The sequence below is a fragment of the Gossypium arboreum genome, chromosome 4, assembly GCF_025698485.1.
Source record: "Gossypium arboreum isolate Shixiya-1 chromosome 4, ASM2569848v2, whole genome shotgun sequence".
Classification (NCBI taxonomy): domain Eukaryota; kingdom Viridiplantae; phylum Streptophyta; class Magnoliopsida; order Malvales; family Malvaceae; genus Gossypium; species Gossypium arboreum.
In genome coordinates this window covers 58,400,473-58,472,561 of record NC_069073.1, presented here as the reverse complement: position 1 = coordinate 58,472,561, position 72,089 = coordinate 58,400,473, and positions in this window count along the sequence as shown.

The window sequence follows — 72,089 nt, the reverse complement described above, 5'->3', positions numbered from 1 at the left end:
CTCAGATATATTTTACTATGATTTATTTATTATATCATATTTATTACAATTGGAGACTAATCATGAAAACATGAATAGATAGATTTTCATTTGAAATCTACACGTATTTTGTGATGGTGATTATAAAATAAAGATTCAATGGAGGCATTTAAAAGCTTGTCCTACCAGATTTGTTATATTTCCCAAAGTGAATGCAAACACGAAGGAAATAAAAGATATAATCATGGACATCAATGTGATATGAAAGATTGGCCACATATGTAGCATATGCCCAAATATTTTGTTTCTATTAATATTCTTTGAGGAAGGATATGAGAATGTAGTAATGAATTCTATCATTACAAATAGAAAATAGTTGTCATATTTGGTACTAAAACAAATAAATATTATTCCAATATTTGATAGTACGAAATTAGTTGAAAGCTCTACAAGAGCTAATATATCAATATCTAAAAAGCACAAAATTTGTGATGGTTAATGCATTAGTTTTAAAATATATTCATTATAATGGATATCATATTGGGATTGTGAATAAAGAAAAGATTATATTTCATATGAATCCAAAGAGGATTGGGTTATTGATTTATATTTATTACTCTTGCTATAAATTGAATTGACAGTGACTATCTTTGTGATCTTATTTTGTCATCATCCTCGTTAAGAGGTTGAAAGCAAAATACTTGACTGTGAAAGATCTACTTATGAGTAATAGAATATAGTAAATCTATCTAAAGCTTATGGTTGGATGCACCTGAAGTTGCAAGTATTTTTTTTTTAAACAGTGAGTAAAACTGTGAGTATAACCCTACAGTATTCATAATAAGTTCTCAATTAAAATTACATGGAAAAATATTACTGATGAAAACATTACAAGAGAGAACTTATTCAACTTTTCATGATTCAAATGTGCTCTTACAGTAGGAATATCATGAAAAAAATTACTTATAAAGGTTTTAACCACAAAACCTAATCATTCCCTGAAGAGAATGTAATAATATCTAATAAATTCAAAAGATATATTCTTTGACGTAGATGTAGTAAATTGGACTATAATAATAGTCAATAGGATTGGTCGTAATAAATTTTCTCACCACCAGAAGTGGAAAAATGAAGAAAGCAAGAAAAGAACAAGAATTTCCAAGAACTTTTTAAGAAGAGAGACAATTTATTTATAAAGAGTCATTGGTTATGTACCTATTGTACACATGGAAAATAAGCTCCACTCTCAAAGTTTGCTATTAATAGATATTGATTAGATTCAAAGTCTACTACTGAAGTTTAATTTGCTTACTTCTTATCGTCAAGACTCAACGTAGAACGAAAAAAAGGTATGTCTTTAAATATTAAATCAACTTGATATATGATTTAAATATTTTGAGATGGTCTTCTTTTTTAAGTTTTGATTACATGTATTACATATTGTTTTAAGCATCGCATTTGTTCATATAAATGAATATTAACAAATTTATTTATGTCACTATAGTAGGTTTTACAATTAAATAATAGATTTTATTAAATCATATTAGTATGCAAATTTATGTTAACAAACCAATGAATTTTATTGTTATTCATATTTGATTTAATTTAAAGAATTGTTAAAGGTAGTAGTTCATACATTTTATATTATTTCATTTGTTAATTATTTAGAGAAATAACATGAGCAATTGAAAATGAAAAGTTCTATGAGCTTGAATGGTTGGATTTTAAATTAAATTTCATGCATGTTTATGATGATGGTTATGAAAAAAATTGCTTGTTTTTCATTATGTCATATTTTTCATGTTTGAGATGTGAGGATTATTGATATGTTTAGTATAGGCTTGTTTCTATACATGTAACACCTCTCACCCGTATTCATTGTCAAAATAGGGTTACGGATCATTATCAAACTTACAACACAATCAAACATACATTTTGCATACAATTTTTCCATTTCAAACATAAAAAAAATCACCATCATTCATATCGTCCCTAATACGAGCCTACAAAGCCCTAACATCACTTGGGGTGATTCGGGACTAAATCGATAACTCAGAAAAATTTTACAAAACTTAGAAATTTTTTACAAAATACAGGGGGCAGACGACCGTGTGGCCTGGCCGTGTGTCTCACATGGCCAAAGACACGCCCGTGTCACAGGCCGTGTAGACATTCGAAATGGGATCACATGGTCATGTCCCAGCCCGTGTCTGACCCCGTGTAACTCTCTGACTTGGGTCACACGGCCAACCACACGCCTGTGTGTCTAGCACATGTACCCTTTAAAATGGCCACACACGCCCATGTGCCAGGCTGTGTGCTAGGATGTGCCAAACCTATAGGGTATGCTGACTTAGGCCACACGGCCAAGTCACATGCCCGTGTGCTAAACCGTGTGGAGCATACTGACTTGATTTCTAATTCAACACCAGGGGACACACGGTCGTGCAACTTGACCGTGTGTCACACACAGCTGAGACACACGCTCGTGTCTCTGCCCGTGTAGACAAAAATAGGCTATTTACCAAGGCATTTTTCCACCCAAATTTGCACACATCTAATGTAACACCCCTAACCCGTATCCGTCGTCCGAGCAGGGTTTTGGAGTATTACTAGAACATTCAGAACATTTTTCAATTAATTTACATAAATTACTATTCATTTATCAAGATCATACATATCATCCCTTATATGGACCCTCGAGGCCCAAAACGAGTGTTGGCATCAAATCGGGACTAAATCAGGAACTCAGGGAATTTTTCATGAAATTCCAAAACTTTTCCTAGGTCTAGAGCTCACACGCCCATATGGCCTAGGGACACGCCAGTGTAGTCAAAGCCGTGTACTATGCACGCCCGTGTCCCTAACCTATGTAACTCTCTAACTTTTAAAGCATGAAGAAATTGAAGTCACATGGCCAAGTCACACGCCCGTGTGCTAGGCCGTGTGGCGAATTTTTATTTTCGAAATTTAGGTGCAGTTTTCACACGACCGTGTAGCACGCTTGTGTCCAAGGCCTTGTGAACCACACGGCTAAGACACACGCCCGTGTCTCTGCCCGTGTGCTCAATTCTGAGCATTCTATTTTTCAAAATTAAGGTGCAGAGGACTCACGACCTAACCACATGCCCATGTTTTCAGGCTGTGTGTTATACACGGTCTAAACACACGCCTGTGTGTCTACCTATATGGACAAAATGAAGCCATTCCTAGCTTCATTTCTCACCCAAAATTTCACCCATGGCCTGCACTTGAAACACACAACCAATACCAGCCATTCTAAGCATTCAAATTAAACCAAATTTTTCATTCAACAAGGCATACCATTGCATGCATAGGTGGTTATAAACTTACCTTGGATTAACTTAGGCAATAACAACCTTTGATAGTATATACTTAACACATGCGTATATATATATATATATATATATCAAAATAACCTACTTAATCATACCAAAATAAGCCATTACTAGCCATTCCAATGGCTAGGTTACAAAACATCATTATGAAGCTACCAATGGTCAAGTTGTCCTATACATGCCATTATACCAAAATGATTTTACTAAGTATACCCAAAATGACTAGTTGATAGTGTGACGATGCTCCAATGATCTTCTAACCTTCACGAGCTTCTGAGCACTATAAAACAGGGAAAATAAAATGGAGTAAGCATAACATGCTTAGTAAGTTTGAATAACGAAAACTAAACTTACCAATCCTGTTATTTAAATCTAAGCATACAAAATCATGTTTTCCATCCATTAGCAATATTTCCTAAACACATGCATCCAATCAAACATGTTAGTAACCAAAAATCCTCATAACAATCAAGTAAACATAGATGAGCCCATCATGCAATATTGTTTTCAAGTCATTATCATTTCATCTCATAATTCTCATGCCATGTCAAGAGTTTTATGTCCGTTGAATCATTGAAATTCCAATGTATACTCAAGTAGTACATTCGGGGTGTAAGATTCAAAAATCTGTCAATTTTTATTCGAGGGTACCCATTAGGGAACTTAATCAAGGAACACACTCTCGAGCAACATATCATATAATAGGATTACCAGTCCAGGTTAAATCCTTTATATATCGTAAGCTTAAAAGAGATCAATAAGGATTACCAGTCCAGGCTAAACCCTAACCATAACATATACTCGAGGGGTATTATAACAAGATTACTCGTTCAGGCTAAATCCTTTCTTTAACAAGGTCATTGGGATTACTTATCCAATCTAAATCTCATCCACAACAAATGTAAGACCTCATTCGTTTTAGGAAAGCGCATATATTCATCAGAATTCAATATTCAATCGGGACTTAACCCTTTTTCAACATTTCAAGCATGTATTCAATTTTTATTTATAGAAATCAAATAATTCACATCAAATGATAATAACATTTAATACAATCACAACATTCAATTAAACATATTTACATGCCTGATTAAGTTACATGAACTTACCCCGACACTTGTTCGCGTTAGAAATCTACTAATCCGAAACCTTTTCTTTTCCTCGATCTAACCTCAAATTAGTGTTGTCTGAATCTATATAAATGAGTTTAACCATCAATTTCACACATTTCATATTTAAATGGACTTAATCTACATCCTAGTCAAAATTACCATTTTGCCCCTAACTTTTCAATAAATTCTAATTTCGTCCCTAGGCTCGGAAAATGAAACTTTTCCAATTTACTCCCTATTCCAAGCCTATCCAAAATCCCATTACAAATTTTCCAGCACATGTATTCATAAAATTTCAGAATTTTTCTTCAATTTCACAAGTTTATATTATAGTCCCTAAATCATGTTTCCATCAAAAATCACTTTGTAAAAGTTGTTTATCTATCAACAACCTTTCATTTTCTACCATAAATTTCTAATTTTTAGTGATATACATTCTTGACCCATTTTCCAAACTTTGATAACTCTTCAAATTAATTCCTAAAATAGAGAGATTAAGTTATCTCGGTTTCAAAAATATCAAAATTACTAAAAACGGGACAAGAAAACTTACCCAATTAAGCCTTGAAAGTTTCCCCTCTCTCTCCTAGGGTTTCCATAGAATTTTAGGTTGAAAATGACAAAAATAAGATGATATTTTCTTTTCATCTTTTAATTAATTAAGTATTTAGCAATTTCCAATTTAGTCATTGTCCTTTTTCTATATTTCCATGGATGAGTCATCAAAGAAAATCTACATACTTCTTTAATGGTCTAATTACCATATAAGGACCTCTAAATTTGAATTCCATAGCTATTTAATCCTTATAGCTACTAGAATTCAACTTTAACATTTTATGCCATTTAGTCCTTCTCGTAACTAAACACTTAATCAATAAAATTTTCGTATCAACATCTTCACACTACATGCCTATTATAATACAGGCCATATAATGAAATAAAAATAAACCTTATTTTCGGATCGAATTTGTGGTCCTGAAACCACTGTTCTGATTTCACTAAAAAATGGGTTGTTACATCTATACCTACTCAATTGGCACAAAAACATGGCATATATAAACATTCAAATCAATCTCAACCAAGCTTAATTCATGCCAATTCTATTCCATCATCCACAAGTCACACAAGTATTATTATTTTTCATTCAATTTCATATCAAGTGCATATTCACAAAACATCCAAATGGTCACTTTTAAACATATATTACTTGACTATTATCATAAACATGCCATATCTCACAATTCAACCTTTCACCACAAGCATTTATATAGCAAATACAAATCACATAACCAAGGCCATTAGCACACACACATGCACACACACACACACACACACACACACATACATCTCCAAACATGACAAAATAAGCCAAATCACATGGCTATAGAAAAAACCAAACATAACATTTACAAGCCAATTCAAATGGCTAAAATTCATTACCAAAAAATATACCAAAATGACCAAGCTCCTATACATTCCATATATCCCTAAAACATGGATTCAAAAATACCAAAGTAGATGCTTGATAGTGTGATACGATCTCTGACGACTCCTAATCTGAGTTAGCTTCAATATTCACTATAAAACACAGGAAAATAAACAGAGTAAGCTAAATCTTTGTAAGCTAAGTAAGTAAAACTTACCAACCAACAATTTAATAACATAAATATCATATAATGCAATTCAAATTTGAATTATAACTTAACACATGAATTCAATCCAAAGATTAACACAATTTCCATCAACTTCTTGGATTCGATGATTGTATAGTTCACGTACGTACCTGTACAAGCTCGTATCAATCTTATACTCATCCATATCTTACGTATACCTATTGAACCATTCGGAATACTATCAGATACCCGAGAAACTCGCACCCTAAGTGCCACATATATAGCCGAAGCTATCTCAATCTCATATCACATATGATGCTCACTCTCGAGATATCAACAGGTCTGCTCACACAAGCCGACGGTCATGACGAAGCTACACGATGTTGCTCACACAAGTTGACAAGTATCCGCAACACTTGTCGGATAACTCAATCACCGGTAGGACGTACGGACCAGCACCTAATCTATTCCTAATGACATGTCATTTTGCATCCTAATCTATTCCTAAGGTTCAACCGAGATTTTATATTTGCTGAATCATCGTTGAATATGTCTGCAGGGTCATATTCACAATTTATGCAATATTAAAGCATTTAAAACACAAATATAACAATGTTTATTACATACGAACTTACCTCGAATACAAAAACGATGAAATGACTCGATTAGTCCAAAACCTTGTTCTTTCCCCGATCTAAATCTATATTTCACTTTTCTTGATCTAAATATAATCAAAATTAACTTATTTTAATATCACTCTATTCAATTTAGTCCAAAATACACATTAAGGCAACTTTACACTTTTTCCCCTAATATTTCAACATTTTTACAATTTAGTCCTTATCTCATAAAAATACAAATTCATGCAATTCAACCTAAACCCATGCTAGCCGAATTTCAATTAGGTCCCTATCAGCCCACATTTTTCATTTATTTCACAAATTAACCATGAATTTTACACATTTCATAATTTAATCCCTATTTAGACATTTTACTAAAAAATACTTAACAAATGTTATTTATCTATCAACAAGCATGCATTTTCTAATTTCAAACATCAAAATACACCAACATTCATCAATAGAAAAACTCTAAACCTTTAAAAGTTTTTCAAAATAGTCCCTGGGCTATCTAGACTAAGCTACAACGATCTTAAAAACATAGAAATCATAAAAAAAGGGGACAAAAATCACTCACCAATTAAGCAATGCAATGAATGAACCCTAGAAAACTCCCATGGCTTTTTAAAATTTGAAATTTTGGTGGAATAATTGTAGAAGAAAGATGATAGCTTTCTTTACTTTCATTAATTTTAACTTACTTTAACAATTACTTATTTACCATTTACTTAAACATTAAAACATATAATAATAATGTCCATAAATGTCCACTTAAAAACCAATGGTCTAATTACTACTTAAGGACCTATAATTTATTATTTCATAGCTATTTAACACTTTTAGCTAATAGAACACAAGTTTTACACTTTACGCTATTTAGTCCTTTTTATCACATTAACCATTCAAACGATAAAATTTCTTAACGAAATTTTCACACAATCATAATATCATGCTGTAAAAATTAAAATAATAATAAAATAATTACTTCGACTTTGGACTTGTGATCCTGAAACCACTATTCCGATTTGACTAAAAATGGGTTGTTACAACTCTCCCCCCTTAGGATTTGTCGTCCCCAAAAATCTTACTAGAAAAGAGGTTAGGGTATTGTTTTCTCATAACTTCCTCGAGTTCTCACGTAGCTTCTTCGGCCCCGTGACATTGCCACAACACTTTCACCAAAGCTATGCTCTTATTTCTCAATTCTTTAACCTCTCGAGCTAAAATTTGGATCAGTTACTTGTTATATGTCGTATCAGGTTGAATTTCTATCTCTGTCGGAGAAATGACATATGATGGATCTGATTGATACTATTGTACCATCGACACATGAAATACGTTGTGGATCTTTTCTAATTTTGACAGTAAAGCTAGCCGATATGCCACTAGCCGTATTGTTCGATAATCTCATATGGCCCGATAAATCACTGACTCAATTTTCCTTTGTGACCATATCGAAGGATTTTCTTCCATGAAGATACTTTCAAAAATACTTAGTCGCCAATCTGAAATTCAATGTCTTTACGTTTCAAATCCGCGTACATTTTCTGTAAATCTAAAACTGCTTTCAAATTGTCGCAAATTATTTTCACTTTATCTTCAGTCTCTCTAATCAAATCAACCCCGTGAATCTTTTTCTCACTAAACTCAGTCCAATATAATGGAGTTCGACATTTGTGACCATACAATGCTTCATACAGTGGCACTTTATGTTCGATTGAAAACTATTGTTTATATGCAAATTCAACCAATGGCAAATATTTCTCCCAATTGCCTTCAAACTCCAAAACACAGCAACGAAGCATATCTTTGAGAATCTGAATTACTCTCTCAGACTAACCGTCTATTTGGGGATGAAATGCAGTACTAAAGTGCAACCGCGTACCTAAAGCTTCTGGAAATTTCTTCCAAAATCGCGATGTAAACCTTGGATCTCTATCCGAAATAATAGAAACTTGCAGCCCGTGCAATCTAACAATCTCACAGATGTACAAATCAGCTAATCTATCAAGCAAAAAGTCTGTATGTACCAGAATAAAATGTGCAGACTTCATCAGGCGATCAACGACAACCCAAACAACATCTTTCTTTTTCAGAGACAAGGGAAATCCCAATACGAAATCCATCATAACTCTATCCTATTTCCACTCTGGTATCATCACAGGCTGTAGTAGTCCCGAAGGCACTTGATGTTTGACTTTAACTTGTTGACAAACCAAATATTTCGACAAAAACTCTAAAATGTCTCGTTTCATTCCCGAACACCAATACAATTGTTTCAAATCATTATACATTTTTGTACTCCCCAAATGTACAGATAAACAACCACTAAGTGCTTCATGTAAAATTTTCTGAATGAGCTCAGAATTCTTTAGTACACAAATTTTACCTCAAAACATTAAACAATCGCCGAATCTAATTTGATAGTCTGAATCAGTAGTCGATTCACATTGCACTTTTTTTAGATTATAAGTCATTATCACACTTTTGAGCTTCACAAATTTGTTGAAGAAATATCAGTTTAGCTTTTAATTCAACCAAATTGAACCATCAACAGACATGGTTAACTATTGTTTATCACTTGCAAAGCAAATAATGATTTTCTACTCATAGCATCCGCGACTACATTTGCTTTCCCCGGATGGTAATCAATTACTAAGTCATAATCTTTTAACAACTCGAGCCATCTTCATTATAGCAAATTCAAATCTTTTTAAGCCACTAAATACTTCAAACTCTTATGATCGGTAAAGATGCGACACTTCTCACCATATAAATGATGTCACCAAATCTTCAACGCAAAAATAATAGTGGCCAACTCTAAATCATGCGTCGAATAATTCTTTTCATGCAGTTTCAACTGTCTAGAAGGTTATGCTATCACTTGTACATCTTATATCAAAACACAACCCAAACCATTCAATGATGCATCGCTAAAAATCACAAAATTTTTACCCAACTCAGGTTGAACCAAAACTGGTGCCTCAGTTAACAATGCTTTCAGCTGTTCAAAACTCTGCTGACATTTCTTTAACCACGCGAATTTCACATCTTTTTGTAGCAATCTAGTCATCGGTGTAGTAATCATCGAGAATCCTTCTACAAAACACTGATAATAGCCAGCTAATCTCAGAAAGCTTCTGACTTTAAACACATTTCTTGGTGGTTTCCAGTCAACAACGACAGAAATCTTGCTCGGATCGACTCGTATGCCTTCCATCAAAACAATATGTCCCAGAAATCTAATCTTTCAAAGCCAAAACTCACATTTTCTGAATTTAGCGAATAGTTGCTTATCTCTTAAGGTTTGTAGCACAATTCTCAAATATTCAACATGCTTAAACTCATCTTGTGAATAGATCAGAATGTTGTCAATGAATACAACAACAAATTTTTTTAAATATAGTCTAAAGATTCAATTCATCAAATCCATAAAAACTGCAAGAGCATTAGTTAATCTGAAAGGCATAACAAGAAATTCATAATTCCCATATCTTGTTCTGAACACAATTTTTGGCACATCCGAATCTTTAACTCGCAACTGATAATAGCTAGATATTAAATCAATCTTCGAAAAAACTGTTGCTCTTTTCAACTGATCGAACAAATCATCAGTTCTCGGTAAAGAATTCTTGTTCTTTATCATAACCTTGTTAAGTTGACGATAATCAATACAATCATAACCAAATTGAATAAGCTGCAAAATTTGTGTTTTAGAAGCAATTTCTATGGAATTGCTTTGGATTATTAGTTATGGGTCTTAAAGAGAAATTTTTCGAATTTCTAAGTTTTTGGACAAAAATGGGCTTGTATGAAAAAATTTGAAGGAAAGGCATTAGGGGAATTTTGGTCATTTGGTATATTAATGAAATAAAAAGGGAAAATAAGCCAAAAATCAGCTCATTATCTCCATGTTGCTGCCAAAATTTTAGGGTTTTCCATAGCTAAGGTTTTCAAGCTTTCCAAGCTCTATAGTAAGTATTCCCAAGCCCCGTTTTAATGTTCTTCGTATTTTTAAAATCCCGGTAACTTGCTCTCTCTATTTCTACCCATATTTCATGCTAGGGTTGATGTTTAGAAATTTACCCATGCATGATAAGCTTATGTTTTGATGATTTATGGAAGGATATAAGAGTTTAAAGGATGGTAAACAACTTTTACTAAGTAGATTTTAATGAAAAGGGCTTTAAGGACTATTTTGTAAAAGTTGTAGAAAACGGTAGAAAATGTGAAATGAAGGAAAATGTGGGCTGTTGTGAACATGAAAAATGTTCGACTAGGCTTGGGTAACTAAGAAATCCCATACATTGTATTATCCGAGCCTAGAGACTAAATTGCAAATATATGAAAGTAGAGGGGTAAAATAGTAATTTTACCCAAGTATGAATTTTGGGTCATTTTGAGTAATGTATGTATTAAACGAGCTAAATTTGGTATTATAGATCAAGAGAATCAAGATATGGGCCTTGATCGGGGAAAGAACAAGGTTTACGAGGTTTAGGCTCAATTTCTAATATTTTGTACGAGGTAAGTACATATGCAAATAAATACATTAATTATTGTTATTAAATGATTTATTGATATTTGTATGCTTAATATGCTTATTTGGCTATGTTGATAATATAACATGTTTTGATGCTTTGCTATATGATTATGAGACGTTGGCCATGTGAAAGAAACCAATTATGCGAGTACGTTCGGTAAAGGTCTGGAAGTCTAAAATCCTGTTGGAACCTTAGGAATAGTTGAAGATAAAGTGACATGTCATTAGGATAGTTATGTGTGTTATGAGCTCATTTAATATGTAATACATGCTAGGGTCCGGGTGCTGGGTATCCTGTATTGTGTTCGGATACTCTTTTAGCTTTTTTAGTAGCCCCGTTGAGAGCGGCATGTGATTCTGTGATATGAGGCACTTCGGTGCACATTCTGTCAGGTAGCCAATGTAACACCCCTCACCCGTATCTGACGCAGGACAGGGTTCGAGGTGCTACTGGACTTAACTCAAGCATACACATATAAAACCGGGCCATAAAATTTCTTTTAACTTAAAACTTCTCGTTGCCGATGCCATGTCCCAGACATGGTCTTACACAGGTTATCATCATCGAGGCCGATGCTATGTCCCAGACATGGTCTTATACTAGCTCTTGTATATACGTGTTGATGCATGTCCCGGACATGTCTTACACTAGCGAGACTCTTAGCCGATGCATGTCCTAGACACTTCTTACACTGGCTATCATCATCAAGGCCGATGCATGTCCCAGACATGTCTTACACTGGCTCTCATATCTACGTCGATGTCATGTCCCAGGCATGGTCTTACATTGGCACTTATAATGTGGCCGATGCATGTCCCAGACATGTCTTACACTGGCACACAAGAAATCCGAATGTTATGGCATGAATATCTAGTTTGTTTCCTAGGGTCCCAACTAGATCTTTCTACTATCTCAATCATTAATATGCATTCTCAGTTCCCAATCTAGCAATTCATACTATATCAATTCAAAGACAATTCGAATACATACATTAACAATGTAGTTGTATTATTTACATACAGATTACCTCAGGTTACAAAATGTATTCGACTGGTTGGTTTAGTCGATTTGCTTGGCTTTCCCCCGGTCTAGGTTCAGATGTGGCAATTCTTGATCTATGATAAAAAAATGCACTAATTTAGTCACTAAACACAATTAGACAATCTAAAATTCACATCTTAAGTAAAATGACTATTTTACCTCTAGACCTTGGCAAAATGACCATTTTGCCCCTATGCTCGAAATTTAATTTTTATTGAATTTCTTTGTATCTTAAGCCTAGGTGACCTCTTTTTACTCTTATAGCATCACCAAATTCTCACTATTTCACACCCTTATCACCTAATCTCACATACTTTGCGAAATGGTCCTATAAGGGTTTTCATGAGAAGTTCTTTCACAAAAGTTGTCTATTACACAACTAAGACTCTTTTTTTTTTTCCATAAAAACTTAGCAAACATCACAAATATTTTAATGGTAAAACCCTAAACTTTCAACCATTTTACAAAATAGACCTCTCATTAGAAAGCCTGTGCTTCAAGGGGTCCAAAAATGTAAAAATCATTAAGAGAAACTTTCAAAATCACTTACTTGAGAGGCTTAATGTTGCTGAAATTTTTGAAGCTTTCAAAACCCCATTCTTTGTTGAAAATTTCGGTGGAGGAAGAAGATGAAAAGGGATGATATCATCCTCCTTTCATCTATCTCTATCTTAGTCAAAATAAGTCACCTAACCCACCTAATTTTAAAATTTTTGTCTCCTCTTGACCTTTGATCCTTTAAAAAGGGTCTAATTGCTCTTTAAAAGCCCCAAATTTTAGTTCTCTAGCTAATTGACACATTTGGGTACTAAAATGCAACTTTTGCCTTTTATACGATTTAGTCCTTTCTCGCAATTGGGCTAAAAAACATTAAAATTAGCTCCCCATATTTCTAATGCACTACTGTAATCATACTATAACCTCATAATAATAATAAAAATAATTTTCCCAACTTTGGATTTATGGTCTCAAGACCACTGTTCTGACTAGGCCTTAAATCGAGCTGTTACATTTCTCCCCGCTTAGGTATTTTCATCCCCGAAAATCTTACCGGAGAATAGATTCGGGTACTGGTCTCGCAGAGACTCCTCGAGTTCCCATGTGGGTTCATCGACCCCATGTCTATGCCATAAAACCTTCACAAGTGGTATATTCTTATTTCTTAACTGTTTGACCTCACGAGCTAGAATTTTGATCGGCTCATTACTATAAGTCATATCCGGAAGAATCTCAATTTCAGTTGGCGTAATTACATACGAAGGGTCTGATTTGTACTGGCGTAACATGGAAACATGAAACACATCGTGAATCTTTTCTAATTCTGGCGGCAAATCTAAACAGTAGGCAACAAGCCCTACTCTCTCGATAACCTCATAAGGTCCTATGAAACGAGGACTCAACTTGCCCCTTTTTCCAAACCTGAGGACTTTCCTCCACGGAGAAACTTTTAAAAATACTTTATCACTGACTTCAAACTTAATTTCCTTTCGTCTCAAATTTGCATGGGATTTTTGTCTATCTGATGCGGCTTTCAGACAATCACGAATCACTTTAACTTTCTCCTCAGCCTCTTTGACTAAATCAACCCTATGAATTTGATTCTCTTTCAATTCAGTCCAGTATATGTGTGTTCGGCACTTTCGCTCATACAAGGCCTTATAAGGTGCCATTTTCAGACTCGACTGATAGCTATTGTTGTAGGAAAATTCAACCAATGGCAAGTAGTTTTCCCAGCTACCTTGAAACTTGAGAACACAACATCTCAACATGTCTTCTAAGATTTGTATTATTCTTTCCGACTGTCCGTCAATTTCTGGATGAAAAGCTGTGCTGAAATTGAACTTGGTTCCTAAAGCCTCTTGCAACTTCTTCCAAAACCTCAAGGTGAAACCCGGGTCTTGATGGCACATCATGAAGCCTCACAATCTCAAAAACATACAAGTCGGCCAATTTTTCAAGGGAGTAGTCGGTACGCACTGGTATGAAGTGTGCTGACTTAGTTAGTCTATCAACAATAACCCATATTGCTTCTTTCTTTGTCGGGGTTAGTGGCAAACTGGTCATGAAGTCTATAGTGATACGATCCCATTTCCACTCGGGAATCATAATAGGCTGAAGTAAACCTGAAGGTACTTGATGTTCAGCCTTTACTTGTTGACATAGTAGACACTTGGAAACAAACTCTAAGATGTCTTTTTTCATACTCGACCATCAATACATTTTCTTAAGGTCGTTGTACATTTTTACACTACTCGGGTGGATGGACAAATCACCACCATGAGCCTCTCTCAGAATCTTCTAAATTAGCTCATCGTTCTTAGGTACACAAATTCTATCTTTGAACATTCTAAAACCATCGGTACTAATACGAAAATCTGATTCAATCTCTAACTCACACTGAGTTCTCTTGGCTTGCAATTTCTAGTCACCTTTCTGAGCTTCACGGATTTCATGAAGAAAAGTCAGTCTGGCCCTCAACTCTACTAGGATCGAACCATCATTAGATATAGTCAACTGAGTGTTCAAGGCTCTCAAGGCAAACAACAACTTCCTGCTCAAGGTATCGACGACTACATTCGCCTTTCCCGGATGGTAGTCAATAATCAATTCATAATCGTTTAACAGCTCTAACAATCAGTATTGCCTCAAATTCAACTCCTTCTGAGTCATCAAGTACTTTAAGCTCTTATGGTCGTTGAATACTAATCGCGTGATTTCGTGATAGGTTTTAAATATTTATAATTAATCATTCTTGAAACTAACTATTATTGCGATGTAGGCAAGTGTACCTATCAAACAGTAGTATAGTTTTAGCAAGACCCGATTGTCAAACCCAAAGGAACTAAAAGTACTAGTAATGACTATCTTTTTATTATCTAGCCTAAGAATAAAGAGGTTTTTTTTTTAACTAACTAATTATCTAAACTAAGAATTCACAGAGAATAAATTGGGGAATTGCATTTGGGAAAATCGATTCAATTGAGACAATACCTAAGGAAAAATCCACCTAGACTGTACTTGTTATTCTAGCTCCGAATCAGACGATTTATTCATTTAACTTGTTCCGTAGAGATCCATAAGTTATGTTATTATCCCTATTCAAGACTAATAACATCTAATCCCTAGATTGAATAATTGATACCTTTCTCTAATTAACACCCTATGGTTGCATTAGCTCCATCTATGGATCCCCTTATTAGGTTTCACCCTAATCCGGCAAAATCTTGTCACCCTATGTCTAGGCACGCAAACAACTCCGCTTAATTATGACAAATGTACTCTTAGACAGGGTCTATTCTTCCTCTGAATAAGATCTTATCTTGAATCAGTATCTTGGGATATCAAAACAAGAATTAAGAACACATAATTAAGAACAAGTTAAATATTTATCATACAATTCAGAAAATAATAACAAGATTCGTCTTAGGTTTCATTCCCCTTAGGTATTTAGGGGTTTTAGTTCATAACTAAATAAGAAAACATCTCAGAATAATAAAGAATACAAAACATAAAGAAAACCCAAAACTCCTAAAGGGGAAATTGAGGAGAGATCTTCAGTTTTGATGGTGAATCCAGCTTCTGAGATGGATCAATCGGCTTCCTTGGAGTAATTCCTTACTCCCTATTCTCTGTCTCCTTTCTTCCTCCTCTAAGGTGTATTTATAGGCTCTGGAATGGCTAAGAGCCTTCAAAATTAGCATTTTTCGAATTGGACTCAACTTGGGCTCGGCAGGGACATGCTCGTGTGACACTCCCGTGTGCAATTACATCAGGCCGTGTTCAAGCCTGCCAAATTGACACGACCGTGTGGTATGCCCATGTAAGGAGGTCTAGGCCGTGTTGATTTTGTACTTTGGCTCATTTTCTCTGTTTTTGGCCTGTTTCTCGTTTCTTTCACTCTCATATGCTCTCCTAAGTATAAAACATGAAATTAAAGCATTAGGAGCATCGAATTCACCATTTCTAATGGGAAATCATCCATAAAAGGCGTTAAACATGGAGTAAAAATATGTATAAATTATGGTTTATCAAATACCCCCACACTTAAGCATTTGCTTGTCCTTAAGAAAAATTCTCAACTCATAATCAATATAAATTCTTCTCAACTTATAATTTCTATCGATAATATCTCAAAATAATCCATAGATAATCATACATTGAGAATTCAACTAAAAGAACATAAAAGTTTCAAACATTCCAAGTTGAGTATTTAATCATGCAAACATAGGTGTCTCCCCTCATCTTAAGTAATTACCTTTGGTTTAGAATATCACAGAGTTTCACATCCTCACTAAAGATTTACTCAAATCACTTGAGGTGTTTAAGGACAATAAATGAAGCACTCAATAGTCAATAATGAAAAGTCATTACCATAGGCTTGCATGAAAATCAAATTTCAACCACTATAATTTAAGATGATACATCAATCAAAAGGTCTTTAGAGGGCTGTAATGAAGCTTGGTTAGGGGGTGTGGTCACAAGATGAAAGAAAGGGTTTGAATCGAGATTGAGTTGAAAAATTACTTAACTAGAAAAATATTTAATCATCATTTATGTACAACATAACTCTTTCTTTGACTATGGAATTTAAATACTGAAGCTTACAACAAAAGATCACTACTAATATGTATACATTTTTTTTAAGAACAAGTTAAATATCATAGTCTAACTATTAAGAACAAGACATAGCTAAGCAATTTATTCAACTCAAATCTCGACAAAAATAGGGATTAATTTAGGGGATTTCAACAATAATAGGTTAAGGGTTAATATTAAGGGTAATACAAGAAGTGGCTTGTTAGGGTCGATGGGGTTTACTAGGGGTTAATCGCGGAGGTAGGCTTTTCATGGCATGAGTGGGTTAACACTAAGTGTCTTAATCATTTTGACATATCAAATCAAATGGTGTGGTCTTGACATGCATAATCAAGCAAGTTCTAGAATAAAAATTCAATACTGATGCACTCAAAGCAATAATAAAAGTGAGCATGAAAGAATTAATAGATGCTCAAAAGGCTCAAAAATCTCACAAAAATTATGGCTTTTTGATGTTTAAAACTTTTGAATTCCAACTCAAAGTAATACCTCAACTTTGGGGAAACAACCTAAGATTTTAAATTCTTAAAAATCAACTTATCATGCTTGATTCTCTAATGTCTTGAGGTTTAAACAATCAATGCATAAATTCCTATGTTTTAATTCAAGATATATCAATCAACGTCATAAATCAATCAAATTTATCCTAAATACAATATGAGAACTTTTCAAGAGAACAAGGCAGTCAATTAGGGATTTTTCTGATAATGAAATAAATACCCCTCCACACTTAAGATGTACATTGCCCTCAATGAACAAAGATAGATATTAGAATATAAAAATAAGATAGGGAGAGAGGTGAAACTTCCTGTAGGATGAATTCCTCGAACTGGAGTTTTGGAGAGTAATCGGTGCGAGAGTGGAGGAGGATACTCCGGCGGTGGTAGAGGTTCATTAGTCCATAAGTCCTGCGCCAAAAGAATATTATATCTAGTGGTAGCTGTGGTCGTGGACGATCAGGACATGGCAGTCGTAGAGAACCTTTCCCGGTGGAGTTTTTAGTTCCTATGTGATGATGAGCTTAAGGGCTCTATATAACTGTGATAAAATCAGGAATTTTTTAGGGGATTTTAGGAAGAATAATTACTCATAAAGAAATAAATGAAATTGATAGTTAAAAAAAAATTCTAAAATCTAATAAAAAATAAAAAGTATTTTTAATAAAAATTAAAAACATAAAATAATAAATAAATGTTTTTAAACATCTTGATCGCTGGATGGTTCGCAAGGTGGGACTGGCGATGAGATGTGGAGGTGCTAACAAATCTACCGTAGAGTAGCATTAATATTGTAAAATCGTTGAAAACATTGCTGCTCAAATCGAGTGAGGCACTCAGAGATGTTCGCATATAAAGCCGCCGCATGAACTGGACGAGAGGGTGGTGGTGGCTGAGTCGGTGGGTCCTCGTGCTATGGAGGGACATCATCAGGAATGTCCTCGTAGACCTCCTCCTCAGTAGATTCGGTGAGACGATATTGAGAAGGGTAGGTTCCTCGGCGCTTTCCGATCATCCTCATGCTAAGCATGCTCGAGATGCCTTGTGGAGACATCTGGGCAATGAGGGTTAAGGATGATTCTTCGGCTGCGATGTTGAGGAGCCCAAAGTGTCGAGCCAACCGAGTAACATAGAAGCCAATGGAGATGACCCCCTTCCTATGCCGCTCCGTCTGGTGCTGAATCGCGAGGGCAATGAAATAGGCAAGGTTAATGACGTGCCCGTGTGACATACACCATAAAAAGTAGACGTCGTGGGTATTTACAATGCTAGTGCTCTCTCACCTCCCCGTCATCCTGTGAGCCAAAATGGCGTGTAAGTACCTCAGGGATGGTGGGAGAACTGATGCCTTGGAGCGGCTAGGATTGTAGGAAGCAGCGCAAGGGGCCAAAGTGTGCCAGCACTTCGAGGGAGGAAGTGTATGTGGCGAGCGAGAGCATGTAGTTCATTCTCCTCCTTAAACTCCTCCGTATATAAGCCCAGTGCAGCACCAAACTCTGGGTCACTTAGCTGGCAGATTAATCTGCCTAGGCGAAATTGGACCGTGCCAATATCATCGTAGTTCATCATTACGGTCTGAAGATGGAACGTTGAGCATAGTTTCATAGTGAGCTCGAGGTATGTTGGCTCAATATCCCAAAGAACATCTCCCAAGGGTCGGTGGTTAGGAGGGCCCGAATCGCTTTAGCCAACTGAACTTGTTCTACGGTAGCCCAGTAGATGCAGTGGCCTGCAATTAAAGGTCGAGCTCAAAGTATTTGGAAAGTTCTTCTTGGGGCCCTCGGGGGAACTGCAGGAGAGGGTGACGAATTTTTATTGTTGGACTCGCGGAAGATGACGCTCTCTTCCTCTTCTTCGAAGCAGGTACGATGGTATTCTTTCCTCATGAAGATGACATGGTACCTGCAATCAAAACCATTAATTCATCTTGAGGAATGATCAAAGTAAAATGAAGACAAATTTCATATGAAAATCAGAATTTCAGCCACAACCACTAATATTAACCAAACATAACCAACATAATTATTTTGATAGCATAATTTCGTGGCATTATCATTGTAATGGCATGAGAATGGGCATAGTAATGGTATGTGTATGACAAAAGAGTGAGGCTTTCCTAACAATTCGATTTAACATGAAATGTATGAAAAATAATCTAATAATGCAGAAATAATGAACAAAATGGAAATAGTAAGAGAAAAATAAAGATTATTTTAAAAATAAACATTAGAAGTAAGTAGAATAGAGGTGAAAAGAGTAAACAAACGCTAAGGGAGAGAAATCAGGCATAAAAAATAGAGTTAGAGGCGGGGCACGGGCGTGGCAGGGAGGCCGTGTGGAATTGCAGCTGCTAGGGTTAGGGTTCTTGAGAGGGGAAGACAATGAATAGTGTAAGGTATTTATAGATTTTGGGGCACATGGCCAGGTAACATGCCCGTGTTCCCCAATTTTAGCCCGTGTGATTGGCGAATTTTAAATTTGGGCGCGTCTGACAATTAGTACACGCCCGTGTTCCTTGGGCGTGTGGGTGCACACAACCGTGTCGCACAGCCGTGTCTGGCGTTGTTCGCTTCTCCCATGCCCGTGTATGAAGACCCACGCCCGTGTCAATCTAACAGGTTAGACCGCGGGTGTTAGACACGAGCATGTCGAACACCCGTACTGTTTTAACAAGTTTGCCCACGGTTCTTCCACACTGGCGTGTCGCATGCCCGTGTTGTTTTGGAAGGCCCGACCACGGCCATGTCGCACGGTCGTGGCGTTTTATCATAGCCCGTATTTGGGGAAATCTTTGCCCTGTTTTCACACGGCCCTAAGTACCCCCTTGTGCTTGGCCGTGTCTTTGTGGAAAACCTGTATTCAAGAGCTCCGTTAGTGAGTTAGGTGTTGAAGACTAAATTTTAAAGAAGTTAATACAGTTAGTGCTCGGGTTGCCTCTCGAGAAGCGCTTATTTATAGTCTATGCTTGACTTACCTCTCCGTTGAATGATCATGGTGGTTTGAGGAGTTTATTCTCCTCAATCCTGCTATCAATCTCATCAAAATAAGGTTTTAAACGAGAGTTGTTTACCTTAAAAGTGCCAAACTTGGGATGATTCACCTTGACCGTACCGAATGGGAAAATGCTGAGTACCGTAAGAGGGATTTCTTCATTCAGTGTGGCAGTGACAATGTGAGGATCTGCAGCATCGAATAAGACTTTATCTCCAACAATAAGTTGATGTGGGAAAGTGTTGAGCTTGCTCTGGCGAAGTTCTGGTTTATTATACGTTCTTGGTTTATGCATCCGCCATTTATCTAGCTCCCTGATTTGTAGTCTTCATTCTTCATGAATAGGTCCTCTACCATTGCTTGAGAATGTCTCATGTACTTCCTTCAGACTCATTTCCTGCAAAGTAGGTGGCACCATATTGTCAATTTTAGTAGAATGGGTTAAATGATCACCTTCAATTTTTGATGTGTCGCCAGAATTTCGAGCTTGAAGTGTGATTGTTTCGTCTCCCACACAGAGTGTGAGTTCACCTGTACCAACATCAATGGTAGTTTTGGCAGTTGTTAAAAAAGGGCCTTCCTAGAATTAAAGGAGTGTTGCTATCTTCCTCTATGTCTAGAATAATGAAGTCAACGGGAAATATAAATTTATCGATTTTAACTAGCACATCTTTAATAATACCCCTAGGGAATCTTATAATTTATCTGCTAATTGAATGCTCATCCTAGTTTGTTTGGGTTTCTCGAGACCTAGTTGTTTAAACATTTTGTAAGGCATGACATTGATACTAGCCCCTAAATCAGCTAATGCATTATTAACATCTAAACTACCAATTATGTAAGGAATCATAAAACTCCCTGGATCTTTTAATTGGTTCAGTAGCTTATTTTGCAGAATAGCTGAGCACACTACGTTTAGCTCCACATGCGACGCCTCGTCCAACTTCCGCTTATTTGCTAAAAGCTCCTTTAAAAATTTCATTGCGTTTGGCATCTGCAATAGAGCTTCAATAAACGGTAGGTTAATATGTATTTTTTTAAGAGTTTAAGGAATTTACCAAATTGTTCATCTGAGCAGTCTTTCCTTTTCATGTTGAGGTATGGCAAACGAGGTTTATATTCGACATTCATTGATTTGTTTTTATTATGACCTACCTCCCCTTGACCTTTGCTTACCACAGTTTCTTGCCTCGGTTCTAGTTCAGACTCAATGACTCCTTCGTCATCTTAAATATTAATTCCGTTGAGCTGTTCCCTTGGGTTGGGTTCAGTATTACCTAGCAAGCTACTTTGTGGTCGTCCAAAGATTAGTTTGGAAAGCTGGCCTATCTGAGTTTCGAGCCCTTGGATCGATGCTTGTTGATTTTTAAGTGCTATCTCGGTGTTCTGGAAACAAGTTTCTAACACCAATATAAACTTTGAGAGCATCTCTTCAAGGTTTGGCTTCTTTTCCTGTTGGTAGGTGGTTGTTGAAAACCCAGAGGATATTGTGGTCTTTGATTTCATTGACCGCCTCACGAGATATTGGGTTGGTTCCTCCAACCTACATTGTAAGTGTTACTATATGGGTTATTTTGGGATCGAGAGTTATTGTTACCCATATATTGGACTTGTTCCTCCTCAATTCTAGGGTTGAAGGGTTGATACTCTGTACATGCTCCTCCTCCATTCGTCTCGCACCTCATTACTGGATGTACCTGAGTAGAACTAAGTAAACCATCAACCTTTTTAGTTAGGAGTTCTACCTGATTTGACAGCATAGTAACCGAATCGACGTTATAAACGCCTGTTATTTTAGTTGGCTTAGTCATCATGACTTGCCACTGATAGTTATTCAGTGACATATCCTCTATAAACTCATAGGCATCTTCAGGTGTTTTATTATTGATGGTTCTGCTAGCAGCTGCGTCAACCATTTGTCGAGTCGAAAGATTCAGGCCATTATGGAACGTTTGAACCTGTTGCCAAAGCGGCACTACAGCAAAAATGGTTTTTAGCGGCGTTTGAATGAAAAACGCCACTAAAGAATGAGCATTAGCGGCGCTTCCCAAAAACGCCGCTAAAGATTGAGTTTTAGCGGCGCTTTTTCAAAAACGCCGCTATATGTACACCTTTAGTGGCGCTTTTTAGAAAGCGCCGCAAAAAAATTAACACAACGTCGCCGTTTTGTGTTGAGCCTTTGGTGGCTTTAGCGGCGCTTTCTAAAAACGCAGCTAAAGATCAAGCATTAGCGGCGTTTTTACCTTTAGCTGCGCTTTTTAGAAAATGCCGCTAAAGATCAAGCATTAGCGGCGTTTTCTAAAAAGCGCCGCTAAAGAATTTTGTAATTTAGTGGCTTTAGCGGCGCTTTTTTAAGAAACGCCGCTATAAGTATACCTTTAGCGGCGCTTTTTAAAAAACGCCGCTAGTGCTCGATCTTTAGCGGCGTTTTTTGAAAAATGCCACAAAATAGAAAAAATTAAAATAATATTTTTAATATAATTTTAAAGAGCTTTTTTAATTTATATGTTAATTATTTTCTTATATAATTGTAAATGAGATAGTATTAATTTTAAAATATTGAATTAATTATCATTATATTTTAGGGTTTACGGTATATGGTTAAGGGTTTAATGTTTATGAGATACTATTGTAAGGTTTATGTATCATGGGTTTAGGGATTATGGTTTATGGTTTATGGGTTAAAGGTTAGGGTTTAAGTTTTAGGGTATTGGGGTTTAAGGTTTAGGGGTTAAGGGTTAAGGGTTAGGGGATTATGTTTTATTGTAAGGTTTAGGGGTTAGGAGCTAGGAATTTAGGGTTTAGATTAATTAGTATTTTTAATTTATATATTAAATAATTTCTTATATAATTGTAAAAGATAATATTAATTTTAATATATTAAAATTATGATTATAGTTTAAATTATTTAAGAGATAATAGATAAACTTTATATATATTAAATGGTTTAGGATTTAAAGTTTACTTAAGATTTGTTAAATGATGAAATTTTTACAATCAATTAATACTTTTATATTTAAAAATATTTAATCTAAACCATTTGATATATTTAAATATTAGATTTAAAAAACATTGATAAATAAATAAAAAAGTAATGAGATCATTGATATGGATAGGTATGGATAGGACCAGATTATAACAAATAAAAATGAAATACAAAACTAAAATCATTCCACATCGAATCCTAACAAAATAGTTATATTTTAGTTAGGAAGAAATATCCTAATGAAATGGAGATTAGATCGAAAGAATAATATAAAATCATGATTAATGTCTCAATCTTTAATAGAAATTTGATATGTGAGAAATTGATTTCTTACATTGGATAATTTTAACTTAATAATTAATGACACCATTTATTATTTATTTTCTTATTAAAATACACGATATTTATTTTCGAGTACTTAATTTTTATTTATAAAACTAATTTATAAAAATAGTAATAAAAATATTTTATAAAATTATTTAACTAATATTTTTAACATATAAAATAAAAACTTTTTTTGAAGTAAAATGAAATTAAAAAAAATTTAATGAGCAAAATGTAATAATTTTTCTTGGCGTTTTATAAAAAGCATACAAATAAATCTCAAAGCAGCGCGGTTTTATTCCTAAATTTTCACCCTCTGAAACCCCTAATTTTTCCCCTAAAATTATATTCTCAAAACACCCCATCTCACCCTCCGTTGCTGTTTTCAATCAAGAAACTCTCCAGCAGCAGTCTTGATTTGGTTCTCCGTTGTGTCTATTGGCATTTCATGGAAGGATTAGTAGCCTTCAGCCACACTTCCAACACTTGCCCACCTTGCCTTTGCGATTGCTCTTCTCAGCCTCTTCTCACAATCCCTGAAGGTATTCCCAGATCTGGCTTGATCTCTTCTCCTCCTTTCTTGTTTCTGTTAATTGATTCTTTTTGGTGTTAAAAGTTAAGTCAAACATAAACAATATTCAAAAATAGGACCCATAAACTGCTTTTGGGACTTTGGTCGGTCGAATGGGATAACCACATCGAACAAACACTGTTGAATTTTTTGTTCTCAATACCTTTTGTTTTATTTACTCTTATAACAAATTTCAAAGCACAAATAATGATCCAAACTTGTCAAATATGATGATCCCACTAATTATTTTAAGATTATTGCTTTTTCGGATACAAACCAAATTTATATATTTTTTAATATCAAACCCAGCTTTCCTCAGGTTATTTTTTAGTAGCCTATAAAGTTTGGTAGCTTTCATTGTTTTAATTAAACTAATATGTTATCTAGAACTCGATCATAATGAGTCTGTCTTCTATTTGAAGTGGCTGCATAATTTATTTAATCTCCTTCAAATTTATCCTACTTTTCCAACTAAGTCTATGTGAATATTTGGACAAAACCAGAGATCTTAGTATGTGTATTTAAATTGTTCACCATACCCAATTGTTGAGGATATACTGAGCATGTGAGTACATACGCTATCCCCACAAATTTCAACTCCTAAGACCTGTTTCTGATATAAATCCAAGAAAAGAATAGTATAATAAATAGTATAGTGGTAAATTATTAGGAAAATAAAGAAAAGCATTTCTATTTTCGGGATCCAAGTACATATCTGTAACTCATTTCTATCCTCTTCAATCTTGATTTGTCAACATCATATATTGGAAGAGTGAATGCCATGACCTTCTACCTAAATGATAAACAAAAATGATTTGTCAACATCATATATTTGGCTCAAGTCATTTGCAATTTTTTTATTAGAGTTGTCAAAGAATGAAAATCCGTGTGTTAGCATATTTAAATGGCTTTACCTTTTGTTCTTTGGATCATATCTTTGAATCTTTCACCTGAATATCTGTTACCAATTTTCCTTCATTGGACCAGGCTTGATGTACTGATAGTGGCTTGGCAAAGACTAGTACGGCTTAGCAATGGTGACATGAGAAAGGCTTTGAACATTTTGCGGTGTTTAAACTACTTATTCCTATACTGTTTTTGCGTAAATTGTTGTACAGTGATAGTTACTTATTTAAGAAGCGTAAGTCAGAGAAACAATAGGTTGGCTTCGATCTGTTATTTGCTTTGTGGCAGAAGTGGTGTTACATTACCACATTATCTCATTGCTCTTCAAAGGGGTGGTGTAGCCTTGTCTAATTTATGTGTTTAGGTGATGTGAACTCTAGTTTTAATTGGATAGGATGGATTTCTTTTTTCCTAATTAAAGTGATAATATGATCTATATATGTGAAAATTGTAACACCCCGAACCCGAGACCATCGCCGGTGTCGGACAGGAGGGGTTAACAAGCCAAATCCACATATTGCACCCACCAATTTGACATTTCCAGACAGGCTGGAAATCTGCGTCACTGTCGCCTTAAAAATCATATCTCGAGTTTCAAAACTCAGAAACTGATTCTGTAAATTTTCCCTAAATTTAGACTCATATATCCATCCATGGATTTATTTTTAGAATTTTTGGTCGGGCCAATTGGTACAGTTTATTAGTAAAAGTCACCCATGTTACAGGGATCGACTGCTCTGACCTTCACACGTTACAACTTGAATATCTCCCTGTAAAGGGCTTTAATACTGGTGACGTTTGTTTCTAATGAAACTAGACTCAAAATGAAATCTGCACATATAAGGCATGACTTCTAATTATTTCTGGATAATTTATAGTAAATTTTTAAAGTCGAGACAGGGGACCCAGAAACCGTTCTGGCCCTGTCTCACAATAGCTTTAATATCTCTTAACATGTAACTCCTATGACCGTTTCGTTTCTTCCATATGAAAGTAGACTCATCAAGGTTCATTTACATAACTTATTCAATATTTAATACCATTCCTACAAATTTTGGTGATTTTTCAAAACCACACCACTGCTGCTGCCAGCATCTGTTTTCAAGGTAACCATTACCTATTTCATGATTTCCACGATTCAATTGGCCCTTTTTGCATACATAGCACAAAGTGTGATCACGATTAACCATTCCAATGGCTAATCTTTTCAAACAATTCCATACCCCATAATGATCATCATACAAACGATTATAGAATCATACTAAAAATGTATATAAGCCATTTTCGCATGGCTATCCAAGCTTACACAAAACCGAAAGGTACATGACCTTCAACAATAGGGTAGTCCTATACATGCCATTTCAAAGTTCAACCAAAATTATACCAAAATGGAGGCTTTGATAGTGTAGATGACTTCGACTTTAATGATCCCGAATCCGATCGCTAACGAGCAAAATCTATAAAAGAGAGCCAAAGCAGCGGGTAAGCATTTTTTATGCTTAGTAAGTCTCAAGCAATAAAATCAGCTTTAACTAAAGCATTACATTCACATAGCCAAATGAATCATTTCATTAATACACATTCACATAATCATACTTACTTCACACTTCATCATTATACACTTTCACAAGATATCAACCAATTCAATAGCTGAAAACTCGTTAGTCGATTGAGCGAATGTTACTCAAACATATCGACTTTTCCAATGCACATATAAACATACCTTATCCTTTGGGCTTTTCGAGCGTACTAATTAAATTTATTACAGCAACCAACGCCACCTCCAGCCCAAGCTTCTTGAATACAACCGGATATAACCACATGCACGAATGCCTTGGTCTTAGCCGGATAGAACGACTTGCACAAATGCCTTCGGTATTAGCCGGATTTAACAACTTGCACGAATGCCTTGGTCTTAGCCGGATGTAGTCGCTAGCACAATTGCCTTGGTCTTTACCGGATATAATTACTAGCATAAATGTCTTGGGACTTAGCCGGATATCATTCAATTGCTCATGCACACATATACATCAATAATCATTACACATCCATATTTCATTTTCGTTACTAAGGCTCAAACACAAACATATCACTAGCATAATCGCCTTGGGACTTAGCCGGGTATCATTCAAATACTCATACACACATAAATCAATAATCATTACACATCCATATTTCATTTCACATAATTCGAGTAGGGTCATTTCTTGAGGACTTACCTCGGATGTCGTCGGACGGCTTCAACGGCTATTCGACCACTTTTTCCTTCCCTTTATCGGATTTAGCTCCCCTTTGCTCTTGAGCTTAACGAATACAAGTAGAAGTATTCAATATTTTTATCAATAATGTTTACTTGTCAATCACATTCGCATCTCATATCATCTCGCTTTATTATAATTTATCATTCAACCTTTAAACCAAAACGCCATTATATGACCACATATACATACATCCATATATTTAAGCTCAAGAATTTTAATATAACATCAAGTGCTCAAATTACTCATGTGGCCGATTATACATGGTCATAATACACAAAAATCAAAAATAAATTCCAAGACTTTCACATCATATATGTACTAAGCGAATCGTTGGCCAAGTTCACATACATTCTTCAACAATTCCTTCTTTAAACAAACACATCTAAGCCTTCCTTTCATATTATCAACTCCAACCATATACATTATTCAAGTATAACATTTTCATATTCGCAATAGTATTACACATAATAGCCGATTCTTCTTACTTTGTATTTATGCATCTACTTGATCATTCGTTTAGTTCAAGCACCCATACACCAAGATTCATCAAGTTTAGCATGAAACATAACCTTAATCCTCAATAACCATTATGTCCGAAAGTTCTAGTCACCCCAAAATCACAATTTCTAACATGGGTCACCTAAAAAATACTTGGTAACTAGCTCAATTTCATCTAAAATTTCAAGGATTCATATGAATTTCTCACCTTATTTATGGCTTAGAAACCAAATGGTTGCTCTCTTTTCTCCCTTAGAATCGGCCAAGAAGAATCAAGAACAAAGACTTGTTTCTTTCACCCATTTCTAATTATTCCTTAAATCATAAAGGCAACAACCATTTCCCTAAACATCTTCCATGGCGAACACTTGTATTACTACCACCTTCAAAATTTTGACATGGGCAAGTAAAGGACTTAGTAACTAGCTTCATATATGCAAAGATTTCAAAGACTAACATGGATTCCATACCTTAGTTCAAGCTCAAGTGACCGAATGCTAACTCTTCCCTTTTCTTCTTGAAGGATCGGCTAAGCTAGGAGGAAGATGAACCAAACTTTTTTTTCTTTGCTCAATACACGGCAATGGGGAGGGGGCAACCACACATACCCATTTTTTTTTTCTTTTCTTCCTACTAACACCAATATAATAACCATTCTAACATCAACCATTAGCAAAACATGTTGGAAACATGTTCCCTTTGCCCATAATTTGTCATGGCCGCCACTAACCTTAGGAAATGGGATAATTGACATGCAACTCCATTTATTTCACTTCATGCATTATTAGGCCACTTAAAATTCACCTATCACATTTTCAAATCCTAACACATGGGTCCTTTCTTATAAATTAGCACCTAATTAATAAAAATCAAGACACGAAATATTTACGCATACAAATTCCACATACAATAAGCACAAAATATAACACCTAATTATTCTTGTGACTCGGTTTTGTGGTCCCGAAACCACTCTCCGACTAGGGTCACATTAGGGGTGTCACAACTCTCCCCCACTTAAGAGATTTTCGTCCTCGAAAATCTTACCGGTAAATAGGTTTGGGTATCGTTCTTTCATAGAGTTCTCGGGTTCCCAAGTAGCTTCTTCTATCCCGTGTTTGAGCCATAACACTTTTACTAACGGAACCCTTTGTTTCGCAACTCCTTCACTTCACGAGCTAGGATACGAATCGATTCTTCTTCATAACTCATATCGGCTTGAATTTTAACCTCTGATGGACTAATCACGTGCGATGGATCGGATCTATAGCGTCGAAGCATCGAAACATGAAAGACATCGTGAATCTTTTTGAGTTCAGGGGGCAAAATCAGACGATATGCCACTGGACCGACTCGCTCGGATATCTCATATGGCCCAATGAACCTCGGGCTCAACTTGCCCTTACGGTCGAATCTGAGTATCGTTTTCCAAGGTGAAACCTTGAGAAACACTTTATCTCCCACCTGATGCTCGATGTCTTTACGCTTCATATCCGCGTACGACTTCTGACGATCGGAGGCTATCTTCGACTTTCACGGATTACTTTCACTTTCTTCAGCATCTCTAATCAAATCCACCCCGAAAATTTTGCTTTCACCGAGCTCAGTCCAAAACAATGGTGTACGGCATTTACGACCGTACAAAGCCTCGTAGGGTGCCATCTTAATACTTGATTGAAAGCTGTTGTTGTAAGCGAATTCAATCAACGGCAAATACCGCTCCCATGAACCATCGAACTCGAGGATGCAACATCTCAACATATCCTCAAGTATCCGAATTATCCGCCGGATTGACCATCGATTTGGGGTGAAAGGCGGTGCTGAAATGCAACTTGGTACCCAAAGCTTCTTGCAACTTTTTCCAAAATCGCGAGGTAAATCTCGGATCTCTATCCGACACGATGGAAATAGGCACCCCGTGCAATCTCACAATCTGAGAAACGTCATGGTTTGGCTAGTTTGTCCATTGAAAAGTCCGTGCGTCACGGGGACAAAGTGAGCCGACTTAGTCAATCTATCTACAACGACCCAAATCGCATCCTTCTTACTCACCGACAATGGCGGTCCGGATCGAAGTCCATTGTGACTCGATCCCATTTCCACTCGGGTATCGTGATCGGTGAAGTAATCTCAAGGCACTTGATGTTCCGCTTTCACTTGTTGACATATTAAACACCTCGAAACAAAGTCGGAGATGTCTCGTTTCATACCATGCCACCAAAACCGACGTTTCAAATCGTTGTACATCTTCGTACTCCGGGTGGATCACCATTCGGCAACAATGGGCTTCGTTCAAGATATCGAAATAAGTTCCGAATTCTTTGGAACACACAGATGACTCCTGAACCTCAAACAATCGTCATCATCGATCTGAAACTCCGATTCCTTGTTCGGAACACACTCGGCCCATTTTGCAACCAACTCATCGTCGACCTTCTGAGCTTCACAAATTTGATGCATCAATAATGGTTTGGCTTTCAATTCAGCTACTAACACGTTGTCGGATCGAACGGACATGTGCACATTCATCGCTCGTAAAGTGAATAATGATTTACGACTCAAGGCATCCGCAACCACATTCGCCTTTCCCGGGTGATAGTCAATGACCAGCTCATAATCCTTTAACAACTCGAGCCAACGTCTTTGTCGCAGATTTAAGTCTCTTTGGGTCATCAAATATTTGAGACTTTTGTGATCCAAATACACATGGCACTTCTCACCAAATAAGTAATGTCGCCATATCTTTAAGGCGAATACGATGGCGACCAATTCGAGATCATGGGTCCGATAATTTTTCTCATGTGGCTTTAATTGTCTCGACGATAGGCCACAACTCGCCCTTCTTGCATCAATACGCAACCCAACCAAAGTAGGGATGCGTCACTATAAATGACAAACTCTTTGCCCGATTCGGGTTGCACTAGAATTGGGGCTTCATCAAATAAGTTTTCGTTGATCGAAACCTTTCGACATTTCTCCGTCGTTCGAACTTAACATCCTTTTGGAGTAGCCGTCATTGGCGTGGCTATCGTTGAGAAACCTTTACAAATCGTCGGTAATAACCAAGCAAGCCCCAAAAAGCTCCGAACCTCATTAATATTTCTGAGGCTTCCAATTAAGTATGGCTGAAATTTTGTTCGAGTCGACTCGAATACCGATGCGAATACCACATGCCCCAAGAAGCTAACCTCTCTTATCCAGAACTCACACTTGCTGAACTTAGCATATAACTGCTTATCCCGTAAAATTTGCAGCACTAACCTCAGGTGTTCAGCATGTTCGGTCTCATTTCTTGAATAGACCAAGATGTCATCAATGAATACGACTACGAACCGATCCAAATATGGTCTGAAGATCCGATTCATCAAATCCATAAATACCGCAGGGGCATTAGTAAGCCCAAACGGCATCACTAGGTACTCGTAGTGACCATATCTCGTTCTGAAGGCAGTCTTGGGTACGTCCGAATCTCGAATTCGCAATTGATAATAGCCCGATCTCAAATCTATTTTCGAGAACACTGAGGCTCCCTTCAGTTGATCGAACAAATTGTCGATACGCGGTAACGGATATTTGTTCTTTATCATCGCTTTATTAAGCTGACGATAGTCAATGCACAGCCTCATGGTTCCATCCTTCTTTTCACAAACAACACCGGCGCACCCAAGGCGAAAAACTCGGCGAGCAAAACCTCGTCCACCAATTCTTGCAACCGAGCTTTCAACTCCTTTAATTCGTTGGTGCCATACGATACGGAGCTATCGAAATTAGAGTGGTACCGGTACCAATTCGATGCCAAACTCTATTTCCGAACAGTGGTAAACCCGCAATTCTTCGTGGAAAACATCCGGTATTCACAAACCATCGGCAGCGATTCGGGTTTCTTTTCGACTCTTTGTCATCGAGCACATACGCAAGGTACGCTTTGCACCCTTTTCTTACATATTTCCGGGCCAACATTGCTGATATTACAGCTGGCAACCCCTTTAAGTCCGTAGACTCAACCCGAATTATCTCGTTATTCGCGCACCTCAAATCGATAGTCTTGCTTTTGCAATTTACAACCACATCGTGCATGGTCAACCAATCCAAACCAAGAATAACGTCGAATTCATCGAATGGCAAAAGCATCAAGTCCGCCGGAAAACAAGAACCTCGGAATACTAGGGGACTTTTCTTGCACACTTTGTTGACAAGCACGTAATGACCCAAGGGTTTGACACCGAATTACAAACTCAAGAGACTCAATAGGCAAAGTCTTCTTTGGATGCTAAGGTTTCACATATATAAGAATGAGTAGAACCGGGGTCAATCAAAGCAATCACATTAGTATCGAAAAGAGTGAAAGTACCGGTAATAACATCTGGTGAGGCAGCATCCTCGCGTGCGCGTATGGCATAAGTCCTAGCAGGAGCACGAGCCTCAGATCTGATGGTAGCATCTCTAGATCCTCTCTGACCGCCACTAACATTGCCCATATTTCTAGGTGGCCTACTTCAAGCAGTGGTAGCACTCGGGTTTCCACTTTGACTTACATTTTTTTCGAGCAACCTCGGGCAATCCTTGATAAATTGGTCGGCCGATCCACACTTATAGCAGGAGTGATCACGGAACCTACAGCTCCCCGAATGCCATTTGCCACAATGCAGACACTCCGCTCTCTCTCGGCGATCATTTCCACCACTGGCGATCGAAGTGACTCGTGTGGTCACAGGGGGTCGATCGCGATCTCGTCTAGAAAAGCCCGAAGTGCCTCTAGACCGGCTCACATCATCTCGAAATCTCTTCGATGCCTGTTGAAGAGACTTTCCCGAGGACCTTTTTCGGAATTCTCCAGTTCCCACATCAACTTTTTGTTTCTCCTTTCTAAGCTCTTCGACTTTACAAGCTCGCTCAACAAGTACTACGAACTCTCGTATTTCGAGAATGCCAACGAACATCCTTATATTATCATTGAGCCCATCCTCGAAGCGTTTACACATAATAGCTTCGGACGAAATGCATTCTCGCGCGTACCGGCTAAGCCTCACAAATTTTCGTTCGTAGTCGGTAACTGACATAGAGCCTTGCTTAAGATCAAGAAATTCCCTTCGCTTTTGGTCGATGAATCTCGATCGATATACTTTTTTGAACTCGGTTTGAAAGAATTCCCAAGTCACTTGCTCTCTAGGCACCACGAAGTCGAGTACTCCACCAATAGTAGGCGGAATCGCGTAGCAAGGAGATGGTACACTTTAAGCACTCATCGGGTGTACAAGATAGCTCATCGAGCACCGGATAGTGTTGTCCAACCAAAATTCAGCTTGCTCGGCATCGTCGCTATCCGTAGCCTTGAATTCAGTGGCCCCATGTTTACTAATTTCATCGATTGGGGCTTACTTGACCTTATTTGGTCGATTCACGGAGGTATTGTAGGTGCGGGGGTTACATTAGTCGGGAATGGAGGTTGTGGAACAGCCGTGTTAGTTCGAATGTATTGGTTGAACCAATCATTCATCACACTATAAAAGGCTTGCCTAGCCTCATCATTCAGATTGCTGGCCATAGGTTGAGAGTCCGCCGCTGCTGTCCCTTCTTGCGCGAGAGCAGGCGGCACACTCTCCACATCATCAACTATTGCTCGGTTGGGATCGGGATCCATTGCTATAAACAAACACAAATTGATTGTCGAAATCACCACACTATCAATTTATCACTATATGGCATGTATAGCTAGACCCCAAACATATCACGGTAGTCCTAGAATCGACTAAACCGTAGCTCTGATACCAATAAAATTATAACACCCCGAACCCGAGACCATCGCCGGTGTCGGACACGAGGGGTTAACAAACCAAATCCACATATTGCACCCACCAATTTGACATTTCCAGACAGGCTGGAAATCTGCGTCACTGTCGCCTTAAAAATCATATCTCGAGTTTAAAAACTCGGAAACTGGTTCCGTAAATTTTCCCTGAATTTAGACTCATATATCCATCCATGTATTTATTTTTAGAATTTTTGGTCGGGCCAATTGGTACAGTTTATTAGTAAAATTCACCCATGTTACAGGGATCGACTGCTCTGACCTTCGCGCGTTACAACTTGAATATCTCCCTGTACAGGGCTTTAATACTGGTTCCGTTTTTTCTAATGAAACTAGACTCAAAATAGAATCTTCACATATAAGGAATGACTTCTAATTCTTTCTGGATAATTTATAGTAAATTTTTAAAGTCGCAACAGGGGACCCAGAAACCGTTCTGGCCCTGTCTCACAATAGCTTTAATATCTCTTAACATGTAACTCCTATGACTGTTTCGTTTCTTCCATATGAAAGTAGACTCATCAAGGTTCATTTACATAACTTATTCACTATTTAATACCATTCCTACAAATTTTGGTGATTTTTCAAAACCACACCACTGCTGCTGCCAGCATCTGTTTTCAAGGTAACCATTACCTATTTCATGATTTCCACGATTCAATTGGCCCTTTTTGCATACATAGCACAAAGTGTGATCACGATTAACCATTCCAATGGCTAATCTTTTCAAACAATTCCATACCCCATAATGATCATCATACAAACGATTATAGAACCATACTAAAACGATATAAGCCATTTTCGCATGGCTATCCAAGCTTACACAAAACCGAAAGGTACATGACCTTCAACAATAGGGTAGTCCTATACATGCCATTTCAAAGTTCAACCAAAATTATACCAAAATGGAGACTTTGATAGTGTAGATGACTTCGACTTTAATGATCCCGAATCCGATCGCTAACGAGCAAAATCTATAAAACAGAGAGCCAAAGCAACGGGTAAGCATTTTTTATGCTTAGTAAGTCTCAAGCAATAAAATCAGCTTTAACTAAAGCATTACATTCACATAGCCAAATGAATCATTTCATTAATACACATTCACATAATCATACTTACTTCACACTTCATCATTATACACTTTCACAAGATATCAACCAATTCAATAGCTGAAAACTCGTTAGTCGATTGAGCGAATGTTACTCAAACATATCGACTTTTCCAATGCACATATAAACATACCTTATTCTTTGGGCTTTTTGAGCGTACTAATTAAATTTATTACAGCAACCAACGCTCACCTCCAGCCCAAGCTTCTTCAGAATACAACCGGATATAACCACATGCACGAATGCCTTCGGGTCTTAGCCCGGATAGAACGACTTGCACAAATGCCTTGGGTATTAGCCGGATTTAACAACTTGCACGAATGCCTTTGGGTCTTAGCCGGATGTAGTCGCTAGCACAATTGCCTTCGGTCTTAACCCGATATAATTACTAGCATAAATGTCTTGGGACTTAGCCGGATATCATTCAATTGCTCATGCACACATATACATCAATAATCATTACACATCCATATTTCATTTTCGTTACTAATGCTCAAACACAAACATATCACTAGCATAATCGCCTTGGGACTTAGCCCGGTATCATTCAAATACTCATACACACATAAATCAATAATCATTACACATCCATATTTCATTTCACATAATTCGAGTAGGGTCATTTCTTGAGGACTTACCTCGGATGTCGTCGGACGGCTTCAACGGCTATTCGACCACTTTTTCCTTCCCTTTATCGGATTTAGCTCCCCTTTGCTCTTGAGCTTAACGAATACAAGTAGAAGTATTCAATATTTTTATCAATAATGTTTACTTGTCAATCACATTCGCATCTCATATCATCTCGCTTTATTATAATTTATCATTCAACCTTTAAACCAAAACGCCATTATATGACCACATATACATACATCCATATATTTAAGCTCAAGAATTTTAATATAACATCAAGTGCTCAAATTACTCATGTGGCCGATTATACATGGTCATAATACACAAAAATCAAAAATAAATTCCAAGACTTTCACTGTGACATCCCTAATTTGACTCTAGTCGGGAAGTGGTTTCAAGACCCCAAAACCGAGTCACACAAGAAATTGATTGTTAAATTTCATGTCTATATTATGTTACAATTTGTGTGTGAAATTTTGATGCTTTGATTTTGTCAATTGAATGCAAATTTAATCAAAAAGGGCTTATGTGAGAAACATTGAAAATGTGTTGGTTAATTTTTAAAATGGCCAAATTGTTGCATGGATTAAATATGGGGACTTGCATGTCAAAGTCCCCATTTTTCATGATAGTGGCCGGCCATGTTGATGTTTATGACAATATATATGTATTATTTACTAGTTTTAAGGCAACTAAATGGTTTTATAATTTTTATAATATTATTGAATGAAGAAATAAGTGAGAATTTGGGTGAAGAAAAAAAAAAAAAGCTTCATCTTTGTTATTCATGACCGAATTGTAAGAGGGGAAAGGGGGGGGGAGCTCCATTCGGTCACTTTAGGCTTGAATCAAGGTAAGACTTCTAATCAATTCTTAAAATTCTTGTTAATTTTAAGTTAGCTACCAAGCTCTTTATTCAACCCATATTAAAATTTTGATTTTTGGAAAGGATTTGAGCATTCGACCATGGGAGAAATTGAAGAGGATAGATTGTTGTTCTCATGTTTTAATGAAGTTTGAGTTAGTTAATACTTAGTTGTTAGTAATTATATTTACTTGAACAAATGCTTGGTATTTAAATGTTAAAATGTAAGCTATTGCCGTTTGGGTTATAGAAGTGAATGAATTAGAGGTTTGGCATTGTATATGAATTTTAAGGGTATAATTTGAATAATGTGAGTAGGGTTATGCATAGGTTTCAGCTTTGATAATATTGTGTAAAGTGATAAGTAGAAATACTATGATGACAAAAGTTTAATAACATTTGGCTAAGGACTATAAGTGTTAGTTAATTCGGTATAAAAGTATGGGTGTTAATTACTTCGTATTTAAAGTTGTGAAGAGTAGGTAATGGTCAATTAAAGTGATGAAGGTTAAATTTTGAAGTTTGGTTAAATTGGACATTCGGTATTACGTATGACATTGGATAAGAGTGTAGGAAAGTTTAAGCTTGAATGGTTAGGGCTAAATGGGGCATATAATGATCTTAAATGGATTGTATGCATATGAGAGTGTAAGTATTCGTGTGTACAACATTGAAGATAAATGGAAATTGGTATTGTGGTAAATGTTGATAAGATGACAATGGAATTAGCTATATGTTTTGGAACTATGCTGTAATTTGAAAATAAAAGTATATAATATTAAGGCATGTATTATACATATATGCATGTGTGTATGCGGTTGTGCATAATTAGGAGTAAATGGTTAAATGATGATAGTCATATATAGGTACGAACATATATATATATGCCTTATGTATGTACCATGTACACACGAGGACATTCGGTGATATGATTAGATTCATGTATAAGAAGCATGATAAATTAAGTGACTCTTTGCTTGTGAATGTGAATTAGATATAAATTAAATAAGCATGAAATTGAGTCATGGCATGTTTTATTAAATATGATACATATTGAAATCTATTGTTTTAGATATAGATTAAATGATAAGTTATTTCCAAATGTGATTGTTGAGTGAATAATATTAGTTAAGTACTTAAGCAAATCTATTGTTTTACTTAAGCTTAAGAGCAAAGAGGATCAAAGTCGGATAGGAGAAAGAGAAAGTAAACGAATAGCCGTGGATATCTAGTCGTCGACCACTTCCGAGGTAAGTTTTAAGCGATTAAACGTTGAGTAAATTCAACCATAATAGGACATAATGAGTTGATTTAATAAGATATGATGTGGCCATGATATGTCTTAAACTCAAATGGTAAGTTCATATGTGTTTGGACTTGGAAATTTAAGAGCAAATTGTAATAATTTGCTTGGACAGCAGCAGTAATGTGATTTTAGAAAATCACTATAAATTGTTGGTGTGGAATTATAGGCTGAATAATATATGTAATCAAATCTTAGTTGGTCTAGTTTCGTATAAAAGAGACCGTGGAAGCAAAGAAATTTCCTATAAAGAGATATTTAAAGTTGTGTGGGACAGGGTCAGAATGACTCGAAATCCCCTATTCTGTTTTAAGAAAATCACTATAATTTGTACAAAAATGGTTACAAGATAAAATTTATATGCTTAGACTCCTTAATGAGTCTAGTTTCAAATGAAATCAAATAGAACATACTTTGAATTCTGTACAATGAGAATTTTGATTCGTAGTGAAGACTGGTCAGGTTAGTCAAACAGTGAAACAGGGAAACTTTAAGAAAAATCTGGTATTGATTGGCCAAACCTAAAATTCTGAAAATTTTATGGATGGAAGATATACGAGTCTATATTCAGGGAAAATTAACGGCAAGTGATTTGGAGCCTTGTAGCTCCGGTTATAAATAATTTAGTGACCATTGGTCAGGAAAACAGCTTGTAGTGAATATGTGATTTTGTTGTAAACATGGATAAAACTTGTTTTAGTTGCTCATAAGCTATTGATTAAACCCATACTTGAATTCTAATTCGTGATATTGTAAAATGATATATGAGTGTTAGATGGATCTTTGATATTAAAATTTGTGAAATTGTAAGTTTATGAGTATTCGAATATGAAATGATAGTATGGCGTGAAATTGAATTATTCATTGGAAAAGTGATTGATGTAGATTCAACCAAGCCCAAGTATGTACATGATAGTATATGTGGTATGTGAAGCATATTTGAATAATTGTGATGTGAATACATGAAAAATTTATATTTTGGTTTAAGATTTTCTGCGATGAATGTGAATGTGTATATATGTGATAAGGCCTAATGGCCGATGTGATGAATGTGAAGGTGTATATATGTGATAAGGCTGAATGGCCAATGTGATGAATGTGAAAGTGTGTATATATGTGATAAGGCCTAATGGCCGATGTGATGAATGTGAAAGTGTATATATATGTGATAAGGCCTAATGGCGATGTGATGAATGTGAAGGTGTATATATGTGATAAGGTGAATAGCCAATGTGATGAATGTGAAGGTGTATATATGTGACAGGTACGAGTGGCCAACGTGATGGATGTGAAAGTGTATAAATGTGATAAGTCCCGAAGGGCATTTGTGTCGATACTATATCCGGTTAAAACCCCGCAGGCCTTATGCGAGAATATTATCTTGATTAACGTCCATAGGCTTCGTGCTTGTACTATATCCGAGCTTTAAAGACCCGACGGCTAAATGCTAGGATTCAAGTAAGACTTTGATATTGAGTATTTGCAATAAGTTACCATCAAATAAGTGTTATGTATTTAAGATGTTCAGGTCGTATTACTTACTCATCGGTGGAGTGATTTCGAGGTGAATTATCGATGATCGAAGAGGTAAGTAAATGTGATTAATATTATGACTCCAAATATGTGAATGATCTAATTGGTAATGGTATGCTGTATAATGAAGTATGTGATGAAATGTTCTTATGTATTAGAGCATATTCGCCCAAAAGCCTTATGATTTGAGTATGGGTTGGGCTAAATGTACCAAGACAAGGTAAGAATTATGTTTTTCACATTTACGTATATGTGATAAGAAATATGTTTGTTTCTTTATGTGCCTACGGTAATTCAAGATTTGTCATGTTGAAATACTTAAAAATAAGGGTGTGATTATGAATAAGTGGAAAGGAACATGGAAAGTTGAAAATTGACGAAGAATGTGCTTTGGAAATATTCGACCATCTAGGTCACTATTATTCAAGGTATATATATATAAGATGACCAAGTAATTGTCTATTGATATTATGGTTCGAGATGAAGCTCTAGATTAACTTCATCGAGCAGTTGAAATGAATGACCAATGATAGTGAATGAGAACACTTTGTGTTGCTTAAAACTTACTAAGCTCGCAAAAGCTTACTCTGTTCAATCATGTTTTGGTTATAGGTTGTGGATTCTGACTACCAGCTCGGGGATCATCAGCACTTCGTCACACTATCTACCATTGCGGCAACTATGTAATTAGACTTAGCTTATGGCATGTATAGGATAGACAATACAGAGAATGATATTATGACTATTGTATATAAGCCATACGAAAATGGCATCTGTTGGACGTTTACTTATAGAAGTTTAGATTTTATCCCTGGCTGTGTTTAGTACTTATCTAAATGAATGTTCGTTATTTCAAAAAAAAAAACAACATTAAAGAAGGGAGTTTAAAATTTTATTCTTCCGATCTTATTCCTAATTTCTGGTAACGCCTCATCCTATTCTGGCGACGGTTACAGGATAGGGGTGTTACATTCACATCATATATGTACTAAGCCGAATACGATGGCCAAGTTCACATACATTCTTCAACAATTCCTTCTTTAAACAAACACATCTAAGCCTTCCTTTCATATTATCAACTCCAACCATATATATTATTCAAGTATAACATTTTCATATTCGGCAATAGTATTACACATAATAGCCGATTCTTCTTACTTTGTATTTATGCATCTACTTGATCATTCGTTTAGTTCAAGCACCCATACACCAAGATTCATCAAGTTTAGCATGAAACATAACCTTAATCCTCAATAACCATTATGGCCGAAAGTTCTAGTCACCCCAAAATCACAATTTCTAACATGGGTCACCTAAAAAAAAATACTTGGTAACTAGCTCAATTTCATCTAAAATTTCAAGGATTCATCTGAATTTCTCACCTTATTTATGGCTTAGAAACCAAATGGTTGCTCTCTTTTTCTCCCTTAGAATCGGCCAAGAAGAATCAAGAACAAAGACTTGTTTCTTTCACCCATTTCTAATTATTCCTTAAATCATAAAGGCAACAACCATTTCCCTAAACATCTTCCATGGCGAACACTTGTATTACTACCACCTTCAAAATTTTTGACATGGGCAAGTAAAGGACTTAGTAACTAGCTTCATATATGCAAAGATTTCAAAGACTAACATGGATTCCATACCTTAGTTCAAGCTCAAGTGACCGAATGCTAACTCTTCCCTTTTCTTCTTGAAGGATCGGCTAAGCTAGGAGGAAGATGAACCAAACTTTTTTTTCTTTGCTCAATACACGGCAATGGGGAGGGGCAACCACACATACCCATTTTTTTTTCTTTTCTTCCTACTAACACCAATATAATAACCATTCTAACATCAACCATTAGCAAAACATGTTGGAAACATGTTCCTTTGCCCATAATTTGTCATGGCGGCCACTAACCTTAGGAAATGGGATAATTGACATGCAACTCCATTTATTTCACTTCATGCATTATTAGGCCACTTAAAAATTCACCTATCACATTTTCAAGTCCTAACACATGGGTCCTTTCTTATAAATTAGCACCTAATTAATAAAAATCAAGACACGAAATATTTACGCATACAAATTCCACATACAATAAGCACAGAATATAACACCTAATTATTCTTGTGACTCAGTTTTGTGGTCCCGAAACCACTCTCCGACTAGGGTCACATTAGGGGTGTCACAAAAATGCTGATTATTTGTATAATAATGGCAAGTTAATATTCGGCTAAATGAAGTATATGCATGTGATATTAAAGTGTAAATCATGATAAATATATACATATATGAATTCGAATATATGATGATGTTGTGCCATTAGTAGTAAATAATAACTTTGTTAATGAATATATGTATATTTTGGTCAATTTAAAGTTGGCACCTGGAAGTATATGTGACTCCGATATATGTGTGTGAGTAAGTCAACGTTTCATACGTTGGCATCGATATGTTACTCGATATATATATATTTAATAAGCTACTAAATTAATCTCATGTTTGATAAAGTGTTGATTTGATAATCTTTAGTAAAACTACTAGATAGAAATTTTTCTACAAAAAGTGTAGAAAATGATAAGTAGACATAGACCTACTTATCACTTAATAGAAAATAGAATAAAATAAAATATATTTCATTTAAGATTGTATTATCATTTATCAAACAATCTAATTATATTTAATATTCAATTTTGAGTACACTAAATAAATTTTATAACTTAAATTCAACATTAATATTTTCAAATTTATTTTTCACTACTTAATGTTTCAATTTATCAAATATAGACTAAATTAATATTTATTTAGCTAATACATTAAAAAGTATTGTTCTAGTAATCATTATGCTTGTGTTACGTTAAATAAGTCTCTTTTCATTTTTATTCATAAAATCTCTTTATTTTAATTAAAAATAAAAATTAACTTTTACATATTTTATCGATTTGAGTTTAAAGCGCAAATAGTCTTTCCTCCTTTCTCTTATATAAAAATATATTTTTAATTATATGATTTAAAATTATGCTAACATGTTAAATTAAAAAAAAAACTAGAATACTAACTTAATATTTTAATAAAACTATTTGTGACTTAAAGCATGCTCCTATGGGGATGTCTCTGAACCAAGTGCTCAAGTGCATGAATAGACATTATTTTCCTTATTGACGGGGGGATTTGGGCGAGTAAGATGCCTATTTTTATGAAGTGGTCGGTGTTATTCATGAATGTGCAAGAGTGGCATTGTTAATGACTTTTTTACTACATGAAGTCAACACACATGGCTTCTCAGAAGATTACAGAAGAATCCGTGTATCTCTGTACTAGAAATCCATTGCCTAAAGACATCGAGCAAATATCTTACTGGCTTCTGAATGAGTCATTTGCGGAGAGTTTCAAATGTATTTCTCTCAATCTCTCTGTTGTGCAATTAGTAAAATTCTTGTCTGTAGATCTACTTTTTATTCTCTTTAAAACTGTTTCTTTATTCTTTGGTTAACTCTTTGTAGGAGTATCTCAAACAAAGACCGGAAAGGATTGGCCCGATCGATATTGGAAGGAAGTGACAATGTAAGTGCCATGTCTGTTTTGACTAATAAATGGCTACTCTTTAATTTTTTTTGGGTAATTATTCATGCATTACACTTTTTAACAGGTTTGTTTTAAGATTAAAATGCCCTCGATGTTCGAGTTCGGTTAATCAATGACTTGGCGGACATAGAGTAAGTACTTATTTCTGCTGCATCGCTCTCTCTCTCTCTCTCGGCTAACACATAAATAATTGATAAATATTTGATGCTCGAACAATGAATGTATCATAAAACTGGTTATAATTATAAAAGAACCAAAAAGACAGAGAAGTACGCCCAAGACAATTTGGTAAATAAGCATAATTTATTTAATGTATAGCTTAAGACTTTTATTGCAAGTATTATGTAAGTGCCTGGTTTGGAGTTTCATTTAGAGCATTCTTAGCCAAATGATGTTTTAGCTCCATTAGTTGATTTTATTTATTATTGCTAGCCGCCACATTTGAGATCTAGTATTTCCTTTACTAAGGCTTTTTGTTAGCTGCTGGAAGTTTTCCTTTTTCCTTTTTGGCCAAGGTTTTTTTTTTTGATAAACTTTTTGGCCAAGTTGTTGAATGTTCTAATTGGGGCCTGAATGTGGAGATTGAAGAACAATTGACTAGTAGATGGTATTTAAAAATGCTATTGGCATTGTTTTAGAATCATGAAAGAAGTGACAATTAAATATCTCTTTGTTTTCATATGTTCAAAGAGATGTTAATTTGATAATCATATTTCATTCATTCTCGATATTGTATAATAGGTGTTGATTGTGGAAAGTATATCGATAGTAGTAGCTAATGGCTTCAATTGATATGTCTTACCATTTGCGTGTATCGATTGAGTTTTGGGTGCAATGATAAGTTGCAACTGGGATCTCTCATTGCTATTTTCACAAAAGCTAGATCGCGCCTAGTTGCGGTAGTGAAATATTTGTTTCAAGCTTGGCCTTGTTTCTTCTCCCAATCTCATAATGTTCTTTCTGTATGATTTAAGCCTCTGACAAATAGAAAGTGTTTTTCTTATGTAGTCCATGAGTCGTGAATACCTAAAGAATGTAGTTTTCAGGCCCTAAAGATGTTTATTTATTTATTTATTTTGCAGTGATTTTTGCTTCTTATGAGCTCTCAGATCCTTCATGTTTTGCTTCTTAAACAATGCTTAGCTTATGGTAAAGTGATTTATTTTGAGGGAACAAATGAGGCTCAAGTTTTAGAGGCATTGCATCTTCATTGTAGTTCCACATGGTTCTTTTTCAGTGCACCTTTCAGATGTAGTAAGTAGGACAAGAGGCCAAGGTTAGAAAGTAAATATAGTAGCCCTACTCAATCAAAAGTTGTCCTCATTTTTCTTCCCTGTTTCATCTGGGTTATAATTGGTTGTAACTCTGTTTTCATGTTATCTTGTTTAGGTCAAAGCATTATGCGACAAGGCATAAAATATGCATCTCAAAGACTAGATACATTTGCATGTGTTAGGTATAGAAAAAGGTGTTTCCATTTTGGTGTTAAGATTTTATGCAATGTAGTTGCTTACTGTCTTACACTATGTTGTCCTTTTAGGCAAAATAGTTGAACAAGCAATTGAGCAAATTATGGCCTTTTGTTGCAGAGGTAAGATACTTGTTCTTATATATATTTTTGCTATAAGATTCATAGTAGTTGCTGGTTATTTATTTCAAAAAGGCCGAGAGAGGCTTTTGTGTAACTGAGGTTTTCCACCTTAATGAGATGAAATTTAGGCAGGTTGTTCAACTCTTTTGGTGCTTTTGAAGTGAAAATAATTGAAATTGTTCTCTATGTAACTTACAATTTAGTATTTTTTTCATAGTAGATAAACCAGAATTAGACTATTGTATTGGTTGTCCGCAATATTAAGCATTCTGAGCATCAATATATTTAGATATTTTGAGGTTTAAAATTGAACTCAGGGAAGAAATAAATATAAACACAACTAACATAGTGGATCAGGAAAATGCTTTGACATGAGCTGCTTTCTGTTTGACTTGTTTACATATCTAAATAATAGATTGTTTGAGGATAGGCCATGGATTTGGTGATATTTATTATTTAAACTATGTAGGTTTTAGATGCAACGCATGTACATGCAAAGGCACATGATTAATAACATGAACAATGACTTTTGTCGAAACAAATTCTAATTCTTGCATTATGGTGGCATTATTAAAAATTTATTTTTCCATATCATAATTCAAAGAGATCAGATAATGTGCTTTGACATATGTGGCTTTGAGGGTCGTATAAGTGATTTCCTTATTGGCCTGTGTGACAGCCCAAAATTGACCCTAGTCGGGATGTGGTTTCGGGACCACAAAACCGAGGCATAAAAACAATTTAAAATCTATTTTGATGCCTATGATATGTGTTAATTTGTGTGTGACATTTTTGATGTTTCGATTTAGTGTTATAAATGCGAATTTCACTAGAAAGGACCTAGTAGTGAACTTTGAAAGTATGATGGGAAAATGTGTGATGACTAGTTGATCATGCATGCAAAAATAAGGGATTTGCATGTCAAATTTCCCCCCCAACATGAAGTGGCCGGCCATGGCAAGAGAGGATGGGCAAAACATGTCATGAAACATGTTTTGTTGGTGCATTAGGGAGAAATAATAAACAAAGGTGTATGGGTAAGAAAAGAATGAAAAAAAAATGTGTGTGAGTGTGGTATTCCCCCCCATTGCCGTGAGTTGTAGAGAAAGAAAGAAAAAATTTTTGTTCATCCTTTCTTTGAGCCAAAACTAAGGAAGAAGGAGGGATTTTTGCTCCATTTTTTGGTTTGGAAGAGATCTAGAAGGAGATTTTGGCTATACTTGCATCAAGATTAAGGTATGTATGAGGTTGTGTCATGAGATTCATGCATGTTTTAGTTGCTAACTTGATGTTCATGTTAGCCATGGTTCAAATCCTTGTTATGCCATGGAAATGGTATTTGGCCAAGGTTGTTATTGTATTAAAGCCATTGCATGCTAAATGTGAAGCTTGCTAATGATGCATGCAATGATGGATTGACTACTCTTGAAATTTCTTTGTAGCAATCTTGAGTAAGACATTGAGTTCTTTGTTTAACCATGACCAAGTTCAATGGGGTATGATTGTGATGTATTCGCCATGATGCATTCATGAGCATGATTTATGCTTGTTACTTGATTGGTAAAATTTGTGTTTTAGATGGTTATGAACACCTTGAGATTCGCCATGCACCTATATGTCTATATATGTTTGCACATGATTTGTTGGTATGACATATATACTATCTCAAAGTATGTATTTTCTTGTGATTATGTTTTGGTTATGAGGTAAATGATAGATGTGTATTGAGCCACAATATGTAAAGCATTAGCTAGTAAAATGTGTGCCATTCATGTGTGGTATTGAACATGTAATTGGCCTCAACATCAACATTCATAATCGGCCCATGAATGAGTACCTAAGAGGTTGTGTTGTTCGGCCATGAGTAAGCATGTTGAAGGCTTTGTGTGTTGAGTTTGATTCATGAATTCCGTACGCATGTGACTATAATGTCTAGTGAATATATGTGGGCTATATTCAAAACGATTAAATCAATTTATTTGTTAACATTAAGCTCAAGAGCAAAGGGGAACCAAATCCGATAAAGGGAAGGAAAAAGTAGTCGAATAGCCATCGGAATCGTTCGACAACATTCGAGGTAAGTTTTCGAGTATCGAAACTTAGATTTTGATTCGATTGGACAAAGTAATAAGCAATCGAAATTGTGCCCTTGTATGTGGCCATTGAGCCGAAATGATATTCTTGATTAAGTAAATTGTGCATAAAAGTTTGTTATGAAATTGAAACAAAGATGTGTATGAATGTGCGAATTGTGATATCGGGCTAAGCCCAAGGCAATTGTACGAGTTGTGATATCGGGCTAAGCCCAAGGCAATGGTGCGAGCTATGATATCGGGCTAAGCCCAAGGCAATTGTGCGAGTTGTGATATCTGGGTTAAGTCCGAAGGCATTTGTGCGGGTTACCATAACGGGCTATGTCCCAAGGCGTTTGAACAGTAGCTATATCCGGTTAAACTCCGAAGGTATGTGATTTGAAAATTATAAGCTTGCTGGAAAATTTTCAGTTAATGCACTTGTGAAATTCCCAACAACAAGGTATGTGTTGTGTGTGCTTTGCACACTAGGAGTAAGTGCATATGAATATTTGCTCCAATGATAAACGAGCTATCGGCCTTAACTAAGCCGTTATTTGTGTATGAATATAAGAGTTGGGATTGTGAAGTAAGCATGTCTTTGAGAAATTGTACATATGAATTATTGTTTAGCTACTTGAATGCTATGCTTTGGTTGTGTGTATATTATGGCTCAAACTTACTAAGCATAAATTGCTTACTCCGTTTCTTTGTTTCTCTGTTTATAGATTTTGCTCGTTAGCGATCGGATTCGGGATCATAGAAGTTGAAGTCAACCACACTATCAAATCCCTTTTTGGTACTCCTTTAGTTGAGTTTTGGATATGGCATGTATAGGACTACCCTCGGTTGTTTTTAAGTACTTTGTGATGTATATGTGTGCGGCCATGCGAAAATGGTTCGTAAAAGTGGAGTATGGAATTTGACCACATGTGGTTTGTAATTATATTTGGTTTCATGATGTGATTATGGTTTGGAATGAGAGAGTTGGTCACATGATCAGCCATTGGAATGGCTAAATATGATCATATGTTGGACCTAAGTATGACTAGACTATAGTTGGTCCATGGGAACTACATTATAGGTAAAGCCTACCTTAAAAACAGATGCTGCCAGCTGCAGTGACGTGGATGTGGAAAATCACCAAAATTTGTAGGAATGGTGTTAAATAGTGAATAAATTATGATATCGAACCTTGACGAGTCTATTTTCATATGAAAGTAACGAAACGATCATATGAACAGTATACCGAGAGATATTAAAGTTCTCGTGAGACAGGACCAGAACGGTTTCTGGGTCCCCTGTCGCGACTTTGAAAATTTACCATAAATTATCCAGAATGAATTAGAAGTCATGCCTTATATGTGAAGATTCCTTTTTGAGTCTAGTTTCATTAGAAACAAACGTCATTAGTATTGTAACCCTGTACAGAGAGATATTCTAGTTGTAACGCGCAAAGGTCAGTGTAGTCGACCCCTGTAACATGGGTGACTTTAACTAATAAACTGTACCAATTGGCCCGACCAAAAATTCTAGAAATAAATCCATGGATGGATATATGAGTCTAAATTCAGGAAAATTTACGGAATCAGTTTCGAGTTGTGAAACTCGAGATATGCTTTTAAGGCGACAGCGATGCAGTTTTCCAGCTTGCCTGGGAATGTCAAATTGGTCGGTGCCATAAGTGGTTTTGGCTTGTTAACCCTCGTGTCCGACACCGCAACGGTCTCGGGTTCGGGTGTTACAATTTATTGGTATCGAGCTACGGTTTAGTCGATCCTAGGACTACCGTGATATGTTTGGGGTCTAGCTATACATGCCATTAAGTGATAATTGATATGTGGTGATTTCTGACATTTTGAAATTTGTGTTTGTTTATAGCCTTGGATCCCGATCCCAACCGAGCAATAGCTGATGATGTGGAGAGTGTGGCGCCTGCTTCCGCGCAAGGGACAGCGCCGGCGGACTCTCAACCTATTGCTAGCAATTCGAATGATGAGGCTAAGCAAGCCTTTTATAGTGTGATGAATGATTGGTTCAACCAATACATTCGAACAAACACTACTGTTCCACAACCTCTATTCCCGACTAATGCAACCCCGCACCTACAATACCTCCGTGAATCGACCAAATAAGGTCAAGTAAGCCCCATCGATGAATTGAAAACATGGGGCTACTGAATTTAAAGCTACGGATAGCGACGATGCGAACAAGCTGAATTTTGGTTGGACAACACTATCCGGTGCTCGATGAGCTATCATGTACACCGATGAATGCTTAAAGTGTACTATCTCCTTGCTACGCGATTCCGCCTACTATTGGTGGAGTTCTCGACTTCATTGTGCCTAGGAGCACGTAACTTGGGAGTTCTTTCTAACCGAGTTCAAAGAAGTATATCACCGAGATTTATGGATCAAAAGCGAAGGAATTTCTTGAACTTAAACAAGGTTCCATGTCGGTTACCGACTACTGAACGAAAATTTGTGAGGCTTAGCCAGATGCAGCTGAATGCATTTCTTGAAGTCGTGATGTGTAAACGCTCAAGATGGACTGAATGATGATATAAAGCTGTATGTTGGCATTTTGGAAATCCGAGAGTTTGTGGCTCTTGTCGAGCGAAGTGCAAAGCCGAGGAGCTCAAGATGGAGAAAAGAAAAGTGAAGTGGGAGCAAGGGAGTTTCAGAAGAGGTCTTGGGAAGCCCTTCCCACATCATCAAAGAAATTTAGAGATGGCTTAGGCGGTCTAGAGACACTTGGGCTTTTCTAGACGAGACCGCGATCGACCCGTATGGGCACGCTGAGTCACCTCGATCGCCTGTGTTGGCAATGATCGTCGAGATGAACGGAGTGCCAATATTGTGGCAAATGGCATTCGGGAGTTGTAGATTCCGTGACCGCCTCTGTTACAAGTGCGGATCATCGATCATTTTATTAAGGATTGCCCGAGTTTATCCGAACAAAACGTAAATCAAAGTGGGAACCCGGTGCTACCACAACTCGAGGTAGGCCACCTAGAAATATGGGCAATGCTAGTGGCGATCAGAGAGGATCTAGAGATGCTACCATCAGATCCGAGGCTCGTGCTCCTGCTAGGACTTATGCCATACGCGCACGTGAGGATGCTTCCTCATCAGATGTTATTACCGGTACTTTTACTCTCCTTTACACTAATGTGATTGCTTTGATTGACCCTGGTCCTACTCATTCTTATATATGCGAAACCTTAGCATCCAATAAGACTTTGCCCATTGAGTCTACTGAGTTTGTAATTCGGGTGTCAAACCCCTTGGGTCATTACGTGCTTGTCAACAAAATGTGTAAGAAAAGTCCCCTAGTATTCCGAGGTTCTTGTTTTCCGGCGGACTTGATGCTTTTGCCGTTCGACGAATTCGACGTTATTCTTGGTTTGGATTGGTTGACCATGCATGATGCGGTTGTAAATTGCAAAAGCAAGACTATTGATCTGAGGTGCGCAAATAACGAGATAATTCGGGATGAGTCTACGGGCTTAAAGGGTTGCCACCGTAATATCGCAATGTTGGCCCGTAAATACGTAAGAAAGGGTGCGAAGCATACCTTGCGTATGTTCTAGATGACAAGGAGTTAGAAAAGAAACCGAATCTGTGCTGCTGGTTTGTGAATACCGGATGTTTTCCCGAAGGATTGCGGGTTTACCACTGTTCGGAAATAGAGTTTGGCATCGAATTGGTACCGGTACCACTCAATTTCGATAGCTCAGATCGTATGGCACCAACGGAATTAAAGGAGTTGAAAGCTCGGTTGCAAGAATTGGTGGATAAAGGTTTTGCTCGCCGAGTTTTTCACCTTGGGGTGCACCGGTGTTGTTTGTGAAAAGAAGGATGGAACCATGAGGTCGTGTAGATCGACTATCGTCGACTTAATAAAGCGACGATAAAGAACAAATATCCGCTATCAAGATCGATGATTTGTTCGATCAACTGAAGGAGCCTCGGTGTTCTCGAAAATAGATTTGAGATCGGGCTATTATCGATTCATGAATTCGAGATTCGGACGTACCCAAAACGGCCTTGAGCGAGATATGGTCACTACGAGTTCGTAGTGATGCCGTTCGGCTTACTAATGCCCTGCGGTATTTATGGATTTGATGAATCGAATCTTCGGACCATATTTGGATCGGTTCGTAGTCGTGTTCATTGATGACATCTTGGTCTATTCAAGAAATGAGACCGAACATCTTTGAACACCGAGGTTAGTCTTTGCGAATCTTACGGGATAAGCAATTATATGCTAAGTTCACAAGTGTGAGTTCGGTTAAGAGAGGTTAGCTTTTGGGGCATGTGGTATCTGTGATCGGGTATTCGAGTCGACCGAACAAAATTTCAGCCATACTTAACTGGAAGCCTCCGAGAAATATTACCGAGGCTGGAGCTATTTGGGGCTTGCCGGTTATTACTAACAATTTGTAAAAGGTTTCTCGACGATAGCCACGCCAATAACGAAGCTACTCCAAAAGGATGTTCAGTTCGAATGGACGGAGAAATGTCAGAAAAGTTTCGATCAACTGAAAACTTATTTGACTGAAGCCCCAATTCCAGTGCAACCCGAATCGGGCAAAGAGTTTGTCATTTATAGTGACGCATCCCTACTTGGGTTGGGTTGCGTATTGATGCAAGAAGGGCGAGTTGTGGCCTATGCGTCGAGACAATTAAAGCCACATGAGAAAAATTATCCGACCCATGATCTCGAATTGGCTGCCATCGTATTCGCCTTAAAGATATGGCGACATTACTTATTTGTTGAGAAGTGCCATGTGTATTCGGATCACAAAAGTCTCAAATATTTGATGACTCAAAGAGACTTAAATCTGCGACAAAGACGTTGGCTCGAGCTGTTAAAGGATTATGAGCTGGTCATTGACTATCACCCGGGAAAGGCGAATGTGGTTGCGGATGCCTTAAGTCGTAAATCATTATTCGCTTTTTAGTGATGAATGTACACTTGTCTCGTTTCTACCCGACAATGTGTTAGTAGCTGAATTGAAAGCCAAACCATTATTGATACGTCAAATTCGTGAAGCTCGTAAAGTCGACGATGAGTTGGTTGCAAACGGGTGAGTGTGTTCGAACAAGGACTCGAATTTCAAATCGATGATGACGATTGTTTGAGGTTCAAAAGTCGTCGTGTGTTCCAAAGAATTCGAACTTATTTCGATAATTCGAACGAAGCCCATTGTAGCCGAATGGCAATCCACCCGGAGTACGAAGATGTACAACGATTTGAAACGTCGGTTTTGGTGACATGGTATGAAACGAGACATCTCCGACTTTGTTTTGAGATGTTTAATATGTCAACAAGTGAAAGCGGAACATCAAGTGCCTTGTGGATTACTTCACCGATCACGATACCCGAGTGGAAATGGGATCGAGTCACAATAGACTTTGTATCCGGACCGCCATGGTCGACAAGTAAGAAGGATGCGATTTGGGTCGTTGTAGATAGATTGACTAAGTCGGCTCACTTTGTCCCGTGACGTATGGGTTTTCAATGGACAAACTAGCCGAATTGTACGTTTCTCGATTGTGAGATTACACGGGGTGCCTATTTCCATCGTGTCGGATAAAGATCCGAGATTTACCTCGCGATTTTAGAAGAAGTTGCAAGAAGCTTTGGGTACCAAGTTGCATTTCAGACCGCCTTTCACCCCCAAACCGATGGTCAATCCGAGCAGATAATTCAGATACTTGAGGATATGTTAAGATGTTGCATCCTCGAGTTCAGTGGTTCATGGGAACGGTATTTGCCTTTGATTGAATTCGCTTACAACAATAGTTTTCAATCAAGTATTAAGATGGCACCCTACGAGGCTTTGTACGGTCGTAAATGCCGTACGCCATTGTTTTGGACTGAGCTCGGTGAAAGCAAAATTTTCGGGGTGGATTTGATTAGAGATGCTGAACAGAAAGTGAAAGTAATCCGTGAAAGTCTGAAGATAGCCTCCGATCGTCAGAAGTCGTACGCGGGTCTGAAACGAAAAGACATCGAGTATCAGGTGGGAGATAAAGTGTTTCTCAAGGTTTCGCCTTGGAAAAAGATACTCAGATTCGGCCGTAAGGGCAAGTTGAGCCTGAGGTTCATTGGGCCATATGAGATATCCGAGCGAGTCGGTCCAGTTGCATATCATTTGATTTTGCCCCCCTGAACTCGAAAAGATTCACGATGTCTTTCATTTTTCGATGCTTCGACGCTATAGCTCTGATCCATCGCACGTGATTAGTCCATCAGAGGTTGAAATTCAAGCCAATATGAGTTATGAGGAAGAACCGATTCGTATCCTATCACGTGAAGTGAAAGAGTTGCGAAACAAGCGGGTTCCGCTAGTGAAAGTGTTATGGCTCAAACACGGGATAGAAGAAGCTACTTGGGAAACCGAGAACTCTATAAAAGAGCGATACCCAACCCTATTTACCGGTAAGATTTTCGGGGACGAAAATTTCTTAAGTGGGGGAGAGTTGTGACAGCCCAAAATTGACCCTAGTCGGGATGTGGTTTCGGGACCACAAAACCGAGGCATAAAAATAATTTAAAATCTATTTTGATGCCTATGATATGTGTTAATTTGTGTGTGACATTTTAATATTTCGATTTAGTGTTATAAATGTGAATTTCACTAGAAAGGACCTAGTAGTGAACTTTGAAAGTATGATGGGGAAATGTGTGATGACTAGTTGATCATGCATGCAAAAATAAAGGATTTGCATGTCAAATTTCCCCCAACATGAAGTGGCCGCCATGGCAAGAGAGGATGGGCAAAAATGTCATGAAACATGTTTTGTTGGTGCATTAGGGAGAAATAATAAACAAAGGTGTATGGGTAAGAAAAGAATGAAAAAAAATGTGTGTGAGTGTGGTATTCCCCCATTGCCGTGAGTTGTAGAGAAAGAAAGAAAAAATTTTGTTCATCCTTTCTTTGAGCCAAAACTAAGGAAGAAGGAGGATTTTGCTCCATTTTTGGTTTGGAAGAGATCTAGAAGGAGATTTTGGCTATACTTGCATCAAGATTAAGGTATGTATGAGGTTGTGTCATGAGATTCATGCATGTTTTAGTTGCTAACTTGATGTTCATGTTAGCCATGGTTCAAATCCTTGTTATGCCATGGAAATGGTATTTGGCCAAGGTTGTTATTGTATTAAAGCCATTGCATGCTAAATGTGAAGCTTGCTAATGATGCATGCAATGATGGATTGACTACTCTTGAAATTTCTTTGTAGCAATCTTGAGTAAGACATTGAGTTCTTTGTTTAACCATGACCAAGTTCAATGGGGTATGATTGTGATGTATTCGCCATGATGCATTCATGAGCATGATTTATGCTTGTTACTTGATTGGTAAAAATTTGTGTTTTAGATGGTTATGAACACCTTGAGATTCGGCCATGCACCTATATGTCTATATATGTTTGCACATGATGTGTTGGTATGACATATATACTATCTCAAAGTATGTATTTTCTTGTGATTATGTTTTGGTTATGAGGTAAATGATAGATGTGTATTGAGCCACAATATGTAAAGCATTAGCTAGTAAAATGTGTGCCATTCATGTGTGGTATTGAACATGTAATTGGCCTCAACATCAACATTCATAATCGGCCCATGAATGAGTACCTAAGAGGTTGTGTTGTTCGGCCATGAGTAAGCATGTTGAAGGCTTTGTGTGTTGAGTTTGATTCATGAATTCCGTACGCATGTGACTATAATGTCTAGTGAATATATGTGGGCTATATTCAAAACGATTAAATCAATTTATTTGTTAACATTAAGCTCAAGAGCAAAGGGGAACCAAATCCGATAAAGGGAAGGAAAAAGTAGTCGAATAGCCATCGAAATCGTTCGACAACATTCGAGGTAAGTTTTCGAGTATCGAAACTTAGATTTTGATTCGATTGGACAAAGTAATAAGCAATCGAAATTGTGCCCTTGTATGTGGCCATTGAGCCGAAATGATATTCTTGATTAAGTAAATTGTGCATAAAAGTTTGTTATGAAATTGAAATAAAGATGTGTATGAATGTGCGATTGTGATATCGGGCTAAGCCCAAGGCAATTGTGCGAGTTGTGATATCGGGCTAAGCCCAAGGCAATGGTGCGAGCTATGATATCGGGCTAAGCCCAAGGCAATTGTGCGAGTTGTGATATCCGGTTAAGTCCCAAGGCATTTGTGCGGGTTACCATAACCGGGCTATGTCCCGAAGGTGTTTGAACGGGTAGCTATATCCGGTTAAACTCCGAAGGTATGTGATTTGAAAATTATAAGCTTGCTGGAAAATTTTCAGTTAATGCACTTGTGAAATTCCCAACAACAAGGTATGTGTTGTGTGTGCTTTGCACACTAGGAGTAAGTGCGTATGAATATTTGCTCCAATGATAAACGAGCTATCGGCCTTAACTAAGCCGTTATTTGTGTATGAATATAAGAGTTGGGATTGTGAAGTAAGCATGTCTTTGAGAAATTGTACATATGAATTATTGTTTAGCTACTTGAATGCTATGCTTTGGTTGTGTGTATATTATGGCTCGAAACTTACTAAGCATAAATTGCTTACTCCGTTTCTTTGTTTCTCTGTTTATAGATTTTGCTCGTTAGCGATCGGATTCGGGATCATAGAAGTTGAAGTCAACCACACTATCAAATCCCTTTTTGGTACTCCTTTAGTTGAGTTTTGGATATGGCATGTATAGGACTACCCTCGGTTGTTTTTAAGTACTTTGTGATGTATATGTGTGTGCCATGCGAAAATGGTTCGTAAAAGTGGAGTATGGAATTTGACCACATGTGGTTTGTAATTATATTTGGTTTCATGATGTGATTATGGTTTGGAATGAGAGAGTTGGTCACATGATCAGCCATTGGAATGGCTAAATATGATCATATGTTGGACCTAAGTATGACTAGACTATAGTTGGTCCATGGGAACTACATTATAGGTAAAGCCTACCTTAAAAACAGATGCTGCCAGCTGCAGTGACGTGGATGTGGAAAATCACCAAAATTTGTAGGAATGGTGTTAAATAGTGAATAAATTATGATATCGAACCTTGACGAGTCTATTTTCATATGAAAGTAACGAAACGATCATATGAACAGTATACCGAGAGATATTAAAGTTCTCGTGAGACAGGACCAGAACGGTTTCTGGGTCCCCTGTCGCGACTTTGAAAATTTACCATAAATTATCCAGAATGAATTAGACGTCATGCCTTATATGTGCAGATTCCTTTTTGAGTCTAGCTTCATTAGAAACAAACGGCATCAGTATTGAAACCCTGTACAGAGAGATATTCAAGTTGTAACGCGCGAAGGTCAGTGTAGTCGACCCCTGTAACATGGGTGACTTTAACTAATAAACTGTACCAATTGGCCTGACCAAAAATTCTAGAAATAAATCCATGGATGGATATATGAGACTAAATTCAGGGAAAATTTACGGAATCAGTTTCCGAGTTGTGAAACTCGAGATATGCTTTTTAAGGCGACAGCGACGCAGTTTTCCAGCTTGCCTAGGAATGTCAAATTGGTCGGTGCCATAAGTGGTTTTGGCTTGTTAACCCCTCGTGTCCGACACCGGCAACGGTCTCGGGTTCGGGGTGTTAAGCCTGACTCTGGCTTACAGGTGCATCCTTTGGCTTTCTGTTCCTGTGTTTTGGATTCTCTGGCGGTTGAATTGAAAGCGTCAAAGGACTTCTCTAAGTTATATGCAGGCATTGCAATACTTTGGCTTCATTTAAGCTTGAACCAGCCTTCTGTTGTATATTGTTTCTTTTTTTTTTTTTGATCTTTTTCCTTTGATTAATGAGAGTTGATAATGAATTGACATTCTTTTCTCATGAGGATGAATTTTGTTTTAGAAATTGTAATACTTTGTGTGTTTTGTGTGTTATTTTTATGTATTAAATTACATATTAAATCAATGTTTATGTATTAAATTTAAATTCATTAATTTTTATATTTAATTTTGAAATTTAAATTTTAATGGAAAATTTCATTTAATTAATATTTTTATTTATCCTTAAAGTATATAGTTTAGATTTCAAATTTCAAAAATTAAACATAATATAATATTTTAATATAGAAATAAATATTATTTAATTAAAATAAAATAATTTTTAAAAGGTCATATTTTTAGCGGTGTTTTTAGGAAAAGCGCGCGCTACAGTCATGACCTTTAGCGGCGTTTAGGAAAAGCGCCGCTAAAAGTCATGACCTTAAGCGGCGTTTAGGGAAAAGTGCCGCACAGGTCATGACCTTTAGCGGCGTTTATGGGAAAAGCGCCATTACAAGTCATGATCTTTAGCGGCGTTTGTGGGAAAAGCGCCGCTAAAGGTCCTAGTCTTTAGCGGCGTTTTTTCAAAAAAAGCCGCTAAAGGTCCTGATCTTTAACGGCGTTTTTTTCTAAAAAACGCCACTATTGCGGCGGTATATATAGTGACGTTTTTTGCGGTGCTTGGGAAAGCGCCGCTAAAAGTATTAGTGGCGCTTATAAACGCCGCTAAAGGCAAAAAAAACGCCGCTAAAAGTCTATTTTCCTGTAGTCGGTAACCCATAGTGGGGGCACCTTCTCGGTAAGTCTTTGTATCTCTCCCATGCATCGTAAAGAGTTTCTAAGTCCATCTACACAAATGAAGAGATATCATTACGTAATTTAGCCGTTTTAGCCGGTGAAAAATATTTTAAGAGAAATTTTGCGGTCATTTGTTCCCAATTAGTGATTGACCCTCGTGGTAATGATTTCAACCACTGTTTAGCTTTATTTCTCAATGAAAAAGGGAATAACCGAAGACGAATGGCATCATCAAAAACACCATTAATTTTAAATGTATCGCATAGTTCCAAGAAGTTTGCTAAGTGAGCGTTGAGATCCTAATCCTGCAAATCATCAAACTGAACAAATTGTTGTATCATTTGAATAGTGTTAGGTTTTAGTTCAAAAGTATTTGTAGCTACAGCAGGTCTAACTATGCGTCTAACTATGCTCGATTCAGTTGTTGTTAAAGAAGGTTTAGCATAATCAGACATAGTACGTGGAGTAGGATTTTGATTAACCGCAATTGCAGGAGGTAGCTGATTGTCTTGGTTTTCAGCCATCTCTTCGGTTGGGGGTTGAGTATCGTCCTCTTGCTCGTTCTCTATGTATCTTAAGCTTCGCTTTATTTCTCTTTGATGTCTACAAACTGTGCAATCGACTTCTTCGTCAAAAAGTAGTGGTCCTGACGGGTTTCTTCTAGTCATAAACTATAAAAACCTGCCAAGAGAAAGAAAAAAGTAAATTAAAAAAAAATAATAAATAGAATAAAATTAAATTCCAAGAAAAATAAATGGCTAAAGTAATAAAAATTCAGCGTTCCTAATATCTTAGCTACCGGGCAACGGCGCCGAAAACTTGATCGTGTGATTTCGTGATAGGTTTTAAATATTTATAATTAATCATTCTTGAAACTAACTATTAACGCGATGTAGGCAAGTGTACCATCGAACAGTAGTATAGTTTTAGAAAGACCGAATTGTCGAACCCAAATGAACTAAAAGTACTAGTAATGACTGTCTTTTTATTATCTAGCCTAAGAATAAAGAGGTTTTGTTTTAACTAACTAATTATCTAAACTAAGAATTCACAGAGAATAAATTGGGGAATTGCTTTTAGGAAAATCGATTGAATTAAGACAATACCTAAGGAAAAATCCACCTAGACTGTATTTGTTATTCTAACTCTAAATCTGATGATTTATTCATTTAACTTGTTCTGTAGAGATCCCTAAGTTATGTTATTATCCCTATTCAAGACTAATAACGTCTAATCCCTAGATTGAATAATTGAGACCTTTCTCTAATTAACACCCTAGGGTTGCATTAACTCGATCTATGGATCCCCTTATTAGGTTTCACCCTAATCCGGCAAAATCTTGTCACTCTATGTCCAGGTGCGCAAACAACTCCACTTAATTATGACAAATGTACTCTTAGACAGGGTCTATTCCTCCTCCGAATAAGAGCTTATCTTGAATCAGTATCCTGGGATATCAAAACAAGAATTAAGAACTGTAACACCCCGTACCCGAGTCCGCTGCCGGAATCGGACACGAGGGGTTAACGGCTTAAACCATTCACATTCACAGCCCATTTTAAAAATTTTCCAGGCAGTTAGCTAACTGCGTCACTATCACTTTAAAAATCATATCTTGACTTCCAAAACTCGAAAACTAGTTTCGTAATTTTTCCCTGAAACTAGACTCATATATGCATCTACAATTTTTTTTCTAGAATTATTGGTCAGGCCAATTAGTACAGTTTATTAGTTAAAGTCTCCCCTGTTGCAGGGATCGACTACACTGACCTTTGAGCGTTACGAATTGGATATCTCCCTGTACAGGGCTTCAATACTGATGTCGTTTGTTTCTATAGAAACTAGACTCAAAGAGGAATCTATACATATATTGCATGACTCCTAATTATCTCTGGTTAATTTACAATGAATTTCCAAAGTCGGAACAGGGAATCCAGAAACCGTTCTGGCCCTGTCTCACGAAAACTTAAATCTCTTAACATACTGTTCATATGATCATTTCGTTACTTTCCTACGAAAATAGATTCATCAAGGTTCGACTACATAATTTATTCACTATTTAATTCCCTTTCTACTATTTTTAGTGATTTTTCACATTCACGTCACTCCTGCTACCAGCATCTATTTTTAAGGTAAACTTTACCTATTTCATGATCCTCCATGGATCAACTAGAGTTTGTCATACATATACCAAAAGTGATCATGAATGACCATTCCCATGGCTAACCGTTACCAACATTTCCATACCTCTTGACAACCAACATACAACGATTATAATGCTGTGATCAAAGTATATCTAAGCCATTTTCGCATGGCTATCCGAATTTACACAAAACCGAAGGGTACATGACCTACACCAAAAGGGTAGTCCTATACATTAACCAAGATATCCTCTCACCACTAGTCTATTCTATACATGCCATAAGATATTCCAAAACATAGCAGTACCAAACAAGTGGATAGTGATAGTGTGACTAGTTGTTGACGATCCCCGAGCCCGTAGCTTCCAAATGAGATCTATAAAACAGAGGAAACAAAGTACACGGAGTAAGCATTACAATGCTTAGTAAGTTTCAAGCAGTGTCAACAGATAACAATCAAGTTATAACATAGTTGTTCGTATTTTTATTTCACTCTTCCTTCGGGCATACCACCCTTTATCCAAATATGCACATCTCATCATAATCATAGGAATAGTCTCATAGATTGCTCTCGATACATCACATAACTACCTTATGGTTTAGTTTAAATCAAGCTCACATATAAGCTTGGAGTACATACTGTTTAACCTTTCGCATTATGTAATTTTATAAGCAATTCTTATAAAAGTCTTACCGGACATAATCTCCACACGTAGTCATCGGGTCTTACCGGTCATAATCTCCACACGTAGTCATCGGTCTCACCGGAACATATTCCAAGTTTCATGTACATTTAATTACATGTTACAACATTCACATTAGCCATTCGGCTTTACCACATATGCATGTCACACATATATTTTACATTAGCCATTAGGCCTTATCACATATACATACACTTTCACATTCACCACATCGGCCATTAGGCCTCATCACATATACATACACTTTCACATTCATCGCATTGGCCATTCGCCTTATCACACATATATGTATATCATACATATTTCATATTTTTCTTGTACATCAATTTCAGAAATAGCTTATAAGCAACTCAAATAGTTTCATCAAAGTTTACAACAAAATCACATATTCGCTACAAGCAGTTTTTCTGACCAACAGTCACTAAGTTGTTTATAACTGGAGCTACAAAACTCAAAATCAATTGCCGTTAATTTTCCCCGAATGTAGACTCATGTATCTTCCACCCATAAAATTTTCAGAATTTTAGGTTTGGCCAATCAATACCAGATTTTTCTTAAAGTTTCCCCTGTTTCACTTTTTGACTAATCTGACCACTCTTCACTACAAATCAAATTTTTCATTGTACAGAATTCATAATGTGTTCTATTTGACTCCATTTGAAACTAGACTCATTAAGGAGTCTAAGCATATAAATTTTATCTCATAACCATTTTTGTACGAATTATAATGATTTTCCAAAAACAGAACAGGGGATTTCGGAGTCATTCCGACACTGTCCCGCACAACATTAAATATCTCTTTATAGGAAATTTCTTTGCTTCCATGGTCTCTTTTATAAGAAACTAGACCAACTAAGCTTTGATTACATATTTTATTCAGCCTATAATTCCACACCAACAATTTATAGTGATTTTCTAAAATCACCTTACTGCTGCTGTCCAAGCAATTTATTACAATTTGCTCTTAAATTTCCAAGTCCAAACACTTATGAACTTACCATTTGGGTTTAAGACATATCATGGCCACATCATATCTTATCAAATCAACTCATTATGCCCTATTATGATTGAATTTACTCAACGATTTATCGCTTAAAACTTACCTCGAAAGTGGTCGACGACTAGATATCCACGGGTATTCATTTACTTCCTCTTTTCCCTTATCCGACTTTGATCCTCTAGGCTCTTGAGCTTAATAGTGACCTAGGATAGCCGAATGCTTCACTCCCTTCTTCCCTTTTTCCTTCAAATTTTCGGCCAAAAGATGAATCAAAGGATGAACATTTTTTTTTTCTTCTTTGTTTTCTTTCTTCCATTCACGGCAAGGGGAGGGGGGAGCATGGATGAGACCATTTTTTTTTTCTTTCTTTGCCCATGCTCTTTTATTTATTTTTCCACCCATGATGCACCAACAAAACATGTCTATGACATGTTTTGCCCATCATCCTTTGTCATGGCCAGCCACTAGCAATTAAAAAGGGGGAATTTGACATGCAAGTCCTCCTTTTTGTTTACATGCACTATTAGATCCTTGTAGATTAGCCTATCACATTTCAAAAGTGTCACACAAGTCCTTTTGACTAAATTCACATGCAATTTACTAAATCAAAGCTTAAGATTTTCGCACATTCATATTCACATATTTTAGACCATAAATATCACATCCAAATAATTTGGTGACTCGGTTTAGCGGTCCCGAAACCGCTTTCCGACTAGGGTCACTTTAGGGCTGTCACAACTCTCCCCCACTTAAGAAATTTTCGTCCCCGAAAATTTCTACCGATGCATAGTTTAGAATAACGTCCTCTTATTGAATTATATTCATATAAACATTAGCTCATCGATAGCAATTGTAATTCATTATTGATTTCACATCGATCTATAAAATCATTTTCTTATCTCAAAACAAATACATAAACATTTCTACAAGTATGCACATATATCTCATTTCCTTGATTTCATAAGCAATAATCACTTAATTTAATTCACAATTGCATTTCAAACACATATCAAGCACATACTAACATGTATAATTCACATCATCAACCCACATATTTGTAACCCACATTTTCATCCATGTATAAGCTGTAACCTGGCCGAAAATACACATATACTCAAACATCCCAATAAATATCCTTTATAACTCTGTCGTATCTCAATATTCAACTTCCACACACCTGAACATTTAATTCATTCAGCACATACGAACATACCTCATTGCTGGAATTTTTGCAAGCGTATTAACTGAAATTTTTACAGCAAGATTGCTCATTTCCGAATCACGTACCTTCGGGATTTAACCGGATATAGCGACTCGCTCGATTGTCCTCGGGACATAGCCCGGTTATAGTTATTCGCACAATTGCCTTTGGGAATTAGCCCGGATTTAGTAACTTAGCACAAAAGCCTTCGGGACTTAGCCCGGATACCATTCGAATAACCAAGCACATATATCAACAAATCAATACACATTCTTATTACATTCTCATTACCAAAGCTCAAACACAAGACACTCATCATATTTACAATTTCGGCTCAATAGCCACACACCAAGAGCGTGATTTCGATTTGCTTAAAACATGATCTAATCAAATCATAATTTAAGCTCTATTCACTCAAGAACTTACTTCACATTACCAACCCTTATGTTCATACACAAAAGATCAATTTAGCCAAAGGCCGGTAGCTCGTTTATCAATCGGCGAATACTTACTTGTAAGGGCTCAACTAATTCAAGCACATATAGCTCTTACAATGCCATATCCTAGATATGGTCTTACATATTCTCACATCTCGAGCCGATGCCATGTCCTGCATGGTCTTACACATTATCTCAAATCAATGCCTTCGTCCCTGACGAGGTCTTACATGAGTCTCATTTCACACGCTTAGTGCTCGTTGAAAACTCGCACACATAGTGCCTCAATTATCGATCTCGCACACATAGTGCCTCGACATCGATCTCGCACACATAGTGCCTCGACATCGATCTCGCACACATAGTGCCTCGACATCGATCTCGCACACATGGTGCCTCGATTCGATCTCGCACACATGGTGCCTCGACATCGATCTCGCACACATAGTGCCTCGACATCGATCTCGCACACATAGTGCCTCAATCATTCGCACACGTAATGCCCATATTCATTCGTTATTACCCATTGAAAGGACTTAACCAAGTCTATAAAACATCATATATGTACACTTTTAAACATATCATCTCATTTAAGTTTGAATTAGTATAGAAATGAACACTTAAACTTTGCTCAAATTACCGCACGAAGCCTACTAGGCACGAAGGCCGAATACACGCCACTAGTATGATTGCTCTTCGGGCCTAGCCGGATACATCACTAGCACGAATGCTCTTTGGAACTTAGTCCGGATACATCACTCTCAATTCTCATGTACATATACACATATAGCAATACACATTTGTATATCATTTACATTACTTGAATACAAACACAACATGCTTATCGACCACTCAACTTCCGGTTCCATTGCCACATACAAAATCACATTTATAGTCATAACACTCTTTCAACATTGCATCGCTTATACCCTTAGTTCAATCCAAATCGAAATTCAAATACGAGTACATGATACGTACCTGATCAACTTAATAATTTAGGCGTATCTAAGTGAAGTTACATCACAAATTCTCATAGTCAGAAGCTTGCTACAGCTCGATCGGGATCAAGATTCATTACAATACAGCAACCACATTTTAATAGTCAAAAATCATCACACTATCATTTTATCACTTTATGGCATGTATAAATAGACTCACGCGTGCTACGTTAGTCCTAGAATCGACTAAACCGTAGCTCTGATACCAATAAAATTGTAACACCCCGTACCCGAGTCCGCTGCCGGAATCGGACACGAGGGGTTAACGGCTTAAACCATTCACTTTCACAGTCCATTTTAAAAATTTTCCAGGCAGTTAGCTAACTGCGTCACTATCACTTTAAAAATCATATCTTGAATTCCAAAACTCGAAAACCAGTTTCGTAATTTTTCCCTGAAACTAGACTCATATATGCATCTACAAATTTTTTTCTAGAATTATTGGTCAGGCCAATTAGTACAGTTTATTAGTTAAATTCTCCCCTGTTGCAGGGATCGACTACACTGACCTTTGAGCGTTACGAATTGGATATCTCCCTGTACAGGGCTTCAATACTGATGTCGTTTGTTTCTATAGAAACTAGACTCAAAGAGGAATCTATACATATATTGCATGACTCCTAATTATCTCTGGTTAATTTCCAATGAATTTCCAAAGTCGGAACAGGGAATCCAGAAACCGTTCTGGCCCTGTCTCACGAAAACTTAAATATCTCTTAACATACTGTTCATATGATTGTTTCGTTACTTTCCTACGAAAATAGATTCATCAAGGTTCGACTACATAATTTATTCACTATTTAATTCCCTTTCTACTATTTTTAGTGATTTTTCACATTCACGTCACTCCTGCTACCAGCATCTATTTTTAAGGTAAACTTTACCTATTTCATGATCCTCCATGGATCAACTAGAGTTTGTCATACATATACCAAAAGTGATCATGAATGACCATTCCCATGGCTAACCGTTACCAACATTTCCATACCTCTTGACAACCAACATACAACGATTATAATGCTGTGATCAAAGTATATCTAAGCCATTTTCGCATGGCTATCCGAATTTACACAAAACCGAAGGGTACATGACCTACACCAAAAGGGTAGTCCTATACATTAACCAAGATATCCTCTCACCACTAGTCTATTCTATACATGCCATAAGATATTCCAAAACATAGCAGTACCAAACAGTGGATAGTGATAGTGTGACTAGTTGCTGACGATCCCCGAGCCTGTAGCTTCCAAATGAGATCTATAAAACAGAGGAAACAAAGTACACGGAGTAAGCATTACAATGCTTAGTAAGTTTCAAGCAGTGTCAACAGATAACAATCAAGTTATAACATAGTTGTTCGTATTTTATTTCACTCTTCCTTCGGGCATACCACCCTTTATCCAAATATGCACATCTCATCATAATCATAGGAATAGTCTCATAGATTGCTCTCAGATACATCACATAACTACCTTATGGTTTAGTTTAAATCAAGCTCACATATAAGCTTGGAGTACATACCTGTTTAACCTTTCGCATTGCGTAATTTTATAAGCAATTCTTATAAAAGTCTTACCCGGACATAATCTCCACACGTAGTCATCGGGTCTTACCCGGTCATAATCTCAACACGTAGTCATCGGGTCTCACCCGGAACATATTCCAAGTTTCATGTACATTTAATTACATGTTACAACATTCACATTAGCCATTCGGCTTTACCACATATGCATGTCACACATATATTTTACATTAGCCATTAGGCCTTATCACATATACATACACTTTCACATTCACCACATCGGCCATTAGGCCTCATCACATATACATACACTTTCACATTCATCGCATTGGCCATTCGGCCTTATCACACATATATGTATATCATACATATTTCATATTTTTCTTGTACATCAATTTCAGAAATAGCTTATAAGCAACTCAAATAGTTTCATCAAAGTTTACAACAAAATCACATATTCGCTACAAGCAGTTTTTCTGACCAACAGTCACTAAGTTGTTTATAACTGGAGCTACAAAACTCAAAATCAATTGCCGTTAATTTTCCCCGAATGTAAACTCATGTATCTTCCACCCATAAAATTTTCAGAATTTTAGGTTTGGCCAATCAATACCAGATTTTTCTTAAAGTTTCCCCTGTTTCACTGTTTGAATAATCTGACCACTCTTCACTACAAATCAAATTTTTCATTGTACAGAATTCATAATGTGTTCTATTTGACTCCATTTGAAACTAGACTCATTAAGGAGTCTAAGCATATAAATTTTATCTCATAACCATTTTTGTACGAATTATAATGATTTTCCAAAAACAGAACAGGGATTTCGAGTCATTCCGACACTGTCCCGCACAACATTAAATATCTCTTTATAGGAAATTTCTTTGCTTCCACGGTCTCTTTTATAAGAAACTATACCAACTAAGCTTTGATTACATATTTTATTCAGCCTATAATTCCACACCAACAATTTATAGTGATTTTCTAAAATCACCTTACTGCTGCTGTCCAAGCAATTTATTACAATTTGCTCTTAAATTTCCAAGTCCAAACACTTATGAACTTACCATTTGGGTTTAAGACATATCATGGCCACATCATATCTTATCAAATCAACTCATTATGCCCTATTATGATTGAATTTACTCAACGATTTATCGCTTAAAACTTACCTCGAAAGTGGTCGACGACTAGATATCCACGGGTATTCGTTTACTTCCTCTTTTCCCTTATCCGACTTTGATCCTCTAGGCTCTTGAGCTTAATAGTGACCTAAGATAGCCGAATGCTTCACTCCCTTCTTCCCTTTTTCCTTCAAATTTTCGGTCAAAAGATGAATCAAAGGATGAACATTTTTTTTTTCTTCTTTGTTTTCTTTCTTCCATTCACGGCAAGGGGAGGGGGGAGCATGGATGAGACCATTTTTTTTTCTTTCTTTGCCCATGCTCTTTTATTTATTTTTCCACCCATGATGCACCAACAAAACATGTCTATGACATGTTTTGCCCATCATCCTTTGTCATGGCCAGCCACTAGCAATTAAAAGGGGAATTTGACATGCAAGTCCTCCTTTTTGTTTACATGCACTATTAGATCCTTGTAGATTAGCCTATCACATTTCAAAAGTGTCACACAAGTCCTTTTGACTAAATTCACATGCAATTTACTAAATCAAAGCTTAAGATTTTCGCACATTCATATTCACATATTTTAGACCATAAATATCACATCCAAATAATTTGGTGACTCGGTTTAGCGGTCCCGAAACCGCTTTCCGACTAGGGTCACTTTAGGGCTGTCACAAGAACACATAATTAAGAACAAGTTAAATATTTATCATACAATTCTGAAAATAGTAACAAGATTCATCTTAGGTTTCATTCCCCTTAGGTATTTAGGGGTTTTAGTTCATAACTAAATAAGAAAACATCTCAGAATAATATAGAATACAAAACATAAAGAAAACCCAAAACTCCTAAAGGGGAAATTGAGGAGAGATCTTCAGTCTTGATGGTGAATCCGGCTTCTGAGATGGATCAATCGGCTTCCTTGGAGTAATTCCTTACTCCCTATTCTCTGTCTCCTTTCTTCCTCCTCTAGGATGTATTTATAGGTTCTGGAATGCCTAAGAGCCCTCAAAATTAGCCTTTTCCAAATTGGACTCAACTTGGGCTCGGTAGGGACACACCCATGTGAGATTACTATAGACCATGCTTAAGCCTGCCAAATTGACATGGCCGTGTGGTATGCCCGTGTGAGGAGGTCCAGGCCGTGTTGATTTCGTACTTTGGCCCATTTTCTCTGTTTTTGGCCCGTTTCTCGTTCCTTTTGCTCTCATATGATCTCCTAAGTATAAAACATGAAATTAAAGCATTAGGAGCACCGAATTCACCAATTCTAATGGGAAATCATCCATAAAATGCGTTAAATATAGGGTAAAAATATGTATAAATTACGGTTTATCAAATACCCCCACACTTAAGCATTTGCTTGTCCTCAAGCAAATTTCTCAACTCATGATCAAAATAAATTCTTCTCAACTTATAATTTCTATCGATAATATCTCAAAATAATCCATAGGTAATCATACATTGAGAATTCAACTAAAAGAACATAAAAGTTTCAAACATTCCAAGTTGAGTATTTAATCGAGCAAACATAGGTGTCTCCCCTCATCTTAAGTAATTACCTTTGGTTCAGAATATCACAGGGTTTCACATCCTCACTAAAGATTGAGTTGAAAAATTACTTAACTAGAAAAATATTTAATCATCACTTACGTACAACATAACTCCTGCTTTGACTATGGAATTTAAATACTGAAGCTTACAGCAGAAGATCACTACTAATATGTATACATATTTTTTTTAAGAACAAGTTAAATATCATAGACTAACTACTAAGAACAAGACATAGCTAAGCAATTTATTCAACTCAAATCTCGACAAAAATAGGGATTAATTTAGGGGATTTCAACAATAATAGGTTAAGGGTTAATATTAAGGGTAATACAAGAAATGGCTTGTTAGGCTCAAGGGGGTTTACTAGGGGTTAATCGTGGAGGTAGGCTTTTCATGGCATGAGTGGGTTAATCCTAAGTGCCTTAATCATTTTGACATATCAAATCAAATGGTGTGGTCTTGACATGCATAATCAAGCTAGTTCTAGAATAACAGTTCAATACTGACGCACTCAAAGCAATAATAAAAGTGAGCATGAAAGAATTAATAGATGCTCAAAAGGCTCAAAAATCTCACAAAAATTATGGGTTTTTGATGTTTAAAACTTGTGAATTCCAACTCAAAGTAATACCTAAACTTTGGGAAACAACCTAAGATTTTAAATTCTTAAAAATCAACTTATCATGCTTGATTCTCTAATGTCTTGATGTTTAAACAATCAATGCATAAATTCTTATGTTTTAATTCAAGATATATCAATCAATGTCATAAATCAATCAAAATTTATCCTAAATACGATATGAGAGCTTTTCAAGAGAACAAGGCAGTCATTCAGGGATTTTTCTGATAATGAAATAAAATACCCCCCACACTTAAGATGTACATTGCCCTCACTGAACAAAGATAGATATTAGAATATAAAAATAAGATAGGGAGAGAAGTGAAACTTCCTGTATAATGAATTCCTCGAACTAGAGTTTTGGAGAGTAATCGGCGCGAGAGTCGAAGAGGATACTCCAGCAGTGGTAGAGGTTCATTAGTCCATAAGTCCTGTGCTAAAAGAATATTATATCTAATGGTAGCTATGGTCGTGGACGATCAGGACATGGCATTCGTGGAGAACCTTTCCCGGTGGAGTTTTTTGTTCCTATGCAATGAAGAGCTTAAGGGCTCTACATAACTGTGATAAAATTAGGAACTTTTTAGGGGATTTTATGAATAATAAATTACTTATAAAAAAACAACCGAAATTGATAATTAAAAATAAAATTCTAAAATCTAATAAAAATAAAAAGTATTTTTAATAAAAATTAAAAACATAAAATAATAAATAAATGTTTTTAAACATTATCATCGTTGGATGGTTCGCGAGGTGGGACTGGCAATGAGATGTGGAGGTGCTGACAAATCTGCTGTAGAGTAGCATCAATGTTGACAAATCATTGAAACCACTGCTGCTCAAATCGAGTGAGGCGCTCAGAGATTTCCGTATATGAAGTTTCCACATGAATTGGACAAGGGGGTGGTGGTGGCTGAGTCGGTGGGTCCTCGTGCTGTGGAGGGACATCATCAGGAATGTCCTCGTAAGCCTCCTCCTCAATAGATTGGGCGAGATGATATTGAGAAGGGTAGGTTCCTCGGCACTTTTCGATCATCCTCATGCTAAGCATGCTCGAGATGCCTTATGGAGACATCCGGCCAATGAGGGTTAAGGATGATTGTTAGGCTGCGGTGCTGAAGAGCCCAAAGTGTCGAGCCAACCGAGTAATATAGGGGCCAATGGAGATGACCCCCTTCCTATGCCGCTCCGTCTGGTGTTGAATCGCGAGGGTAGTGAAATAGGCATGGTGATGACGTGCCTGTGTGACATACACCATAAAAAGTAGGCGTCGTAGGTATTGACGACGTTGGTTCTCTCTCACCTCCCCATTATCGTGTGAGCCAAAATAACGTGTAAGTACCTCAGGGATGGTGGGGGAACTGATGCCTTAGAGCGGCTAGGATTGTAGGAGGCAGCGCCAGGGGCCAAAGTGTGCCAGCACTTCGAGGGAGAGAAGTGTATGTGGTGAGCGAGAGCATGTAATTCATTCTCCTCCTTGAACTCCTCCGTATACAAGCCCAGTGCAGCACTGAACTCTGGGACGCTTAGCTGGCGGATTAGTCCACCTTGGCAAAATTGGACCGTGCCGTGATCATCGTAGTTTGTCATTACAGTCTGATGATGGAACATTGAGCATAGTTCCATAGTAAGCTAGAGGTATGTTAGCTCGATGATCTGTAGCATCCCTTACCCATATCTGATGCTGGGATAGGGTACGAGGCATTACCGGACTTAAACACTTACATTCATACAAAACCGAGCCATAAAATTTTGTTCAATTTAAAAACTTTTCAAACACATCCATATTGTAACACCCCTATCCCGTAACCGTCGCCAGAATAGGTAAGGGCATTACCAGATTTATAACTCAAACCGGAACAGTATGACTTTAACTTATCAATCGTCAACATCATTCAACACTAATCCAACATATCATGCTTAAAACAATTATATAAGCTTATACTAAAGTGACCATTCCATGTAGTCACATATATATAAGCATCTAAATACCACTTACAAATTAATCACATTTCAACATTCTTATCAACTCATCCATATTTACGTATCATTCAAACCAAAATACCAATTATAAATTTTAACACTAAATGCATACATCATATGATGCTTTCGTATCAAACCAACTTTTCTCATATCAAGCCATATCACATAGCTTGATCATAATACTTAAAATTCATCTCACATTCATATAAACAAGTGACCATATAATCAACTTATTAACTAGCCTATACATGCCATATTACCCAATTTCAAAGGGTTCAGGAATACCAATTGCCTCCTGGATAGTGTGATTAAATCTTCGATGACTCCCAACCTGAGTGAGTATTCAAATCACTGTAAAATACAGAGAATAGACAGAGTAAGCTAATAAGCTTAGTAAGCTCACATAATTATCAGCACTGTATAAAAGATTTAACATAAAGCTTGTCATTTTAAGCAATAAGATTACTTTTAAACCAGCCTCATCTAATTCAATATTTATTTCCTTAAAAGTCATGTAATTCATGTGTAATTTATCACATCTACTCATGTGTCATATAAATTTATCAATGTCAATTGCTTGTCAAGTGTACTATGTATACCTGTACTAATTTGTATCATCATTTCTATTCTCGCAGCATTATATTTACAGTTGAACCCTTGAGACCAACATCGAAAATCCTGTACCTTGCATACTAAATGCCATATATGTGACTGAACCATTTATATCACATATCACCAATACAATATCAATATCGTAGAATTCACATAGCATTGGGTCGATTTATTTCATTACATATAACCTGTAACACCTTTATATAACCGATAGTAGAATTATACCCGTATAAATATTAACTCATCAGTAACATCAATAATTCATAATTTGTAACAAATAATCGTTTTACTTACTTACCTAATTTTTAATAACAAATAAATTAGGTCATACCTGACCATCCAACTCGTCTTACACATTCCGTACCACATTGGCACCCAACTTTGTAAGCATCGAGCCTAAAGTAATACACCGGTATAAACCTGCTAGGAATAAGCCTGATAAAACTCACCAGCTCAAGGCTTGCTAGGCTTTTAGCCTGAATCATTCATCGGCACAAGGCCTGCTAGACCCAAAGTCTAATATTTATTCACCGGCAATAAGCCTGCTAGGCACGAAGTCCGATCAAATTCTACGGCACATAGCCTGCTAGGCTAGAAACCCGAATATCATTTATTCACAATCAACTCAAGCACACTTTCATTCATACATTTTCCATTCAACTTCTCAATATCAAAACTTAATGCAAACAACTCAAACATTCCCATTCTATCCTAACTACATTCGGCTATAATTCATTTAGCCATATATCCAAAATTAACATTTTAAACAAATTGTTTTATTCAAACAAGAACATTTAAAGTTCTTATAGACTTACTACATGGTACCGTATATAGATATATATAATCATATCATTTTACCCATCCAATTTGTATATCTATCATGCAACCTTCTTTACCATTATCAATCACACAACTTTACGACCAATAATATTAACCCTATAGGTTTGATACTCACCTGCTCAAATTCAAATTTATAAATCATAAATACTTCTCAAAATATTCAAGGCAAAAATACTTTCAACCATTCCCAATTACTCGAAAAGTCGCACACTTAGTGCCAATAGTTATTCAGCATTATATATCGAATTCGCACACTTAGTGCTAGATACTTAAGCTTGCACACTTAGTGCTCAATAATCAGACCCGCACACTTAGTGCATTTTTACATCTATCACCTTTTATACTCGCACCCTCTATGCTGAAATTCAATTAC